The sequence below is a fragment of the Balaenoptera borealis genome (genome assembly GCF_965194805.1).
Source record: "Balaenoptera borealis genome assembly, chromosome: 15".
Classification (NCBI taxonomy): domain Eukaryota; kingdom Metazoa; phylum Chordata; class Mammalia; order Artiodactyla; family Balaenopteridae; genus Balaenoptera; species Balaenoptera borealis.
This window is the reverse complement of record NC_138871.1, coordinates 10,233,328-10,287,410: the sequence shown is the minus strand read 5'-3', so window position 1 is coordinate 10,287,410 and position 54,083 is coordinate 10,233,328. Positions and strand designations below refer to the sequence as shown.

General features: G+C 45.9%; 2 protein-coding genes across 2 annotated transcripts in view; one reads left to right on the top strand and one right to left on the bottom strand.

Moving 5' to 3' along the window:
- BUB1 (BUB1 mitotic checkpoint serine/threonine kinase) overlaps nt 1–7,992 on the top strand; it is a gene marked incomplete at its 5' end in the record, with an annotated part of 9,910 nt that extends 1,918 nt beyond the window's left edge. The window contains 6 exons of the mRNA XM_082356504.1: nt 3,198–3,313; nt 3,624–3,785; nt 3,963–4,120; nt 4,220–4,394; nt 4,944–5,050; nt 6,590–7,992. Of these exons, the coding sequence (XP_082212630.1) occupies nt 3,198–3,313; nt 3,624–3,785; nt 3,963–4,120; nt 4,220–4,394; nt 4,944–5,050; nt 6,590–6,785 (914 nt within the window). The 3' untranslated portion in view covers nt 6,786–7,992. The remainder of the gene's footprint in view (nt 1–3,197; nt 3,314–3,623; nt 3,786–3,962; nt 4,121–4,219; nt 4,395–4,943; nt 5,051–6,589) is intronic.
- A 4,103-nt stretch (nt 7,993–12,095) lies between these two features.
- LOC309611596 (two pore channel protein 2-like) lies at nt 12,096–51,942 on the bottom strand. The gene is made up of 19 exons (XM_082356215.1): nt 51,712–51,942; nt 44,154–44,242; nt 43,052–43,166; nt 40,599–40,727; nt 36,441–36,557; nt 35,993–36,111; nt 35,686–35,787; nt 34,056–34,182; nt 30,658–30,859; nt 23,474–23,618; nt 21,686–21,871; nt 19,757–19,821; nt 18,863–18,950; nt 17,800–17,869; nt 16,894–17,113; nt 16,702–16,792; nt 14,401–14,514; nt 14,042–14,166; nt 12,096–13,093 (listed from the first exon to the last, which is right to left on the bottom strand). Exons 1-19 carry the CDS (start codon nt 51,784–51,786, stop codon nt 12,948–12,950), a joined length of 2,325 nt encoding a protein of 774 aa, XP_082212341.1. The 5' UTR covers nt 51,787–51,942; the 3' UTR covers nt 12,096–12,947.
- Nucleotides 51,943–54,083: the final 2,141 nt, after the last annotated feature.

Below are 54,083 nucleotides of genomic sequence, written 5' to 3'. Positions count from 1 at the left end.
TGGCATTACTCTCACTCATTTCACTTACCCACAGGCTGTGCTTACTGAACACATTGTTGCTATTATTATTTTGAACAGCTATCTGTTAGATCAATTAGGAATAAAAAATAAATAAAAGATTTTATTTTATCTTCATTTATTCCTTTTCCTATACTTTTCTGATCTGAGTTTCTGACCTGTATCATCTTCCTTCCCTCTGAAGAACTTCTTTTTTTCTCTTTTATTTTTATGGGAGTATAGTTGCTTTACAATGTTGTGTTAGTTTCTGCTGTACAGCAAAGTGAATCAGCTATAACGTATATCTATTGGGTTGGCCAAAAAGTTCGTTCGGGTTTTTCCATACGATGTTACGGAATGAATGAACTTTTGGGCCAACCCAATATATCCCCTCTCTTTTGGATTTCCTTCCCAATTAGGTCACCACAGAGCATTGAGTAGAATTCCCTGTGCTATATATGTTAGGTTCTCATTAGTTACCTATTTTACGTGTAGTATCAATAGTGTATATATGCCAATCCCAATCTCCCAATTCATCCCACCCCCCAGAACTTCTTTTAACATTTTCTTGCAAGGCAGGTTTACTGGTGACAGATTGCCTTAATTTTTGTTTGTCTAATGAAGTCTTTATTTCTTCTTCACTTTTGAAAGGGAAGAATTCTTGGTTTGTGGTTTTCTGGCTTTTTTTTTTTTTTTCTTTCAATACATACTCCACTCTCTTCTTGCTTGTATGGTTTCTGAAGAGAAGTCAGTGTGATTCTTATGCTTGCTCCTCTATAGATAAGGTGGTTTTATTCCTCTGGTTTCTTTCAATATTTTCTCCTTGTCTGATTTTCTGCAGTTTGGACATGACATGCCTAGCTGTAGCTTTTTGGTATTCTTCCTGCTTGGCGTTCTCTGAAATTCCTGGATCTGTGATTTAGTGTCTGTCATTGATTTTGGAAATTTCTCAGCCATTATTACCCCAGCTATGTCTTCTGTTCTCTTTTTCTTCTTCATCCTAGTGTCCCATTACACATTTGTTACCCCTTTTGTAGTTGTCCCATAGTTCTTGAACATTCTATTCTATCTTTCATTTTATTTTTCTCTTTGCATTTCAGTGTTGGAAGTTTCTGTTGGCATATTTGTCAAGCTCACAGTTTCTTTTTCCAGCCACATACAGCCTATTGATGAGCCCATCAAAGATATTCTTCATTTTGTCACAGTCCTTTTTTATTTCTAGCGTTTCCTTTTGATTCTTTCTCGGAGTTTGTATTTGTCTTCTTACATTACTCATGTATTCTTGCATGTCGTTTACCTTCTTCATTACAGCTCTTAGCATATTAATCATAATTTTTTTTATTCCTGGTCTTATAATTCCAAAATCTTTTCTGTATCTGTATCTGGTTCTGATACTTGCTCTGTCTTTTCAAGCTGTGTTTTTTGTCTTTTATTATGCCTTGTAATTTTTGTTAGAAGCCAGTCCTGATATCCTGCTGAAAGGAACTGAGATAAATAGGCCTTTAGTGTAAGGTTTATGCTTATCTGGCTTGGGCTTAGGCTGTGTTTACTATTTTCTGTGGCTGTAGGTATCAAAGGCTGAAATTCCCTTTTGTGTCCTTATTTGTCTCCCCTGTTGTCTTTGGGCTTACCTAGAGACTTGTTCTTAAATAAGGTCTGAGACATCAATTCTTTCTGTGGTGACTCCTCTCCCCAGCCCCCCTTCGGTACTGGCTTCAGTGGTAGTTTCTGCTTCTGGGCTCTGCTATTCTCTGTATTCACCTGTCTGTCTCCTCAGTTTGGGGGGGCAGCAGTTTTCCCTGTGACCTCAGTTCTCTAACAGATCTAAGAGTTGTTGATTTTCAATTTGTTCAGCTTTTTCTTACTGTGAGGGTAGACTGACGACTTCCAAACTCCTTACATGCCAGCTAGAAACCAGAAAGCTACTTTTTTATATTTGATTTTAAACACATGAATTCGTTTTTTAAAAAATTAAAAATCTGTTACAACTTTACCTCTGTCATCTTTCTACCAAAACCAATAACCCCAGTGTAACTGAAAAATATCAAGACAAATCCACCTGAGGGGCATTCTACAACTTACCAGAACAGTGCTCCTTGGAACTGTCATGGTCATCAGAACAAAAAGTTAGAAACTGTCACAGCCTAGCAGAGGCTGAGGAGACTTGATGAATGTGTCCTAGAACATTAGGGGAAAACTAGTGAAATCTGAATAAAGTGTGGCGTTTAGTTAACAGTAACATACTGGTTTTGGTTCTTGTTTGTTACCAGTGTAACTTGGTTATGTAAAAGTTAGCAGTAGGGGAAACAGGATGCAGCACATACAGAAACTATTATCTTCTCAACTTTTCTATAAATCAAAAACTGTTCTAAAATAGAAAGTTTACTGCAATAAAAATTTTTTAAGTATCTGTTAGAAATATCGGTACAATTATACTCTGCCCTTTTTATTCTGATGTAAAACGCTTGCATTTTTCAAAGGCATGTTAGGGCTTTGTTTAGCACGTTGTAGAGGATGTCCACTTGTTCTTTCTGTCATCACAACAGCCTTGCCAAGTAGGCAGCACACGTACTCCCCCTTTAAATATGACAGCGCACTGGTAAAGAGAGGATGCCTGCCCGCGGCCCTGCTGCTCAGTGACAGGCCTGGGTCCCGGCAGTGCTGCCCTGGCTCCTCCATCACTTCGTTATAAAGGGGGCTGTTGTGTGGCAGGTATTTGTTTAACTTTCATGTAAGACTGGAAAAACATTTCCTAAGGGAGCTATATCCATTTTTATTTATTAAAGCAATTCAAGCACCAAGAAAAATTTACAAATACTTCATTTTGATAGCCTTTAATGTTTTGAGCCTTTTTTTTTTTTTAATATATATATTTACTTTTTTTTTTTTTTTTTTTTTTGGCTGTGTTGGGCCTTCGTTTCTGTGCGAGGGCCTTCTCTAGTTGCGGCGAGCGGGGGCCACTCTTCATCGTGGTGCGCGGGCCTCTCACTGTCGCGGCCTCTCTTGTTGCGGAGCACAAGCTCCAGACGCGCAGGCTCAGTAGTTGTGGCTCACGGGCCCAGTTGCTCCGCGGCATGTGGGATCCTCCCAGACCAGGGCTCAAACCCGTGTCCCCTGCACCGGCAGGCAGATTCCCAACCACTGCGCCACCAGGGAAGCCCCTGAGCCTTTTTTTCATTTTGACTTATCTACCTCCTCAGGTTCTTTGCTGGTCTATGTTGATCACCTTCTTGGAGAAGGGGCTTTTGCCCACGTCTATGAAGTTACCCACGGAGATGTGAACGATAGCAAAAAAAAGCAGAAATTTGTTTTGAAGGTAAATGATCTGTACAATATAGAAAATGAATTTTAGGACTTGAGTTTGCCAGCCTCCTTTTTTTTTTTTTTTAAAGATAGTGGTGGTTTCACTTAGGTCTATTGTCAGCACTTAAGAAACAAAACTATCCCACAAGGATTCAGAATTGCCTCGCCACTAAAATTACCTTGCAGCAGTTCCCACGCTGCAGCAACAATTCATAGCTTGTCATCACTTTCTACCCCACATCCTATATTTGGATGAAGTGGCTTTCTTGCTATCATTTTCCAGAATGTGAGCTGGATATGAATGTCACATACCTGATTTGCAGGTCCAGAAGCCCGCCAACCCCTGGGAATTCTATATCGGGACCCAGCTGATGGAGAGACTAAAGCCAAGCATGCGACACATGTTTATCAAATTCTATTCTGCCCACCTGTTCCAGAATGGCAGTGTGTTAGTAGGAGATCTCTACAGCTATGGGACATTACTAGTAAGTGTATTGCTTTTATGACAAACAGGAACTGAAGTACATTTTTGGCTTGTGCCTTGCACATACCTTTTGCACTTGGAGCTTTTATTGGAGTGATGGGTGGGGGCAAAGCTCTTAACTTGAAATTTCATTAATCCTGTGCAACCAACTCAGGACTCCACTTTTCATTGTTTCTAGAATGCCATTAACCTCTACAAAAATACCCCTGAAAAAGTGATGCCTCAAGCTCTAGTCCTCGCTTTTGCTATCAGAGTGCTGTGCATGATTGAACAAGTCCATGACTGCGAAATCATCCACGGAGACATCAAGCCAGACAATTTCATACTTGGAAACAGGCAAGTTGCCCTTTTAACAGGTCCTTCTCTTACCGTTTCCCCAGCAGACTTTTATTATCTGTGCTCACGCAGCCTGGCCCTTGTTTGTGTTTAATATAGATTTTTGGAACAGGACAGTGAAGATGATGATTTATCTGCTGGCTTGGCACTGATCGACCTGGGTCAGAGTATAGACATGAAACTTTTTCCAAAAGGAACCGCATTTACGGCAAAGTGTGAAACATCTGGTTTCCAGTGTATTGAGATGCTCAGTAACAAGCCCTGGAACTACCAGGTAGAGAACTAGAGTGAGAGATTTGAAAACATCCCCTGTGTAACACTCACTGTAATTTCAAAATGAATTTGAGCATCTGGAGAGTTTGAGCTGATCTAGTGTTCTTCTAGCCCTGGATTCAGACGACGCTCCAGGGTTGTTCTCCGTTGTGGACTCGTCACACCTCGTGAGGTTTGGAGCACAGTTCAAAGACCACAGCCAGTCCTGGGGGGAGGAGCTGGGAGGACTCGCAAGCGGCTTGGTGTTGTGTTTGCCTCTGTGTGACAAAACGAAGGACGCGGTAGCTCAGGAAGAGCAGAGCTTCCCAAGACGCTGCCTCAGGAGGTGGCGGGTGATCTGCCGTCCGTGGAAGCCTCCAGCAAAGCCTAGACAGGCGTTCATAGGACGTGTCAGTGTGGGGTTAATGCACACTTCCAGAATTCTTTAAAAGTGAAATCCTGTGACTATTTATTTCCTGTGATTTATCATATTTGCTGCATAACTTAGACATGGGAATATACTCAAGTGTAAATTAGCGTATAGTCATATATACCCATATTTTCTTTATAGATTGATTACTTTGGAGTTGCTGCAACAGTGTACTGCATGCTTTTTGGCACTTACATGAAAGTGAAAAATGAAGGGGGAGTCTGGAAGCCTGAAGGTCTTTTTAGAAGGTGGGTATTAGCATTGGTGCTACAGTGAAAAGAATAAATACAGTAGAATGTTGGGTTCCATCTGGTGGAAAATGGATCTTTGCCACAGAAGACCCATGCCTTGGGAAGTAGGGTGAAATAGCATAACCCTGGGCCCTGGGTGCAGTGAGCAAGTTATTTAAGTCCTTCTGTTTCTCCATTTGTAACTTTTGTGGAACAAGTTGTGTGTAGACATTTCTTTGGATCTTCAGTTTCTCCTATGTATAATAGATTCAACATATCCATTCTATTTTTTTTTTGAATATTTTAATTTTTTTTATTTTATTATTTTTTTTAATAGATCTTCACTGGAGTACAATTGCTTCACAATACTGTGTTAGCTTCTGTTGTACAACAAAGTGAATCAGCTATACATATACGTATATCCCCATATCCCCTCCCTCTTGAGCCTCCCTCCCATCCTCCCTATCCCACCCCTCTAGGTCATCGCAAAGCACGGAGCTGATCTCCCTGTGCTACGCTGCTGCTTCCCACTAGCTATTTTACATTTAGTAGTGTATATATGTTGATGCTACTCTCACTTCGCCCCAGCTTCCCCCTCCCACCCCATGTCCTCAAGTCCATTCTCTATGTCTGTATCTTTATTCCTGCCCTGCCACTAGGTTTATCAGTACCATTTTTTTTTTTTTAGATTCCATATATATGCGTTAGCATATGGTATTTGTTTTTCTCTTTCTGATTTACTTCACTCTGTACGACAGACTCTAGGTCCATCCACCTCACTACAAGTAACTCAATTTCGTTTCTTTTTATGGCTGAGTAATATTCCATTGTATATATGTGCCACATCTTCTTTATCCTTTCATCTGTCGATGGACATTTAGGTTGCTTCCATGTCCTGGCTATTGTAAATAGTGCTGCAATGAACACTGTGGTACATGACTCTTTTTGCATTATGGTTTTCTCAGGGTATATGCCCAGTAGTGGGATTGCTGGGTCATATGGTAGTTCTATTTTTAGTTTTTTAAGGAACCTCCATACGGTTTTCCATAGTGGTTGTATCAATTTACATTCCCACCAACATATCCATTCTTGATGCATTAGGTTGGGTTGAGGTTAGAGTTAAGTCAGATGCAAGAGTGGGATTGCCCTGCATGCTGAAGGCTACTTTTTTTTTTTTAATAAATTTATTTATTGGCTGCATCGGGTCTTTGTTGCTGCACGCGGGCTTTCTCTAGTTTCAGCAAGCAGGGGCTAATCTTCGTTGCGGTGCACGGGCTTCTTATTGAGGTGGCTTCCCTTTTTGCAGAGCATGGGCTCTAGGCCCACGGGCTTCAGTAGTTGTGGCACGCGGGCTCAGTAGCTGTGGCTCACAGGCTCTAGAGCGCAGGCTCAGTAGTTGTGGCGCATGGGCTCAGTTGCTCCACGGCATGTGGGATCTTCCCGGGCCAGGGCTCGAACCCATGTCCCCTGCATTGGCAGGTGGATTCTTAACCAGTGAGCCACCAGGGAAGCCCTGAAGGCTACATTTTATCCTTCATTTATGCCTTGTCTCTCCAGGCTTCCTCACCTGGATATGTGGAATGAATTTTTTCACATAATGTTGAATATACCAGATTGTCATCATCTTCCATCTTTGGATTTGTTAAGGCAGAAGCTGAAGAAAGTATTTCAAGAACACTATACAAACAAGATTAAGACCCTTCGTAATAGGCTAATTGTACTGCTCTTAGAATATAAGCGTTCTCGAAAATAAAATATGGACACTCCCTAAAAATCGCTTTGTAAATGCTGGCCTGCTCACTTTGAACCTTGATGTTTCCACATTTATTGTTTATGTAAATGTTGCTTAAAAATAAAGCCCACAAAGTATATCCCTGGCACATAGTTGTTACGAATATTTCAACAAAATACACAACACGGTAACATCCCTGCGTAGCAGGCTGACTGGCGGCTCTTGGGATGAGAGCATTCATGAGAATAATCGGCAAGTGAACATTCTCTAAAAGCACTTTTTAAGCACTGACCTGTTTACTTTAAGCCAAAAAAGAGCCAAGTCAGGTTTGTTTGTTTGTTTCTAAATTTGGGGGTTTATATTTGTGTAAAATAAAAATTCCCCAAATATATCTAGCAGACTTAATGTTTTTATGAATTGAATGTGCCTGTCCTTTATTGTACTTGTTCTTCATTGCTATCCATGGGAAATATTGCAGGTATAAATCTCAAGCTTTGTTTTTTAAAAGTATGATTCAAAAGAATATCTCAGATCTTGAAAATAGTCATGTAAGCTCCATGCATCATTAATTAGCTCTGAAATTATAGCAGCCAACTTAGCATTTATTGACTTAAAGCTGGAAGGGTCCTATAACCTGAATTGAGCTTCCCTCCTCCATCCCTCCCTCTTCCCTTAGCACATGATGAAGGCAAATGTGAGGGGACACCCAGTTCAAGAAGACACAGTGACTGGCTTCCGCCTCCTCCCTCACTCCCAGCCACCAGGTTCCCCATTCCAGAGACAACCTCAGCCCACGTTTTCTGACCTTTCCAAAAATTATTCCATGCATATATACATATAATGTTTCTTGACAAAGCTAGCATAATTCTGCTTTTTTTCACCCAATGTATGGTGGAGAATGTAAGTACATATAGAATGATCTCATTCTTGTGATGGCTGTGTAATATTTGGTTGTATGATATATAGCCATAATTTGCAGCGTAAAATCCTAGAAGTGAAATTGCTGGGTCAAAGGTGAGGGCATTTAAAATTTTGTCTCAATATTGCAAATAATCCCCCTGTAGGGCTGTGCCAGCAAGGATCAAAGTCTGTTCCCCACACCTCCACCAACAGGACACGTCAGGCTCTTTGACCCTTGCCACTCTGACAGGTGACAAAATGGTATTTCCTTGTGGTCTTCATTTGCATTCTCTTCTGAATTAGGCCAAATATATTCATATATTCAAGAGCTATGTGTTTTTTTCTTTTTCTGTGAACTCTATCCTTTGTCAGTTTTTCACTTGCACTTGGGATTGCTCTTTTTCAGTTTAAGTTGTAGGACCCCTTTGTATTTCTCCCAATTTGTCATCTGTCTCTTGACTTAAGATTTCTGTTGACATGAAGATTTTTTTAAAATTTTGTTTCATACTCTGATTTATAAAGTTTTTTAAAGCCTTTTTTGGCTTTTGCATCTTAAAATGCCATCTTCGATTGAGAGAATAAGAAGAGAGTCTTCTAATGTTTTTATATTAGTCTAATTTAAATACTTAAGACTAAACTTTTGGTTGTTTTAAATCAGATGTCACTTTTTCTTATTTTTTCTAGCTGGTACTTTGACTATATGAGCCTATTGATTTCTATAAAAAGCTTTTCAGTTGATTGTTTTGAAGTTTCCAAGTAAATAACCATCACTATGAAAATGCTGCTTATTTTACATCTCTGCCAGTTTTTTGCTGGTGATTTTTCTCTTGCCTTCGCCATTGCCCAGGACCATGAGAAGAGGGCTAAACAGGGACGGTGCTGGACATCTCTGTCTCCTGCTTTAGAAGGAGCTCCTCCCATGTTTATCCAGTAAGCTCATGACGCTGGCCTGAGGTAGCCTTTTTTAATCACGTTGAAGAAGTATCCATCCATTTCTTTTTACAAATGTGAATCATAACATTATTTCACAGTTTTCTTGCCCCTCTTTTCATCTGTATTGGACCAGCTATATGCCATTCCCTTATATGAATGTACCATATTTTAGTTAAGCAATTCTCTATTTAGAGACAGTTAGTTTCACAGTTTTACTGCTACAAAAAAGTGAGTGCAGGTGCTAATGTGTCTGCAGGATAAATTAATAGGATGGGATTCCAAATATGTTTTATTTTGAAAATAACGTAACCTACGCGATTGATTACACACATACACTGAAATTGGAAGGAAGTTGATCCAGGGACAAGACCTCATCAGACAAACTAGCATTAAATTTACTAGTGTCAAAAGTGAGCATTAATAAAGCCAGATTTGTGGGATTTTAAAATTTTTCCTCTTGAAGATGTCTGTTTTCAAAGGAAACAAGACTGAAGTAGATAAGGGTGCTATTTTATTAAACTAAGAACTAAATGTGTCCACCCATGAAAGGCAGCTGTGGGTGCCTTCAGTCTTGGGCAGAGAGGACACTTGGCCTCGGCTTCCAGCCCCTGTCAACATATCCTGTGTCCCCGCCAGCCCGTTTGCAGTTACTGGATCTTCAGCTCCTATCACACCCAAGACACCCTCCATGCCATTCACACCAACCTCAACCTGACCAGCGCCATCTCAGCACTGCTGCTGCCCATCTGGTGTCCAGTCTTTGCCAAGGGCTCCGCTTACATAAACTTATAAACTTCACAGTCAGATTTCCTAAGCAACAGCCTTGTCCCCAGCGAGGAAGGCTCCATCCAAATGAAAGAAGTTGCTTTAAGCACTTCAGGAAAGTAGGTGGGTTTTTTGGTTCATTTCCTGGTACAAACTACAGTGATCATCTTCATTTCATTATAAATTATACACACAAACACACACACAGAGTTCATCTGCACAAGGAAATAAGCTCTGCATCTATAGGGCCACTGAGACGGATGCCACAGACATCAGAGTTGGAAAGCAAAGAAACCTCCAGCTCACCCACTAAGGAGACTGGAGTTTCCCCGGGGACAGAGCTGAGCAAGGTCCCAGCTCATCCTAAGTGCCCAAATACCAGCTAGATTCAGCCTAGTTTCTGATTTAATACCTACTCGGGCCAAGGCCTTTCCCATTCATTCTCGGCAGCCCCGCTCCACGTTCTAAGTCCCAGCTAAGAACAAGGCTGGTTACTCCGGAGACTCAGAGACTCCTGTTACCAGTGCCTTTTCACGCTGGATTATATCTGTGTCTAAGGCAATGGTTCTAAAATGTATTTTTTCATAAGACGCACCTGAGACACCGAAAGTGTGGTCCGGGCCTATCAGAAATAATGCTCCGAGATGCATGGGCATCGGCACGATGTGCAAGTACACCTGCAAAGCTGCTTCTCTGCCACTGGTCCCAGGAGTCAGTGTCCTTGGTCCTCCTCTTACCTCATCCCTCCACTGAGTCCATCTGTCCCGTTGGTTCCATTCCAAATGGTTCAGATGAACCCATTTCTGGATGGGTCAGGCTGCAGGCAGGCTAAGCTCCGGTAACAGAACCCACACAGGGCAGCTTAGAGAAGACACAAGTGATTTCGATCTCGCGTTACAGTCTGGGATGGGCGATCCTTTACTGGCCCCGACCCTGCCGTCCTCAACAGAAGGCTTCCAGGATGTTCTGATGGCTGTCATATCCCAGCAGAGGTGAACATCGTTCCCACGGGCAAGACCTGCGAGGTGTGGACCCCAGTTGGGCTCACAGCCCACGGGGCAGACACAATCATGTTGCCCCATCCCCCTGCCAGGGAGACTGAGGAATGAAGTGTCCAGCTGGGAGCCCATGGGCCAAAATGTCGGGGTGACTAGTTCCCTAAAAGACAGAAGAAAGACCTGGAGAAAAGTGGCAATGCTGCCACAACTCCTGCCCCTTGTCCCCTCCCTTGGACTGTGTGCAGCGGCTGGGGTGGTGGCGCCCCCTGGTGGCCACGGGGGCTGCTGCAGGACAGTGGTAACCGGATCCCAGGAGTCTGAGCCCGAGACTTTGCTACTGAAGGGCTCACACTTCAGAAAAAATTACACAACAAAGTTTCCTCCACTATCGTTTAACACTGAACACATGGAACAACGTACAGGTCCATGAATATGTGAATTCTTCTATATAAAGAAACATCAATGGTATGGAACACTTGACAGCAGTGTGTGTGTGTGTGTGTGTGTGTGTGTGTGTGTGTGTGTCTATATTTCTATATCTATATCTCAACATGAAACAATTACTAGTAAGTGAAAGAAGCAAGTTCTTGAGCTATATATGATAAATGTCATGACACCCCACTTATGATTAAAAAAATGATTATATATTAATCTTCATGATATCCATTTAGTTCCAGAAGGAAAAACAACAAACTCAGCAGTTCCCACCGGAAAGGGGGTGTCAGATTGTGAGTGGAAGAATGAGAGGAAGGGGTGAGGAGAAGGAAGAATAAAAAGCAACTTTTGACTTTTTACTATATTTCTGTATTGAATGTTTTACAGTGACCGCATGGTTTCTAATTAAAAGATAAATGCCCAGCATATTTTCAAATTAAAAACGTTAAGTTGTCACTCAGCATATTTAGCCTAACCCTTTATATAATGATAAATGTTAACTATACAAAGAAATAAGAGAGGTCTGGATGGGTGGCAGGACTCCACAAATCCCATCAGATGGGTCAGCAAGGCTCCCACCTCCTGGGAATCGTGGTGGTAATGGAATCGCAAACCCTGACGCCAAACGCCAGCCTTCCAGGATCCAAACCAGGAAGCGCCCTCTGGAACGGCACGGTCAGCACCTCACCCACCCTCCTCCTCCCTAGTCCGCACGATCTAGGGAGGGAGGTGCCATCCGCCCCGAGTTTGCAGGTGAGGAAGTAGGGCCCAGAGAGGTTAGGTGGCATAGTCAGTGAGCAGCCAGGCATGAAACCAGCCTGGCCCCAGAGTCCCAGCCCTGAAACTTTCGCTTTGCTCCGACACCAGAGGTCACCCTCAGACCAAGGAAAGCTCCCTCCCAGGCCAGGTTCGGTTGCCACCCTGACGTGTGACACATGACATGACACGTGACTCGGCCTCACTGCACTCAGAGACCGCAGGTCAGGAAGCCTCGATTCCCACCCCCGATTCCCCTGCTCAGGGTAGGGCCTGCGACGAGGTGCAGAAGAAGGTGGAGTCCTACCTACCCTGACAACTCTGGAAGGGATTCACTTGCTCACAGTGCAGTTGTGATCGGGGGTAGCCAAATTCATAGAGACAGAAAGTAGAATGGTGCCTGCCAGGAGCTGGAAGGGGGAGGGGTTAGGGAGATACTGTTTAATGGTACAGAGCTTCATTTGGGGTGATGAAAAGTCCTGGAGGTCTGTCGAGTGTACCTAAAATGTGACTATACATAAAACTACTGAACTGTACACTTAGAAATAGTTACGATGGTAAATTTTATGTTGTATATTTTACCACAATTAAACGTTTTAAATAAAATAGAATGAAATAAAATAAAGTGAAATAAATCCCTTTAATTTCCCAGGAGTAGGTCGCTGTACTGAGAGACTTCCAGCTGGGGAAAGTGACCTCAGGGAGCAACTTACTCAAAATCTTGCTATAATTGTAATTTAATTAAAGAAACTTTGAGGGACTTCCCAGGTGGTCCAGTGGTTAAGACTTTGCCTTCCAATGCAAGGGGTGTGGGTTCGATCCCTGGTCGGGGAGCTAAGATCCCACATGCCTCACGGCCAAAAAACCAAAACATAAAACAGAAGAACCTTTGAGAGCCTCCCCCAAAAAAGAAGCAATTGTGACAGCATTTGATCTTCACATTCATATTTTTCTTCATTTCGAATAAACACTGCATCAAAAGCTAGTGTACTAGAACGTGTTCTTTTAGCATATTAAGATATTTTAAATTCATTTATGTAACACTGTAGCACAGTATTCATTTAATAAGGTAGCAAAATATCATATAAAAATAAATGAAAGCTTTTATATACCCACTGAGAGGATTCACACACGTACGAACACTTGTATGATAAGTGCTCTCCACAGTCTCCTTGTAGATTTTCCTTTCCTCACTTCTATGATCAGCCCTAAGCACGACCTCAGGAGAGCACACAGAGCCGACCACTCAGGACAAGGGAGGCCGATTCACAGTCTTATCAGAACACAGAAGAGAACCTGGGCTGGGAAAGTAACCTCTAGGTAGCATCTGCAAACAGTGATGACAGCTTATCTTGGTTTCCAGTTGTGGATGCCTGTGGCCCTTACAGGCCCAGGGTCAGGCACTGTTTTCAAAATTGGGATTCTTGGGATGTACGTCACTGGGTGAGAAGTTCAGAATCTCCTCCAAGGAAGGGCCTTCATCCTCTGGAGCTATTTCAGACTCAAACATCTGCTGCAGCAAAGCATCCACGGTCTTGTACTCTGGGAGGAAGGAGAGGGGCACGTGGGACCTGCCCGTGTGGGTCGGAGGGGAGCACCCAGCCCCGCAGAGCTCGGCTTTCCTGAAGGAGGGTCTCTGAGCTCACCCCACTGAGCTCCCCAGACCCCGCAGGCTCTGGAGACCAAGGAGAAGGTCCTCCTTGAAGGATGGGGGAGAATGGCCGCCTCTGGGATGGCATCCCCCCCCCACACACACACACACCTGCCATCTATGCTGTGCTGTGTCTAAGTGTACCATATGGTGTCCCCACCAAAGGCCCAGATGAGATTCAGACAGGTTTGGGTTTACTCAGTCAATCGTTAATTCATTGAGAATTAATAAAGTACTTAAACAGTTATTAAGGCCCCCATGTCCCGGGCACATGGTGAGGCCCTGGGGATACAATGGAGAACAAAAAAGACATGGCCCTGCACATGTGGAGCTTCGAGTCTGCAGGGAAGACAGATGGTGACCAGACAGTCACTCAGTGATCAATGTACAGCTGACAGGTGCTGAAAGGCAGGGAAGGAGAGCTGGGGGTGCAGGGGGTGGGGTCACAGGAGCACCTGACTTCTCGGGGAGCTCGGAGGGCTTCCCTGAGGAAGTGCTGCCTGAGCAGAGACCTGCAGGAGGAAGAGCCTTGATTTTGCAAGGTGAGGTGAGAGAAAGGGGAGAAAGCAGCATGTGCAAAGGCCCCGTGGCAGGATGGAGCAGGGGAGCCAAAGAAGTAAAGGGACAGCAGGGCTAAAGGGCAGAGGCAAGGGGGGTCCCGGGGGAAGGACGACGGGCTGAGATATTGAGGGAACCACGCATGTGGCCCCTAGAGGCCACGGCAGGCGCCCTTGAGACACGGGAAGCCCCTGAAGGTCGGTTTTGCATTCTGGAAACATCTCACTGACTGCTGTGAGGAGGATGGATTGGAGGAAGTTTCGAGTTGGGTTAAAACTTACTTTTTGATGCAATTCTAAAGTACAGTCCTTTCAAGGCCTTCCTTTTGTTGTCTCCATCGTCCCCACTGAAGCCACTGTCCTTGGCGTCCACGTTGTCAATGAGCTTCCCATCCTGCACTTCTTCCCTTCGGGGAGGAAGAGATGGTGTGAACACAGCCGGGTCCCTCAGCTGAGTTCCCCTCTGTCCTCCCAGCCATGGCCCCATGTCATCCATGTAGCCAGCGAGGGTCCCTGAGAACTGGCACCCAGGACCAGGGTGGTTGCCTTGGGGTCTCGGGGGTTAAATGTGATCAGGACCCACCCCGCCATGAACATCCTGCTTCCAAAGTCCATGAGCCACGTCGGGAAATGCTACTCACTCTTGGACCCCAACTCCAAGCTCTTGAATCTTCTTCTCAATGGCAGTTTCCACTTCACTTTTTTCTAACGAATATGTCACAAAAAATGCTTCCAAGATGAACGCTATGAAAATACTGAGAAAAAGTAAAAGGCAGAGGGTTTTACATTGAGTCAGCCATGGTCTAGGTGATGGGAAATCATGGCTCCAAAGAGTGTTCAAACCCAAATAAAAAGGCCGCCCATCTTGGCAAAGAAAACACAACATGGGGAAGAAACGACAAAATGTCTCTCAAGCACCAGGCACAACTTTCTTTCATTCGGAAAATCATTCTTCCTCTACATCGTATTTACACGGTGACTATTAAGAAGAAGATAGAGGGGGGTTTTTTTGATTCACAATTTTTAAAGGTTTACTCCATTTATAGTTATTGTAAAATATTGGTTACATTCCCGGTGCTGTACAATATTTCCTTGCAGCTTATTTTATACCTAACAGTTTGTACCTCTTAATCCCCTCCCCCTATATTGCAAGAATATGGAATGCCTCACCAATTTGCATGTCATCCTTGTACAGGGGCCACGCTAATCTTCTCTGTACGGTTTTAGTGCATGTGCTGCCAAAGTGAGCTCCAAAATACACTCGAGTGAGCTCAACTTTAAGGGGAAGCTTAGGCCACATAATTGTTGGTAGACAATTCTCCATGAATATCTCGTGTTATTGCACAGTCTGGGTCCTCTGAGCAAAGGCACTGAGAGCCAATTTAGGGATATGTTGGGCTGGCCAAAAAGTTCGTTCGGGTGGTCTGTGGCACGGAAAAACCCAAACGAACTTTTTGGTCCACATAATATGGGTGTCTCCGGATATGCTCCACAATAGTAAAGCTTACTGTTACTTACCGTCTCCTCCCCAGCGACCACTAGGGTAGCAAAGACTTCATTTTGCCCTCCCTGGAGACTTGCTTACATTCGAGAGTAAAAATAAGGTCTTTCTCTTTTTCTCTCTCTTTCCAGAGGGGAGGATGGGCAGGTCTCCCCAGCTACACAGATCGGGGTTTCCTCATTTTGGAGGTCCCCTCCTGCAATGCAGCGCATCCAACTGGCCCTCACCTCACTGTGCAGTGGGGATTAGGGCTCAGGGAGCTGCCCCAAGTATTGCCCTGGCTGCAGCTTCTGCCATGAGGAATAAACTGTCTTTGTCTCAGACCCAAGGTATCACACTTTGTCAGTATATACACGTGACATACGCACACACTGATCTGCAACTTGTGAGTAGGGAATCCCAATCCCTTCACCATTTCTGACTTAACATGATGCTGATGGAGCCCAGGGCTGTCACCACACTCGCATGCTTTTGGGGGAATAGCTGAAAAACCCCTACAGCTTTTCACATTGCCTCGGCCTATCCCAGCATTCTGGAAACCTCTCTAAGAATCACTCAGAAGCATTCCTCTCTCGTTCCCACTACATATTCCATTCAGACGGTGCAGGACAAGCAGCCCTGAGCAGTTCTTCCCCTCCCCTCGCTCTGCTGGGACGTTCTTGAGCCAAAATCAGCAGGATGGTGGCCAAAGCAGCCCTGATGTGGCAAGGAAAGCCCGGGGCTGGGCTGTCACCCCAAGAATTGTGGGCCCCGGGCTGTAAGAGGGATACGACAACCAGAAAACATCTCTGGGGGAAAAAAAAAAAACAGGGATCAAGGGGACTCAAATTCAGGTCCCACAAGGAACAGGGGAGCTAGAATCAGAGATTGGTAAGCAGGAAGGAAAGCCCTCTGGAGTAGTGAGATGTCATAGCAGCTTTCAAACGGTGACTGAGTTCTCCCCGGAAGAGAAGTCAGGACAGAACTGGAACCAATGAAGAAAATTAACCAGTAAGCACATTTCCATTCTACGTGCGCAAGGGCAGGTGAGGACCAGAGCTGGACGACAAGGAAATTGACTCATATAGATTCTAATGAGTCCCAGGAGTTGCACAGATTTCATCAAAGGGTGGACACAATTCACAAGGATGCTCTAAAGGAGATTTATCCCACCGGGGAAGGGTAGGGAGACCGGCCAGGACCTCAGAGCCCTTCTGACCCAAACAATTGGCGAGGCTATGAGATGTATATTATATACTGACGTGCACGGCTGGCTGACACTGAAGAACACAGACGTGAACAAAAGTAAGATGCCTCCCTTCTGGTGCCTTAACATCTAGCAGGAGAGATGGGACCCACCCACAAGGTACTCAAGGGTGGAGCCAGGGAGGAGGGAGGTGCGAGCAGCTGTAGATCTGAGAGGGGGGATCTGGAACGGCCCACCCGGCAGGAGCAAACTCACTTAACAATGAGGATGACGACCACGACGTGGAAGCCGATGAAATACAGCTTTGCCGCCTGGTGAGTCACGAGGGCAAAGCCGTCCGCGAGGAGTGCGAAGCTAAGGAACCAAGCCTTCAAGGAGCCAAGACCTAACCCTCCCGGAAGGTGCTCTCAGTGTCCCCTGCCGCGCCCGCCTCCTCGGAAAGGATATTGTGCCACTGGTTAACCACCGTGAGCTCTGTCAGCAGGATGAGAGAGGCGGGCAAGTCATTGAAGTTGTTCCTGCAGTACCTGCCTCGGGCAAACGCGGAGTCTTTTAAGGCTGGGTTCCCACACACCAGGGCATCAGGACTGGTGGAACCGGGGTCAAAGAAGTGGACTTTGCCGTAGAACACTTCCATCCCGATGATGGCAAACACGTAGTAGACCACCTAGGGTGGGCAGCACCAGTCACGAGTGGGCAGGCGGGATGAGGGGAGGCAGGAGGACGTGGACACGGGTCAGCCTGCGACAGTGGCCAGCAGAAAGGGCTGCTACCCTCATTGTGGGGATGGCTTTCCCCACGGCCACAAGTTCCAGCAGCAGCAGGAACAGGGTGGGATGGGTCAGCCCACCGGCCACTGGGCTGTTCAGGGACAGGGGGCACGGCCAGCTGGACCACACCTGGACCTCTGCTGTGGTCTCCGTTTGCAAAGACAAAATGATGCTGTTAGCAAGTTAGTGGGTTAAATACTCAATAAATAATATCAATAGTTAGGCCTCTAAGGAAAAAAATAATAAATTTGGGTCTTTACCTCATTTGTTTTGTTGTTTTTTGTTTTTTTGGATTTTTTTGGCAGCACCACGCGGCATATAGGATCTTAGTTCCCCGACCAGGGATCAAACCCATGCCCCCCGCAGTGGAAGCGTGGAGTCTTAACCACCGGACCACCAGGGTCAGCTATATGCCCCGTGTTTCTACACACTTGATATTTCTAAAAATAGCTCCTAGAAACCCCTTGAATCTCATTGACTTCATGTTCCTTTCTTTCCCTCACTTAAAATAAGGCTCACAGAGACCTGCTAAGAATGAACATCTTATCGCTTGCTTCACGTAGAATAGGAACAGAACACTCACCAAGACCAGGCCGCCAAACGTCAGCATCGTGGGGCCGATGTTAATTAAGGTGGTCACGATCACCCGGAATCTGGGATAAAACAAAGTTTCCGACACAAGGCAGAGGGAAGATGTAAGTAAAACTGACACCACACTAGCATGTTTGGTTTAATGCCCCTCCCCCCAGTCCTGGATCTGTGCTGTAAATGCTGTCAGGAATCTGCCCTTACAATTTTGTCAGCATCAGTCCATCTACTGAACTGAGGGGGGAGTTAACTTGAGTTTCCCCTGAAGCAAAACAAAGCAAGACCGTTTTTAAAAACATAAGAATGGTAACCACAGAGAGTTTCACTAGTATGACACAGGTGGGTACTGAGGCTGAAAAACCATCCACCCACCCTCATGTGCTTTCTTCCCCCAACCTTTTTCTTCATCAAAAATTCAGCCTGTATTAAAGCTGACCTGGAGACTTAGCTGACCCGGCCTGCTCCCCTACTTATTTTGCGGGGGAGCAGGCCAGTCCTCAGATGGAGGCATCCCACACATTCCTTGAAAGGAACCTGGCCTATCCAAAACAGGGTGGGCTTTTCCAGGTTTAGGGATCAGACTCCTAGGCTTGCGTCCTAGTTCTGCCTCTTTCTAGCTGTGCACCTCTGGGGGAACTACTTAACCTCTCTGAGCTTCACTGTCATCACCCAGGAACTAAAGATCATTAAAGCCCCTACATCAAGGGTTGTTGGAGGGATTTAACAAGACGATGGTTAGCGCACTCCGTTAGCATCAGCTGCCGTCATGACCACTGTCCAGTCACCAGGCTGCAGGCACAGTTGAGGGACCACGTCACAGGGTTGAAAGAGATGGACAGAATCCCTGCCCTCAGAGAGCTGCACTTGGAGGCTCTTCACCACCTTCTTGGGCTCCCTGCCCCTCCCCACCGCCCCCAGAGAACCCAGGTCCTCTATACAAGTTATATCCTGGGGTTCACAGCTGGGCGTGTTTATAGTTCCCAGGCAGGGTGGTTTCTGTCAAGCCCCAATATAGGGAACTGCCCGGGTGCAGCTGTTTCCCATGGCTTCATCTTTACCTCTGAATGCTGACAATGACCCGTAAGAGCCGGAGTATTCTCAAAATCAAGACAATATCCAGTATCTGCTGACTGTTGTATTTTCTCGCTGGAAAAAGAACACAACCAACTAACATTCCGGTTTCGGAGAGCCTCTGGCTTGTCCCTTTTATGCAGTGAGGTCTGAGACTCTGTGGGTCCTGGGGAACTATGCATTTCACTTCAAGAACAGGGTGATGGCTCTGAGCAACGAGGAAGTGAGGACTGCCTTCAATCAGTAACTCCCCCAGCAAATCAGCGCCAAGCTGAGCATCCCCTCCAGCCCTAGAACTAAGAAGCACGAGTGTAGGAGCAGACTTCAGACCATCATCAAGAACTGACTGTGGATCCCGTTCTACAGAACACATTTCAGCAAGCCCTTCCTCCCCCCCCCCCCACAGCATTCATTTCATAGTCGTGTTAAGAAGCTGCTCTATCTCTAAATAATCCCCTCCGCCGTCTACAGGAAGGAGTGTGCAAGGCAGTGGTGGCACATGTAGGGGAGCCAGAGGAGGGGAGAAAGGAGAGGGTGGTGGGCAGAGGCTGATGCAGAGTTCCTGCTACAGCTGGACCCTGGGTTGGGGGCCAACATGGGCAGAGGGTCAAGGATGAGCCCTGAGACCAAGGGCAGTTTGGAGAGATGACCAGGTGAGTGTTTGGTGTGGTGATACCTACAAATGAAATCTCTACCATACAGCCAGACACAAACAAAGCTACCATCCCTCTCCAGAAAGTGGAATAGTTTTTCTAATTCTCCTATGTCCCCAACTGCCTCGCCCCAAACACCCTAATGGTACACCACGGATGTTCTACAAAGTTTACTGATTGAACACACGCTCCCGGGAGGCGGGGAAGCTGAGAGCCGGTGACACTGACCTGACTGAATGGTGGTGTTGGCCACAGTGGCCACCAGGGCTGCGATGATGATCAGAGTATCAAACCTAAGGAGAAGCAACGTCAGTGAGGCATCAAGGGAAAGGCCTGTCAAGCTCAGGATACAATGAATCCTGAGAAAACTCGGAATCCAGTCTCTTACGCAAAGCAATGATCCAGCCATCAAACTGACTTCCATCATTTTTAGGACAGCAGGTACAAAGCAAGAAACACTGTGTTTGGGCTTCCCTGGTGGCGCACTGGTTGAGAATCTGCCTGCTAATATAGGGGACACGGGTTCGAGCCCTGGTCTGGGAAGATCCCACATGCCGCAGAGCAACTAGGCCCGTGAGCCACAATTACTGAGCCTGCGCGTCTGGAGCCTGTGCTCCGCAACAAGAGAGGCCACGATAGTGAGAGGCCCGCGCACTGCGATGAAGAGTGGCCCCCGCTTGCCACAACTAGAGAAAGCCCTCGCACAGAAACGAAGACCCAACACAGCCATAAATAAATAAATAAATAAATAAATAAATAAATAAAAAAGAATAAAAAAGAAACACTGTGTTTGATCATTTACTGGCTGCTGCAATGAACCACCCAAGGAAATTTGTAGGAATCAGCTAATTCATATCACTCTGTCTTCCAACATAACTATATACTTGCAAGAAAACTTTGACACATTTTCAGAATACACAGTGTAATCTTTCTTGGTATTCATCTTACTAAATGGATTGCAACTTTATTTATTTATTTATTTATTTATTTTATTATTATTATTTTAATTTATCTGGCCATGCCGTGCGGCTTGGGGGATCTTAGTTCCCCTACCAGGGATTGAACCCACACACTTGACAGTGAAAGCACAGAGTCCTAACTGCTGAACCGCCAGGGAATTCCCTGCAACTTTTTAATTAAAGGGGAAATTCATCATGCCGTGACTTTTCTTTCTCACAACGGTGCCACTGCCTTGGACAACACTGGCCACCTGGCCACACGCACTCCTTAGTGAGTTTCTTGGCACTGGGAGCAGTGACCACAGAGATGCAACCCTGCTGAGCTGTGCACTACTGAAGTTGAGTATCCCGTGATGGCTGACATTCAGTGGTACTCGAGATGGTCTGCAGCATGTGGGTGATGGTTTAAGACCGGGAGGTACAGAGCCTGGAGCAAAGAAGGTCACAGGAGAAACATCCAGCCCGGGAAAGAGCTTGCTAAGGGTCCTCATCGTCCAGCCACGCGGGCCAAGTTTTCCGATAACAAGAGTAGGGAGCGGGTCGGGCAACCATGGAAGGAATTGTCTCATTGGGTGAGACATTCTAAGATCCTTTCCAAGTCCAAGATGCCATGATCGGTGATTCTAATTTTAGCCAGTCACTCAAACTGTCCTCCTAAATAACAGCTTTGACAACCAGATGTTCCCCTGCCCTCAAGACTTCATTATAAGAAGCCTCGGGCTTCCCTGGTGGCGCAGTGGTTAAGAATCCGCCTGCCAATGCAGGGGACACGGGTTCGAGCCCTGGTCCGGGAAGATCCCACATGCCGCGGAGCAACTGAGCCCGTGCGCCACAACTACTGGGCCTGTGCTCTAGAGCCCACGAGCCACAACTACTGAGCCCACTTGCCACAACTGCTGAAGCCTGCGTGCCTAGAGTCCGTGCTCCGCAACAAGGGAAGCCACTGCAATGAGATGCCCGCGCACCACAACAAAGAGTAGCCCCCGCTCGCCGCAGCTAGAGAAAACCCGCGCACAGCAACAAAGACCCAACACAGACAAAAATAAAGAAAGAAAGAAAGAAAGAAGTTTATTTTTTTAAAAAAAGCCTCAAAACTAGGCAGATGGAGCTTGAAACACTCCACAAGTTTATTCCCCAAAGTGTGACAGAAAGCCCCTCTCTTCACCCACGGCCCCCTCCCCAAAACACACAGACTCACCAGTTCCAGAACTGCTTCCTTCCAAAATAGGCTCTGGGTTCGTACGTGTACAATTTCAGGAGAATTTCAATAATATAGAGAGAAAGGAAAAGCCATTCTGCATAGGAAATTAAGGGGTTTTTCTCATCCAAAGCAATGAATATGGCATTTATTAGAATGATGACATCATAAACCCAGACAAAAATCCTGCCAGGAGGGAAAAAAGAAAAGATTCTGTTATCATACATTTCAGTAAAAAAAAGAAAGCAGGTTCAGAGCCCTACAGGAACTACTGTGTTTCCTGTCAGTGTGATGAATGTGAGATACTCACCACCCCCCATCCCGCCAACACACACACACACCTACTCACTCATCATGGAAGGAAAGGTTCCACCATGGTCAGGGCTCTGAAATTCACCTGCCTCTCACTGACACTGGTACACTGGTACAGCCTTTCCCACCAAGGAGAAAATGAAGACAGAGTGAGGGGGAAGAACAGAGGCCTAGTTTTCCCAGGTTCGCCTTTTGGGCACAGTACCTGGATCAGATGAAAGGCTGGGTAGAATCAGGGGGCAAGGAGAAGGTTTAGGGCTTAGTCCAGGACCATTACACCTTGACTACTTGACCCTGGAAAATTAACATCCTTAACTCAGAAAGCTTCTGAAAAACTCTTTACTCCTATTGCACACAAGTCTTCCAGGGGACTGACGTGCCCCACTTTCTCACCAAGTCTGGGGTGTAAAGGGGTGAAAAAAATATGACAGTTGGGCTCTGACTCAACTTTTCAATTACAGAGCAGGTTGCCCCTCACAGGCATCTGTGCCCTGGGCTCCAGAGAATCCTGGGTGAACTGTGGGTGTGGCCACGGGAAGTGGGGGAGCGGGGGCTCCTACCCTATTGTCCTGGGGAAGCTGCAGACTCTAGGTCCCAGCCCTGGATGCCACATGTGGATTCACAAACATCCACTGTGTGAAACACATCAGTAGTTCAATATTGAGATGAATGGAAAGGAGCCTCTACATAAAGGGCCTTCGTAAATATAAAATATGGGAGCTAAAAGGGATATTTACCTATATCATAGGCTGGGCTACTTTCAAGAACTTCTGAACCATTCACTTTTTTTTTTTTTGAATTTTTGAATTTTATTTCATTTATTTTTTTATGCAGCAGGTTCTTATTAGTCATCCATTTTATACACATCAGTGTATACATGTCAATCCCAATCTCCCAAGTGAACCATTCACTTTTATGAAACATTAAATTCAAAGAAGGCAAGAGGGGAGCCTCTGCTGATAGGGTGTTCCAGGCCACACATAGTAAAAATAAACTCTCCAACCGGGATAAAGGACTCTTCTGGAGTCCATCTACTTGGGAATAAAACAATTAATTGGCATTCTTAATGGTCATTCCAGTAACTCTAACTCATGTCTTCTTACCAGATACTTTACAGAGTCAAAATGCCATATTTGACATCAACTTCCTAATGACTCTGATGGGGCAGGAACTTCCTGAAATCAGAGAGTGGTCAGCTTCCCTGGCTCAGAAAAGCACAGCCAGTCGGTGGCCCTTGAGCATTAAAAAAAAAAAAAAAAACACTGAAGAAGGAAGCATAATCTAGAAACCTGTCCTCTGGGTAAGGTTAAACATCGCATGTCCAGAACCCTTTCCATGCCTTCCCAAGAAACCACAAGCAGTGAGCAGGGGAATGATTTATAGCTTCAGGGATGAAACGCATTCAGTCCAGACAGCATCAACAGATGCCTCGATTTTCAAAGCAATTTGGGAGAAAACCGGCCCCGTCTCACTTGCCTGTGCCGAACCATCTTCTGAACCAAGAGGCTTGGGGACGACTGGTATACCCGAGGCATCCAGGCTTCCAGCGGGTGTCTCTTGATGTTGATGGTGACCACCTGGATGTTGAGGAGGTCAGCCAAGCGTAGAAAGTTCGTTTTGTCTGCAATGAAAAAAGGGCCCCCAAATACATGGCTGCTGTGACACTAAGGTTCAACGGGTAAAACAAAGCCAGCACGGACTCTTGGATCTGCGTTTCACAGGTGAAGATGTGAAGCCTCAAAGGACGAAGGTCCAAGGCCAAGGGGCCAGTGGGTGGCACAGCCTCCTGCTTGTCTTCACTCAGCCCCGAGCCAGCCCAAGGCAGCCAACCCACGCATGTGACTTTGCTAGTTCACAGACGCCACCGCCTCACTCCCTGCCTTCCACCTCACTTTCCTCCTCACTCAGCCATCACTGCTTTCAATGTCTGCCTGACCTACATTTCCAGGCTCAACCCAATCTCCCCTTCCTTCTCACGAAGCCTCCAAGGTAGGTATAATCCATACCCTTCCCCTTGAACCCCTATGTTCTTCTCTGCCTACCCTCCCTCTCTGCCCCTTCTCAGGGACTCACTCAAAGCAACAGCCTCTATAACAAGTTGGCCCATCACCCCGGGCCAAAGTACAGTGGGCACTTTCTTGACCGGCCGGGACCCACCCAACTGCGGAGGTGATGCCCTTGACCTGCTGAATGCCCGGAGCCAGCAGGCTATTCTCCATCACCCCATGCGCCTCTCCCTCACCAGGATGCTGACCACGAGTCCACTGGGCTGGTTCTCAAATCTGTTTAGGCGTGAACCTCCTGTTACATACAACTTAAAGAAATATCAGTCACATCAACGGATGAAATCAGATTGTACACGGAGTGTTGCTGCTCCTTTGAAAACCAAGTTGAATGCTTTGCAAACTTTAAAGAAAGTTGCTGTAATAAATTACAGGTACAGATCAGGTATAGCTGAGACAGCTGTTAAAGACTGGGGTGAAGTTTTTTTGGGCATTTTTTTTTTTTTTGAAGGCTGAGTTGTTTTTTTTAATTAATTAATTTATTTATTTATTTATTTATTTATTTATTTTTGGCTGCCTTGGGTCTTCGTTGCTGCACCGGCTTTCTCTAGTTGCAGAGAGCAGGGGCTATGCTTCATTGCGGTGCGTGGGCTTCTCATTGCGGTGGCTTCTCTTGTCGTGCAGCACGGGCTCTAGGCGTGTGGGCTCAGTAGTTGTGGCTCGCGGGCTCTAGAGCGCAGGCTCAGTAGTTGTGGTGCATGGGCTTAATTGCTCCACAGCATGTGGGATCTTCCCGGACCAGGGATCGAACCCATGTCCCCTGCATTGGCAGGCAGATTCTTAACCACTGAGCCACCAGGGAAGTCCCAGAGTGGAGTTTTTAAATCCTAGAATGCTTCTCATTTAGAGGCCTGGAAATGAGTAGGTCTCCATTTCAAGTTTTCAGAAGTAAACAACGAATCATGGTTCTACAGGTGCCACCATAGTGGTTTATGCAAGAAAGATGATGGGGAACTGCCACCAACAGACACCCAGGCAAAGAGAAAGCCGCAGCCTCGTCAGAAGTGTGCCCTCATTTGAGTGAGGAGCCTGAATCAGACAAAACCCTGAGTGATATTAAACATTCACGTTGCTATTTTCCTGAAGAGTCAGATGGTCCTAAGAACATGAAAGAACATGAGTCCATCAAGTTGGATGAAAAACACTCTTATATGTCTTAGGATATCTTAGTTCCTGGGTCTTTACAGTTAGAAGCAAAATGCATAGACATGTCTTAATAGCCAAAATGTGTAGCATCCGCTGAGGGGGAAGGGCAGCGTTAGAAAATTAGATGATGTGATAACTTGGATCCAGGACCTGGGCTACGTGAGCTCCACCATCAGAAGGTAGGGAGACACTGACGTGACAACCACAAATAGGGTTTGGGGGGACCTACTGACAAGAATCCAGCCAACACATCAGCCATCAAGTAACCTCAACCAACGGAGAATCCATCACTATCACAGGGCTCACATCTTTTAATCCAGAAGATTCTATAGAACAAGAAAGGACAAAGAGAATCAAAAGCATGGTAATTTTGTGTCAAGAAAGAATTTGTACCCATCTGGTACTTTATGTTGGAGATCAGGGGTCAGCAAACTTTTTCTGTAAAGGGCCAGAGAGTTAGGTTTTGTGGACAATATGGTCTCCATTTCAACTATTCAGTTCTGCCATTATAGCATGAAAGCAGCCATAAACAATACACAAATGAATAAGCATGGCTGTGTTCCAGTAAAACTTTAGAAAAAACAGGCAGTGGCCATATTTAGCCTGTGGACCATTGGGTACCAACCCTTGTTGTAGACATATTATTCTCCATATTCTTTGTTAATAATTCTATGCAGCCCTTTTCTTTCCACATCTGTAAGTTTCATGTTTCTCAGTTTAACACTAGATTTAAGTCTAACACTTTGGGCACTAATAGAATCCCAGTGCTTAGCCCTGGACACCACACCTGCCCATAACTGCTGATCAAGGGGGAAAGCGAGCATGTTCACAGAACTAGCGATCTCCCTGCCTGTACTGAGGGGAGACCGTCGTGAAGCATGAAATTCTGTTTGGCTTTCTGTTATGAAAACTGTCTTTGAAAGTGTTGGTTAGACAAAGGAGTCTTTGGACACCCAGACATCAGAAATGACCGCTATTTCCTATAAAAGATAACCTGCGATCCCTAAAAGCCAACAAATCTGATTGGCTGTCTTCCCTAAAGATGTGTTTGCCCTGGTAACGGTATTTAAATTGACATCACTGTTTTGTAAAAGATAAAATACTGGGGAAGTCTGCTAAGCCATGAGTTCACGGGCGCCTTCTTGCCACATCCATGGAGCTCTAATAAAATCTGCGACTCGGATGGATTCCTTTTTTCAAACTAGATGAGTGCTGGGCTCATTTAATTTACAAATAGGATCACAACCCAGGCGGCAAAACTGAGCAGGGCCCAGGGCGGGGGACCCAGACCTGTGGACTCCAGTCACGAGCCAGCCAATGGCAGCCAAGGTCATGGGTGTGTCACAAGGGTATCTGCTCACCTCTTTGGCCCCCTCTCACCTGCTCAGAAGGTCAAGAGCTACTTTGGTTGAATGTCCCCAGGGCATTAGAAAGTAAGAGTACTGCACAGGTGAGGTTTGTCACTGTCGTCCTGCTGTGGCTTTGCAGCCTCAGACCAGGTGGAGTCGCATCGTGTGAAGGGGAAAGGGCAGCAGCTGAACCAGAACCATGGCGTTTCTGTGCGTTCGGCGTAAATGTTCAAGTTTGAGATTTTGATAGACTAATAATACGAATATGACTTCCGAAGATGAGTAGTATTGGGGCATGGGGGACGGTAAACCATAGAAGAAAGCTCTAGAGAAGGCAACAGTCTAAGGACAGAACCCCCAAAACAGGAGTTACGGGCTGACCTGTGTTCCCTGAAATTTCATTTGTTGAAGGCTTAACTCCCAGCACCTCTAAGTGTGCCTGTATTTTGGAGATGGAGCCTCTGAAGAGGTAATTAGACTAAAAGGAGGTCATTAGGTGGGCCCTAATCCCGTATGACTGGTGCCCTCATAAGAAAAGGAGATTTGCACACAGACACGCAAGGAAGGAAGATGGTGTGAAGACACAGAAGACAATCATTTAGGAGCCAAGGACACAGGCCTGTCAGACAACACCCTGATCCTGCACTTCCTGCCTCCAGAATTGTGAGAAAATAGGTTTCTGTTGTCTAAGCCCCCCCAGTGTCTGGGACTTTGTTATGGCAGCCCAAGCAAACTGATACAAGCAATGATTTCTCAATGAATTGTTAAATGAATTGTTTTAAAGTGAACACTATGCATTCCTTAAACTCTGAATGGAGACTTAAAGGTCCTCTCAGGGTTAAGAAGTCAAGGAAAAATTCTTTATGCTTTAAATGTGCTATCCCCTAAAAAAAAAAATAAATAGATAAACCAAACAAACATAACAAACAAAAAGACTCACTAGGGTGCAGGAAAAAAGGAATTTCAAGCTTAATGATCACCTTTTTTCTTTTAACAAAGTCTCTGACAAACTCTCGGCTTGCACAAACGTATTAAAATGCTAAAGAAACTAGGTCTTAAAATGATTTTCTCCTTGACACAGGTGCCTTCCAGATAAAAACTTGAACTAACAAATCAGTTTGTGAAGTCTCGCCCCCACAAGTATAAAATATGTAAAACAACAAAATATTCATTTAAACAGTATTTCTATATTCTAATTTCTTAAGAAAATCAGATGGGAACCAGGGAATTCTAACTTCATTTAATGTTCTTAGTGTCTCTACCTAGTTAAAAAAAATTTTTTTAAGATATGCAAATTAACAATAGACCAGCAATTAGTAGTTGTAAAAAGGCCATTAGGGGGAAAAATTAAGCTTTCTTTTTTTTTTTTTTTTTTTTTGGTAAAAAGGACACATTTTAAAGATCTGGTTACACACTTAAAATCTAAGGACTTTTGACCAAAAATTAAAATGTTCTAAAATTACTTTATAAATCAAATTAAAATAATTTAAAATTTGAATTCAAATGTATTTAATGCTCCTAGGAAAGGAAAACTAATAAATTGTTTTGTGATTTAGGGTTTAAAATGTGGCTTCGCATCTTTTTCCTGATTTTATCCAATGTAAATACAAAGTGCAAATATGGAGTTTTAGTTCATGCAAACTTTGTTTTCTAAAGAGGCTAAAATGGTTGGAACTTCTAACATTCCTCCCCCTTATCTTATGGGTCAATTGGTATCATGATCTCAGCTAACATTTAGGTGTCTTTAAACCTAAACATAGGCCAGAACCAAGCGGCATGATTCAAACTGCGTTGTGATTTAAAAACTCGAATCTTTGTCAACTGGCTTGTGTAAATCACACAATATTGTAAACCACAAGGCCCTATAGGGTAACTTGCTTAAACTATATGGATACAGTGTCCAGAGTTTCACGCTTCTCTGACAAATCCTTGGTGTCAACAGGGAATCAACTACCCATGATTTCTTAAACATATTTTCTAAAATTACTAATTGAGTTCAGGGCATTGGCCTAATGCATATTGAGATAAATAGTCAATAACTTGCATTTACCTAAAGACATAAGGAAATTACCAAAGAAGTTACCAAAGAAATTAAGATGCTATGTCCCCATGGGTTAATATGTTTGTTCTTCATGACACCCAAGTGTCAATAGTTAGACTGACCTTATAAACAAAGAAACACTGTTCATCTGAGTGTGTCCTGGGGACCATGTGTATCTTTTCTGGATGAGCAGGAGATACCCAAGTGTGAAGGCCTCACCAAGCCCGACAAAGACTCCTAAAAGCCCCTGCTCCTGGGTTTGCAATAGCTCATCTTGTAAGAGCAACCCAGGAATTCACGCTACAGGAGGAATCGCAGAGACAGTTTATAAAGCCCTAAAGCTTCATCAACATCTTCAGAGTCTCAATTCTCTAGAAGCAGCAGAGGTATTAAATCATCAAAAGAGAATTCTCAGAAACAGAGGGGCTGAGGTCTAGGAATCCTGGACTGACATGGGCCACCATCCCACCCCAGTTCTTGGAGTGGGAGATCCAAGGGGGCCCAGGTCCCGATCTCTCCTCCAAGTCCCAGAGCAGTGCTCCTCCCTGGAGGAGGTGCGTGGTCCCTGGGCCACGGCTGGCCCTGTCCTCGTGTTCCCCCGCTCACCCCCATGAGATCAGCTCTGAAAATTTAGAAACTTATAGAACAATTGGCAGGATCATTTCATGTCTGTTGGCTCTAATAATGAAAAATTGGGACTTGCGTTTTATATGTTTTTTTAATTTCATTTTTGTAGTTATTCATTTTTGTTGTATTTTACCCAAGTATACAGCTGCATGACAGGCTAGAAATTTAAAAGCTTCACTGCACTTCCCAAAGAGCTTGGGAAGCACGGTACTCAAGGGTTGTCCAGCCGCCCTTCCCCCACCGTTAGCAGAACCCTAACCCTGACATGGGATATCACAGTGCATCACTGCCAATCCCTAACGGGGGCACCAAAGCCATCTCTTCAGGGTCTGAGAAGCCTGGCTCCTGAGCCATTGAGCTGGGTGGCTGAAGGGATGTGCCCAGGGCTCAATGGAAGGCGCCTGTCAAACCGTGCTGACCTTCCATCCTGGATCCAACACCCTCATTGGAAGATGCTGGCATGACCCATTTAACAGTGTCTTGCCACACAGTTCTCTTTTCCCTGGACACTCATGTAGGTTCCAGAGAATCACTGTCATTTCCTTCTTCTCACACATGCACCGAATCCTAAAAAGCCCATGGCTCTGCTAGACTAGTTTGAGAGTCCTTGTCTCACGTAAATTTACATTCTATCAGACCTCCCACTCCATTTGGGTGTGTTTCCATCTAGACTTTTCTTGAAACTAGAGAAATGTGTGTGTCCTACAGTTTGGGGTGTATTTTAGTCATCTCACATCTTTCCCCACTGTTACCTCATCTTCACAGTCATTTTTAATGTCACCAAAATTTCCCGTTAAGTGACCCTCAGAATTTGGGGCAGCTTAGAGTAATGATAAAAAGCAGGGGCCTTGGAGTCAGATGGCCTGTACACGCTCCAGCTGTGTGGCTCTGGGCAACCAACCAAATCTCTTTGAGTCTCAGTTTCCATATTGACAAATGAGGACAACAAGACCTCCACCTCAGTAAGTCTGGGGAAGATCACAAACACACAACAATCATGACAGTGTCTCATGCGTGGCAAGCAGGCTACCAATATTAAACATGATTGATAATAGCTATCAACCACTAATACATGAATATTTAGGTGACTTTCAACCTTTCAAACGCTAAACGCAATTTAGACGTTTATTTATACAGCCCTTTTCCATATTTTAGATGAGCTCCCTAAAGCAGAATCCTGGGAAGGGAATGACCGTGTTACAAGGTGAAGGGCTTCTGGAAGGCTCGTCACACGCTGACACACACCATGACACCCCTGTCAGAACACAGCGTCAGGAACCTAATTCCACTGTGACACTGCCAGCGGGGAATGCCAATATACATTCTCAGTTGCAAACTTAAGAAAATGAACAAACATCCCATCACTTTCAGGAGTCCCCCACCCCACTTTTTGATGCACGGGGAAGAGGAACTTGAGCGGCCAAGGCTTCTTACCCACATACCCCTTCTGTCCCTCGTCGGAGATCCTCAAAAGGAGCTCCAGGTGGGAACTGCTGATGTCTGGCTCCACGACCTTGGCCAGCTGCCTCCACTGGGCCTCCTTCACCACAAACTCTGTGCCCACCTTGACTTTCAGAATGTTGAAAGCCTCTATCATTTTGTGACGCTTCAGGTATGCCAGTGTGCGAATCTCATTCTTGAAAAAACAGAAGTATGTTTTTTTAAGAGGAAGATTCAAGAAAGTCTTGATTTTCCACCTTAAAAATTTCAAGGCAATGGAAGAGTTCATCTGAGTGTGTCCTGGGGACCATGTGCATCTTTTCTAGATGAGCAGGAGATACCCAAGTGTAAAGGCCTCACCATGCCTGACAAAAACTCCTAAAAGCCCCCGCTCCTGGGTTTACAACAGCCTATCTTGTAAGAGCAACTCAGGAATTCACGCTACAGGAGGAACTGCAAAGAGAAGTCACCGATGGTTCTGCTAATTTGCAAGGTACCAAATCCCTCCCCGGCTCCAGGGATGGGTAGCTAACCCCCACCTGCAGAAACAGAACTCAGCTTACCAAGTGCAAATGAGGGAACCCCGGAAGGATAACCTGTGTGGTGAGAAACAGAGCAGCAGGAGGCAGACAGGTCCAAACTCCGCTCTGCCCAGGAGGAAGGGAGATTCCAGAAAGGAAGGAAATCAGGTTTGCTGCTGAGAGAGAGGGAGACACAGGAGAGGGAGAAGACAGATCTACCATTAAGTCAATCAAGAAAGAGAAGCGGAGGGGCAAGAAAGGCAGGGAAGTGACACTAGGCTAGAAGTGGTCAGAAAGAAGAGGTCCAGGGCAGGAGGGTCAGAGAGGGTTTACCAGGAGCTGCCATCTGGCTTGACTGTGCACAGGGAATCTTCCAGACAAGGAGAACCCCCCTCATGTTACAATCGGCCACCTCGATGCCCACCCCTACTGCTCCCTGTAAGCTGATTACATGGCTAGACCTTAAATTCTTTTCTTTAAATTGAAGTAGAGTTGACTTACAATGTTGTGCTAGTTTCAGGTGTACAGCAAAGTGATTCAGTTTTACATATACATATATATATATATATATATATATTCTTTTCCATTATAGTTTATTACAAGATATTTAATAAAGTCCTCTGTGCTATACAGTAGGACCTTGTCGTTTATCTATTTTATATATAGTAGTTTGTATCTGCTAATCCCAAACTCCTAATTTATCCCTGTCCCCCTTTCCCCTTCGGTAATCATAAGTTGGTTTTCTATGTCTGTGAGTCTGTTTCTGTTTTGTAAATAAGTTCATTTGTATCACATTTTAGATTCCACATGTAAGTGATTTCATATGATATTTGTCTTTCTCTGTCTGGCTTACTTCACTTAGTATGATCATCTCTAGGTCCATCCATGTTGCTGAAATGGCATTATTTCATTCTCTTTTATGGCTGAGCGGTATTCCATTGTACGTATGTACCACATCATCTTTACCCATTCATTTGCTGATGGACATTTAGGTTGCTTCCATGTCTTGGCTATTGTGAATAGTGCTGCTATAATCATGGGATACATGTGTCCTTTTGAATTAGAGTTTTCTCTGGGTATATGCCCAGGAGAGGGATTGCTGGGTCATACGGTAACTCTATTTTTAGTTTTTTAAGGAACCTCCATACTGTTCTCCATAGTGGCTGCACCAATTTACATTCCCACCAGCAGTGTAGGAGGGTTCCCTTTTCTCCACACCCTCTCCAGCATTTATTATTTATAGACCTTACATTCTTAATGGGTACAGCTGTGTCTTCATCGCTTTTGGCTCCTCAGAACTTTGGTGTTGGGCACAAAAAACACACTTAAGATACGCTTGCTGACTGATCCATGTGGCAGAAGATTAATTTTCGAGAAGTGTTAACTAAAAGAAACACTTCTTGGGGGAGGGGCAGCAACAGTTCTGTCCAGCGCACCAGACCCTCTAGGAATGCCTCTTTCTGCCCAGAAGGAGGAAGTCAGAGGAGGAGGGTCACTGGGAGACCTGGCCTTGGGGTCGGGAGCAGCTGAGGTGCCCACAATGCACAGACTTCTCAGAGCCTGGACAGGCCAGACACCTTCAAAGTGAGGTTGGCCAAATCTCAGACTCAGCCCACCACCCACTTCTCCTTAGCTGCGAACATTTAAGTTCTCCCCGACTTTCTACTTGCCCCGTGGTGGGAATATCCCTAAGCAAAGAAAAATTCATAACAGAACCAAAAGGATCTAACTCAAAAGGCTATGTCTTCCCTTAAAGAAAATGACCCTTGGATGAAATGTTTCTCTGTGCAATTAGTTTTACAATCCTAGAAAACAGCCAATGAGAGGCGTGCTCAGGTGGGGGACAGTGGGGCCCGCAGGTGAGATGACCCAGGTATCCTGGCAGATTCCAGAAATAAAACACGCTGCGCCCCAAGCGCTCAGAAGCCTCTGCCCATGCAACACCTCCAGGAATTCTCCAGACATCAATCAAACAAGAAGGCACCAGGGCAGAAACTATTGGCTTTAAGGTATTTTTGCTTCTGTTAGAGGTGGAGAAAGGAGCTTGGAGAATATCCCCAACCCCAATGATACACAAAACATTTCCAGGAGCCATGAACTATTAGATGCATTAAGAGTGAGGAAGAATGGATGAAGAAGATGTGGTCCATATATACAAGGGAATGTTACTCAGCCAGAAAAAAGAACAAAATAATGCCATTTGCAGCAACATGGAGGGACCTAGAGATTGTCCTACTGAGTGAAGTAAGTTAGAAAGAGCAGGACAAATATTGTATGATATCACTTATATGTGGAATGTTAAAAAATGGTACAAATGAACTTATTTATAAAACAGAAATAGAGTTACAGATGTAGAAAATAATCTTATGGTTACTGGGGGGAAAGGGGAAAGGGATAAATGGGGAGATTGGGATTGACATATACACACTACTATATATAAATAGATAACTAATAAGAACCTACTGTATAGCACAGGGAGCTCTACTCAATACTCTATAATGACCTATACGGGAAAAGAATCTTAAAAAGAGTGGATATATGTATATGTATAACTGATTCACTTTGCTGTACAGCAGAAAGTAACACAAAGTTGTAAATCAACTATACTCCAGTAAAATTAAAAAAAAAAAAAAGTGAGGAGCAAAGCCAGGACCTCTTCCCGCACATGAGGCTGGGACACACCGTCAGACCCACTGCAGACTGGCAAAGAACCGCCTGGCCCAGCAGAGGACAGCAAGGCACCAAACGAGCCTTCAGATTCACCAAAGCAAAAGGTAAATGGACACATTCAAATATTTAGCAAATGCATTTGCCAGCCTCCCTGCTACTGCACCCAGCCCGGCACCCTGACCCCCGGATCATGCATGTTACCTTTAAGTGCTTCCTATAATTGTTGTAGACAACGGCCAGAAAGACGGACATGAAGATGTAGGTGTTGATGATGATGTAGGTTATAAAGTACAGAGAATACCACCAATTGAACTCATAGGCAGGCATCCTAGAAGGAAATAATTATCTTTCATGGTTTCCCGTGCCCTGGGTCCACAGTGCATAGAAGGCTGACCGTAGGTGACATCCCACGTGGACAATCCACGTGCTCGAGGCACAGGAAAACATTCTCTCACTCTAACTCTCCCCACAAACTGTGCTATGAGGCCTCAAAGCCATAATCATCGTCAGTGCTAAAGAGCTCGCTCCAGACTGCCTTCTGAAATTCTTAGAGCCTTAGAGAGGTGCCAACTTTCAAAGCAGGCAGGACCTTGGAGATTCCCCCATCCCTTCCTTCACAATGAGAAAATCAAAGCCCAGAAAGGAGAGCCACTTGCCCAGAATTACAAAAAGAATCTGAACTATGGCTTGGAGTTATACTCAAGGCTCTTCAGGGACACCAGACTGCCTTGCTGGGGAGCAGATAATTTTCTGTCCACATTGGGACAGTGAGAATGAAAGGTGTACCATTAATAATGGTGCCGGGACAAAAGGCATAAATCGGGATGCATGCTCACGCCACCTTCAATGGAAACTGGATTTTGTGCAGGAGGGGATGTTGAGGGGGGCAGCCTAAGGTTGAGGGAAAGATCCAAGAAAACACAAGGAGGGCCAGGAACTTCACCTTGCTCACTTTTTGCCAGAGCCAGGCCCAAGAGTGAGCAGGAACCCAGAACAAGTTGATGTGATGATCCTACACACAACTAGACAACAGAAAGCCCGCCCCTCTCCCGCAGTGCAGTATGGGAGGAGATGGGGGTTGATGTTTGCAGTTAGAATTCTATCTACACTCTAGAACCCCAAGAGCTATCTACTCAGGGTAGCACTGGTAAATAATCTTACCTCCATGAACAAGGCAAATCCATAATATACAGGACATTAGGGGGGGAAAAACCGTAATGTTTTTCTCCTAAATAATGTCCACATGCGTGGAGAATTGGCATTGGGAGAGCGGGGGGAGGTGACAACTACTAACTTTTACATTTCTTTCCTGCTTCATTTAGCCAGAAAACCACCTCAATGCTTAGGAGAACAAGCCATGATTCCTTTACAAAAATGGCTTAGGCGTTTCAACTCAAGACTCAAAGAAGATTCCAGAATAGAAAGTGGGCTCAAATATTTAAGTTGTATCTCCAGAGATGTCTCCTGTTGCTTTCATTTTTTAAAACATTCATCTAAATTTAGTTTTCAGTAGAGTCGGTAGGCTGTCGTTAGTGCCAACACTTTGCACTCTTCAAAAATTTTACAAGGGACTTCCCTGGTGGTCCAGTGGTTAAGACTCCGTGCTTCCACTGCAGGGGGCATGGGTTCGATCCCTGCTCAGGGAACTAAGATCCTGCATGCCGCACCGTGTGGCCAAAAAAAAAAAGAAAAAAAAAAATAGTATACAAACATTTTACAATGAATATGAATAAACAGAAAATCACTTTTTTTTTTCTTACAGCTGCTTTTAAGAAAGTGAATTCTGTTACGGTAACAGATGTCCGTGAACACGAACTGGGGACTCACGTACATGACATCGGGGCTGTTTGCGGTGGTGACCAGCACGTAGAGCTCAAACGCTATGTCCAGGATGTTGGTGAAGTAGGGCGATCCTTGCACTGTTTTGAGACCCCTAAAAAGGAACCAGCAACACAGAGTGAAAAAAACCCATGGACATAAATGAAGCTGCGGTTCCGGACACACTTTTCCCCTTTCGAGAACCCTCCTGGAGTGCCTGAACCAGGAAGATAGCATCTAGTGACCGATTCTGCCACGAACGGGCTGAACTCAAACGTGGGAGAATTCTCAGGCAGAAACTTCCAGGGCAGCCTGCTCACCTATCCCCGAAAAGCTTCAAGGCCATGAGGGAGAATATCAACACGCTGAAGATGAACAAGAGGAAGACGTAGAGGATATCGGGCAGAGTGTTCCGGATGCTTCGAAAGGCCCTTCGGATCTGTGAAGACAACATTTCATTTCGTTTACGGGCAATCAGCTAATTTTCTGCAAAAACAAAAACCACACCCCCCTTAGCAGATGCAAACTGGTATATCGAGAATGGATAAACCACAAGGTCCTACTGTAGAGCACAGGGAACTATATTCAATATCCTGGGATAAACCATAATGGAAAAGAATATGAAAAAGAATGTATATATATATATGTGTATAACTGAGTCGCTTTGCTGTACAGCAGTAATTAACACAACATTGTAATTCAACTATACTTCAGTAAAAAATAAGTTTAAAAAAACACGCCCTTTTGTATCCTAAATCATATCCTTACCTGACGACTTTCAGGGAAATTAATTAGGAAGACTGGCCTCAAGGCCCTTGACCATCGAACTCCATGGATGTTAACAGCCTCCAGGGACCCATAGGTAATCAGATCAATCAAGGTCAGCTGTGAGAGACACAGGACAGCGGTGTTGGTACGGACAGAGGACAGAGGAAGTGACCAAGTGGATGCATGTTCACTGACCCAGAAGGAGGGTCACAATACGTCATGGAAAAAGGCACGTTTCATAAACAGCATAATCTGGTTTCATAATAGAACATTAATAGCAGCTGTCGTTTGAGACTTTACTATGTGCCATGTCCTCTAATAAGCTTTCCATAGATTATTCCGTTTATCTCACCACACCCCTAAAGTGGGCACCATTCCTGGATGGAAATGCTTGAGGCACAGTGAGGGAGATCACGTGGCCCCGGTCGCACAGCCAATACGGGGGGCAGACCTGGGACTGGAACGCAGGTAGTCTGGCGTCAGAGCCCCAGCGGTTACCCACACTGCTACATGCACCCACACTACATCGTACTTGACTTTAACTTTTCTTCAATTCTGCATACGAGATAGGTTTTCTAGCCCAGCAACGGGGTAGAAATATCTAGACTACAGAAAATTTTTATCATTCCTTATTAAGGTCAGTTTGTGATCCTGAGGACAGGCAAAAGAAGAAGGACCCAGCGCAGTTTAGAAAAATACAAGTTAGAAAAGAATAATCTACCGTCATCAAAAGTGTTAGCTCAGTCCCTTTGGTGGCAAGGCATAGAGGATCGAGAGAGAGCCAACGCGGGGGAGAGAAAGGACAGAGACACAGAAAGCCGCTGCTGCTGGCTGCTGCACTGGGTGCCCACTGGAGGGAACCAGGGTGACTGTCCCTGGGCAGCGTGGATGGACAGATCACCAAGGCTTATGGTATCTGAGGAGGCTTCCCGGAGAAGGCAGTCCCTGACGTAATCTTAAAGCAAAGACAAAAATTTAAAAGGATAAAACCCAGAGAAGTCAAGAGCCATGGCAGGCAGACACAGTAAAGGGACTCTCGGGAAGCAGAGGGTCCTGGGGGTGGGGGCAGAGGAGAGCAGGAAGTGACCAGACCCCAGACCGAGGGCAGGTGGTTTTGAGGGCCAGGCTAAAAAACCTAAGTCTTATTCCCAGGGCCTGGGGAATCCAGAAAATCTTTCAAATAAGGGTGATGGAGGCAAAGGAGTGAGACCCCCCCAACCCCGGTAACAGATGCAGGACAGATCTGGACGGGGCAACCGTGTCTCCTCATCCAGTTCACTCCATACATCTTTACGGAGCGCCTCTTACGTGCGGGGTGTTGTTCTAGCTCCAGAGAGAGAGCAGAGAGCTAGCTAGAGAGTGCCTGCCCTCAGGGGTGCATCCTCCGGCAGGAAATAGCAGCACTGATGTCAAGTATGCTCTTTGGCAGGTGGCGGAACCTGTTCCGGAGAAAACCTAGGTGAGGCGAGGGGCTGAGGGCGTGCAGGGAGGGGCAACCAAACAGCACTGCGAGGAGGGAGACATGGGCGTGGGGAGGGACACAGAGCTTCAGCCACGATGAGGACTTTGGCTTTTTTCTGATGGGATATGGGAAGCCGCTGAACGATGTGAAGCAGGGAGCACGCTGACTGGACTTAGGATTTGGGCTTAAAAAGCGCCTGTGAGCCCATCATATTCTAGGCTGCACGCTGGGCGTCTTAGGAGATGAGGAGGGACCTCCGACCCTGTCCTAGGAGGGGGCCACGTAGCAAAAAGGGCCACAAAAGAGGTGCCTGCTCTCCCAGAAGAAGAGCAGGGGTGCTTTTTTCTATTTTATATACTCTATTGTTTGGATTTCTCTTTCTTCCAAAAATAACCTCTCTCCGCACTTTTTATTTATTTTTTTACAGTTTTCCCACCCATCTCATTCTCCACCTTCCTGTGTCAGGTAACACTGTTTTCTGGACTGAACCCAAGCTGTGGTCACAGGTCTCATCCCAGACTGAATGTTCTTGCATTCGTTTTTTTAATAATAGAAAGTGAAGATATTTCTAAAAAATAAGACCAGACAGATACTCTGTGTATTCTGAGCGTTCAGCAGATGTGTGAAGGGAAGTCGAAAAAAATAGAGAAAGGGCGAGAAAAGACAGTGGACATTCTAGGCCCAAGAGACACTGCACACGGAGGAAGAGCATGTGGGGCAGCAGGCAGCTCCGGCGGCTGGAGTGGGGGGACCGCGTGAGGCACATTTGCAGGATGGTTGGGTTGGAGGGCTCAACAGTCTGTGGGGCTCACAGAGGTTTTTTGAGCAAGGGAGGGTCGTGATCTGAGGTGTGCTTCGGAGAATTAACCCAGCAGTGGCATCTCAAATGCATGTATCAGGGATCTGAGGTTGAGGTGAGTATGGCAGTTCCTGAAAGGGGAGACGGGGCTCTGGACCACACCGTGGGAACAGAATGGCGTGCAGCAGAGAGATAACACGTGGCCACATCAGACCACGGCAACGGTCCCAGTGGGGAGAGGGGGAAACGGTGCAAGAGGCATCCTGAGGGGGTTTTGGGGAGGACGGGGATGAGAGAGAACGGAGGGAATCCTGACAAGGAGGACTTGGAGTGAGTGATGGGAGATAAAGCACCACAGATCAATGAAAAACAGCTATGGGAGTCGTGGGATGAAAAGGGTGGGTTTGGTCCCTTTGAGTTTGAGTTGAAACACTGATGGGGAAACAACAAGTAGGTGGCCACAGAGTGAAGAAACTCAGAGGGGAAACCAGTATCAGCTACAACCTGGGGACCCCTACCCACCAACTGTTCTTGGAAGCTCTGAGAATGGATGGCCCTCCAGGGAAAGAACATCAAGTAGAAAGAGCAGAGACGAGTACTCTGAGGGGGGTTAACTGGGAAGAACTGTGGTTCAGGCAGGCCGCCTGCTGTGCTGAAATGCTAATTATAAAGTACCCTCAGCTCATCACTGCCCGGGCCCCTTTCTCATCACAGCATTTCAGAGCACATGACCCTGCCTCACTTGGCATAACCTCTTAGCATATGTCCTTCCAGATTTTTCTATGGATCTCTAACACTCCTTCCTCTTTTCTTTTAACAACGATGTGCTCCAACTGTATTGTAACCTGCTCTTTTGGCTTAATGGACCATAAGCATCTCTCCTTGAGAATAGACACGTAAGTGCATTTAAGGCCATTTTAATAGATGTGGGTGTACCATGTTTTATTTACTTCCTATTGTCAGGAAATCCAGTTGTTTCCAATTTTTCAATACTATGAACAACTCAGCCATGACCAATCTTGTGGCTAAATCTTTGAACACATCCTTTTTTCCTAAAGATCAAGTCCCAGGATTGGAAATCTGGGAGCAAGCACATGCATACCTAAGGCTTTACGAAAAGAACTGCCAACCAGCCTTCCAGAAAGACAGCTTATTCCTCCCTCAAGTAGAGTGTGACGGGTTCTGTTTTCAATCTTGCTAACATTGTTTTATAGGCAAACACACGGTATTTTATTGCTGCTTTCATATGTAGTTCTTAAAGTTAAACATTTTTTCATATCTGCTATTATTTATTTCTTCTTTTATGAGATGCCTTCACCGATTTTGAGCACATTTTTTATTGCAGCTTCTGTCTCTTTTTTCTTTAATTTGGAAGTGCTCTTGATATGTTAAATAGTCACAGTCATATTTTGCCCAATTTGTGCTTCAGTCATTGTGATCTGCTGGCAGTTGTGCTGATGGTGTTTGCTGTACAAACATTGTCATTATTTCTTTTTCTTTTTTAATTTATTTATTTATTTTTGGCTGCATTGGGTCTTTGCTGCTGTGTGCGGGCTTTCTCTAGTTGCGGTGAGCGGGGGCTACTCTTAATTGTGGTGCATGGGCTTCTCACTGCGGTGGCTTCTCTTGTTGCAGAGCACAGGCTCTAGGCGCCCGGGCTTCAGTAGTTGTGGCGCACGGGTTTAGTTGCTCCGTGGCGTGTGGGATCTTCCCGGGCAAGGGCTCGAACCCGTGTCCCCTGCATTGGCAGGCGGATTCTTAACCACTGCGCCTCCAGGGAAGCCCTGTCATTATTTCTTGAACCAACCCAAACCTACTGAGTTTCTCTTCATAGTTTTCTCTTCATAGTTTCTACCTTTGACCACAAACTCTCAAAGGCACCATCATGAACACTCACCACTATGGTTACCATGATGCAGATGTTTTTCGTATCCTTCCAGAAAACCATCTGAGGAGTGACTTTCGCAAAGTGTACAAGTCTCCCAAAGAATGCAGTCAGACAGAGTACTTCTGCTATCGAGGTAGCCTGTGACAGACGAGAGAGAGGGAACCAGCGCCCTGCCGCTCAGAGGCATGGCTTAATTCTCTCTTACCACCCTGACCTCCGACCCCCCCTGACACCACCCTGTGAGCATTAGCAATGTCCCTTAATTTTACTGAAAGTTGCAGCAAAATTCCTTGCTGGTTGGAATGGTTTCTTTTTCTTAAGGGGAAACCTGCCCCTGAACCACAAATCCCATGACCCAGCTGGCAGGGCTTCCTTGGGGCGGGGGCTGAATCAGCAGGAAGAGGACCCCCGGAAGGCATTTCCTCAGAAAATGGGGGGGGGGGTCAGGGATGGCAGAAGCAGGGGCAACCACTATACTCTCAAATTCCCCACATTCATACTCAGAATAGACACCTAGAAGTTCAGTTTCTCTAATAATAACGCTCCAAAGATGTGTTTCGAAATGCCAGGTCGTTCCTTAGACATCACCGCCACTGCTGTGCCACTGCCTGTGTCTGGTTGGTTAGAGGAGAGAACGGAGACCCCTGGGCCCACTGCAAAGTCCTGACCATCTCCTCCGTGGGCTCCAGGACATCAATTCCAAACTCCCCGCAGGCAGCTAGATTTGCAGGCTGGGCGTGCGGCCCATGCTTTGCCTGCCATTGCCAGGAGATAGTAAATCCTCCCGAACAAGGGCACTTTCCTCCATTCATGGGGAGAGGAGGATGGCAAAGTAGGACAAGATGGGGAGAGGGACGGTTTGGCTCAGGCTAGGAAGATGGAAAGGTCTGGGGTGAGGGTGGAGGGAATGAACTTCCTAAGGGACAGGAGGACGGGGCTGGGTCTGGGCCCTGAAAGCAGCAGGTGGCACAATTCCCCCATCCCCACCCCGGCCCTCATGAGGCCTGGGTTCCGATATGGGCTGCAGCCCCTTCAAACTTTCTAGCTCTCAGCCTGTTCACCTTTCAGGGGCTATAAAGACTCACTGTCAAGGCCAGGCTTGCAAAAGGGCCTGGGGCAATCCCAGGACACCCTTGCTCAAGATAAGATTTTCTTGGTAATGCTGAATCTGGCCAAAGCTTCCCCGTATAATGCTTTGGATTTTAGAGGCTTGAAGTACAAACACTGGCTGAAGGGACACTCCGGAACTCAGGCAGCCAAGCCCACGCTGCATGTGACCGACAACAAACAGAAAGGTGAGGACTCAGAGGGAGGCCATGGGCTGAGAAGAGACCCTGTGGACCTCTCGCCTCGGCCAGTGCCGTGGGGAGGGCAGGGGGGGGCGGTAGGGGGACCGACCCTGTCCAGGTTTGTGAATGCACAGCGCTGCTTCATCAACTTGGTGTTTGTTTCGAAAGTCACTGGGCTAAAAGTTTTCTACCCAGAGGCTTCATTAATCGGGACATCCTCATCAAACGGATGTGTGGAAGACCGCCAACTTTGAGCCCCCAAAGAACCACGCTTCTGGTTTTCACCCCCTTGTGCAGTGTCCTCCCCTGTTGACTCAGGGCTCGGGCATGTGATGGGCTTTGGCTTTGGGACATCAGCAAGTGTGGTGTGTGAGGTGGCGGATGGCGCTTGCTCCCTGGGATGCTCCTTCTTGGACCCCACCCACCCATTGGGAGAAGCCCAGAGCATGTGGAGTGGCCGTGTGGAGGGGAGCAGGGGCACTCTGGTCCACAGCTCCAGCCAGGTGAGCTCCCAGCTGCCAGCCAGAGATCTAGCACCCTAGCCAACATGAAAATCTGCCCGCCTGAGCCCAGCCACCTGCAGAATCATGGGAGATAATAAAAGGCTGTTCTTTAAGGCAAGGGGTCAAGGAACTCTCTCTGTCAAAGGACCAGACAGTAATATTTTAGGCTCTGCAAGTTATACAGTCTCTGACACAACTACTCTGAGAGGCAAGAGCCGTGTCGAGTCAAGAATTAATGTGAGCAGGTCATCAATTTATTACTTAGACTCATCTGGAGTAGCTGAGTAATTTGATGTATTACTTAAAAGCACCTATCAATAATGATTTATGACTATGAAAAAAGCTGGAAATGTGGCAAGTACAAGTCATATATTACACTATATTATGACATTGTCTACTCGGCATTAAATAAATACGCTTTTAAAACATCATTTGTCTGTCCAGTTCGTCCCTGTAGGCACAGAAGACCAAAAACTGCCACTCCCTTTCCAATGCCTACTGATGAAAGCATCAGCTCAGCGAGTAGGCAGAATTCCTCCAACCCCCGCTAGCAAGAAAAATAAAACCAAATCCATACTTATTGAAATCTGAGGGGAAAAAAAAGGAAGAGGCATGGGACCCAACTCATCTCTGACAAAGTCTGGTTAGCCATTCTGTGCTGAATGCTTACCAAGAAAGGGAGCGGAAACAAGGCCGGTTCCTCAAAGAGGGCAAGAGCGAGGTCCACCCAAATGAAGAAGTAAGTGGCTGCCCGCATTGTCCAGTGGTTATAGAAATGGTAAAGTCTGGAGCAGAGAAGAACAAAGAAGGTTATAAACAATGAGCAGGAGTTAAACAGCACCCCCAAATCCCATCAGAAGAAGAGTAGTGGGAGGTAAAATACAAAGTCCCCTCTCTGGCCACCTTTCCTTTTAATTCTAGAGAGTGAGGGGTAGCATTTCATTGAGCGCACAGTATAAAACGCTAACAGAAAAAATCTGGGATATTATCATATCTCAAAGCACATTCTCGTAACAGTCTCAAGCTAGGATTAGCACCCTCCCCGTGGGGTGGTGGTGACCCTAGGATGTACTTTTAGAGGACTGATGCAGAACAAACCCTCATTAGAGTGACCTGTTATTACGTGGCACAGGAGCCTAACCGATTTCTAATGTGCACCAGCCTATCAGGGCCTGGTGGACTCAGAGAGATCTCGCGGTCACACGGGTCTCTTCCCATCATGGGGACAGTCCCCCAGCATCCAGGCATGAGGTATTCACTGCTGCCTTTCAGGCACTGACACTCAGTCCTGATGATAAGAATTTTTTTTTTCTTATCCTGAGCCATATCTTTGGTTTTAGTTCAACCCCTAGGGGGTTAGGGAGAAAAAGCTGAATTCCCATGAAAAGAACAAACATGTAAGTCGCGTCAAAAGGCAACAGAAAGGAAAAGGACAAGTTTTCTTTTCATTTAGGCGCCTCTAAGAGGACAACTATATCTAGGAGGAAAAGATGATGACGTGTTTTTAATTTGGATGCTTTATCTCCTGTCCTGGGTGTTATTTACTCATTTATCTGTTCTTAGTATATCTGTTGAATGCTTCCCTACCTGTGAGGTACCATGCTATTAGAACTAAAAAAAAAAAGGATAGGATTTACCCAACTCTGTGTGCCATACCCTATATACTTCTCAAAATATTTGTGGAAACAATGCCTTCAGTTTGGGTTCAACTTCAAGAATATGAAGCGCTAAAGGAAAGGTGATTCTAGGTGATAGTTTAACACTTTAATTACCTGACAGCCTGAGGGGATGTTTCAAATGGAACGTTTCTGTTGTACTGAGCGTCAGAAACATAGGCAGCTGCCAGGAGAAGGTCCTGATCCTCATTGGGAGAAAGTAAGGGGAGAACAACAGTCAGAGTCGGAAAGGATACTTTACTTTTTCGTTTATAAGTACTTATTGAGTATAAAAGGAAACTCCTCTTCACCTCTCCCCTGGGCCCCACTCTCGCCAGACAGAACCAGCATTAATGGTACTGTATGTTCACCTCCAGATATTTTCCTGAGCAATGAGAATCCTGCAGTGGGGCTGAGGCACAGGCATGCTTAACTTTGCTGAATTTAAATGTAGGTTATCAGAGGAGGAAACAAAAACAAGAAAGCACTGAACAGTATATACAGATGTACTTAAATGGTGTATTTATACATACATATATAGGGTTATGTACACAAATATATATATACACACACACATACATATAAACATAAAATTATATTTAGGCTACTTGATAGTTGGTTAGAGGGATTTTCAAATTTAATTTTGACAAGTCAATTATTGCCTTTCTTGACAATTTTTGAACTTAACTCCTTCTCAAGGTATGACCTCATTCTATACATACACATAATTTTAAAAGAATAAAATTGTTTCCATACGACACAAAGCTTATTTTTTCACTCAATATATTCTGGACTTTTTTTTCATGACAATACTTATAGATCTAACCCATTCTTTTTAACAAATGCCTCTTCCTTTAGGTAGTTTCCCTTTTGCAATATATTTTGAACACAATTATATTGAATATTTTAATATATATTTATTACACACACATACTTTTGTACCATAGGAGTGTCTCTGTAGGATAGAGTATAACTTGTGGATGGAAGGTATGTCATTTTCTATTTTGATAGGTACGACCAAATTGTCTACCCCAAAGTTACGCATTTTATATGCCTCAAAATAGTACATGAATATACATGTTTTCCTGCTTCTCACCAACATTAATATGATTTTAAATGGTTGATAACATCCAATCAACCAAAGGGGCATCTTGAGATTTAGTTTAATTTGTCCATGACCTGTACAGCTGAGCCCCATTGGTGATGGCTCACACTTCTGATTCTGTATAAATTAGATAAAGAATACATACAAACAGACTGGCTATTTAGACCTCCTTATGTACTTCAGAAGGAAACACAACCTGATTCCAACTGATTACCGGAGTTACCTCCTCAAGATAGAGGACATCTTCCTGCCTGGACTGGTATGGAAATCTCTTACTGGTCAAGAACGTTAATTTTGAAAATGCATGAAGTATTCGGAGAGGTCAAAAGATTCCAAATTTTATATTTAATTTTCATATCAAACACCCATAGCAGATATTTGTACACATAGTAGAACTGTGTTTCCTAAATTTATTTCATATTGCAACACTTTAAAAAATAAGTTCTATTGTATTAAAAACACAAACATTAGTTATTATGTCTTTTAATAGACATTTCACCAAAGAAGATATAAGGATAGTAAATAAGCACATGAAAAGATGCTCAACATCTTTAGTCATTAGGAAAAAGCAAATTTAAGCCACAATGAGATACTACTACATGTTCACTGGAATAGCTAAAAATAAAGACTGACCACACCAAGTGTTGACAAGGATGTGGAGCAACTAAAACTCTTGTTGGTAGGGATGGAAAACAGTGCATTTACTGTGGAAAACAGTTTGGTGCTTTCTTGGCCATTCCACTCCTAAGTAGTTACCAAAGAGAAAGAAAGCATAAGTCCACACAAAGACTTGTACATCCAGCCCAAGAATGTGGCTTATGTTAGACATGCCATTCCAAAGTTGCACTGGTATATAAATGTTCACAGCAGCTTAATAGCCAAATGCTGGAAACAACCATAAGGCTCTACAAACAAGTGAATGGATAAACAAAATGTGATATATCTGTACCAGGGAATACTACTCAGGAATTAAAAGGAATGAATCACTGATAAACATAACAAAATGGATGAATCTCAAAATAATTGTGCTGAGTGAAAGAGGCCAACCCCTCCCCCCTCAAAAAGAGTACCTACTATATGAGTCTATCTATATAAAATTCTAGAAAATGCAAACCAATCTATAGTTCCAGAATCCAGATCAGTTGCTTGGGGACGGGGCACTTGGGAGGAGGAGGAAGGGGATAGAGAGATGAGGCATGAAGAAACTTTTGGGGGTGATGGATACATTCATCACCTTGAATGTTGTGTTAATATCACAAGTGTATTCATATACCAAGGCTCATCAAACTATAGACTTTAAATGTGTGGCTTAGTGCATATCAATAATAGCTTAATAAAGCTTTAAAAATTGCCCTCCAAAAAAGATAACGGTTTGGATTCAAAACTGATGTGGAACAATAATCCCACAGGTGAATTAACTGCTGTTAAGAACCCATCACCTACTGATTCATGTGCATTCTCAGGGCTGGTATGGCAATTCTTAAGGGCAGTTTATTAAAACCGAAGAAGCATCACGTAAATGTGTTAAACACTTATCACACATTTACTTTTACATACTTAAAAAAATATTTTAGAAATATAGTAGAAAATTTAATATCAATTATTTTTCCCTGGAACATCTTGAACATTGAGGAACATCAGAGTTCCCCAGGATATGCTCAGAAATCTATTTTAGGTATAAAATGCCTAGCATCAGCAAGAGTTGATTTTTTTTTTTAAATGAACACATGTTAATTTTAAGAAAGTTTCATTAAGCCTCAAAAAGATCATACTGGGACAGCAAAGAATTCTAATATCAAGGTTTTTTAAAAAGAATATTTAAAGCAAAATGTCTCAAAGGCACTACTGTTCCCAACTTTAAAAGATGACGAGGGAATTCCCTGGCGGTCCAGTGGTTAGGACTCCTGCTTTCACTGCCAAGGGCACAGGGGTTCGATCACTGGTCGGGGAACTAAGATCCCATAAGCCGCACGGTGCGGCCAAAAAACAAAAAAAGCAAAAAACAAGCAAAAAAATATGATGGTACTAATATCTACCCCAAAAGATGGGTATAACAGACCCAGCAAAACAGTTTGTGCACAAACACGAACAGGAAAAACATGCTCACAAGCAATTCCTCAGCCAGCCGGGCCCTGGGGGTTACCTCCCTCAGACCCCACCCAGACTCCCGGCATTGAATCTACAAGCACCACGGCACCCCATCCAATTGCCCCCTTGCCAGCTGAACTTATGCCTGTCACGTTTAAATACGCTGACACTTTCATAATAGCTAATTTACCTTTACAGTAACGTTTCAAAGTGTTCCCATTCTTAACAGCTATTACGTTTCTGACAGTCTGTCTCCTTTTAAGATCTCATCTGCTCTGTCTTCTGGTTCTTCTTGTCTTCCCTCCCTCCATCCCGTTTGTGTACAACTTCTAAGTCTCCTACCCATTTTTGCTTGGGAAGAAGTACTCTCAACAGGCAAACTTATGGTAAATGAGCATTCTCACTTGTATTAAGGCCATTTGTATCTTCCCATAAAATGAATTTTTTTTCATCCACCCCAAGAATGTGGCTTATGTTAGACATGCCGTTCCAAAACTGCACATACTTTTCAAGTTTACATGAGAACCACTGCCCATGTCTACCATGAAAATGGCAAAGACCGGTTATCAGGCGTTTCCCCAGATGCAGCTGATAAGTGGCTTTGTACATCAAAACAGCAGCCCCACGCTAGGGGAGGCCCTGCTGACCCCCTGGACAGTAGATCTCACCTCCGAGGCACAATACAATCACCTTCAGAGGTTTTGCTTGTAAAGATCCTGTTGCCCAGACCAGTTGCATCAGAATCTCTGGGAGGTGGGACCCAGGATTGAATTTTTAAAGTTCCCGGGTGATTCCAACGTGCAGTCAAGACTGAAACATCACTGGTCTAAATATGGCCATTTTACTACTGCTTCTCATAGGTTTTGTATTTTCTTGGCACCCTGACAATAACTGACTTCTCCTGATTTTCTTTTTCTCCTTTTCTCAGAGCCGTGACATTTCCTTTCCGCTCCCCAAGACTTAAAAACGTATTTAAGATGTTTGTGTTTTCTCCTCCCACGCTCCCCACTTTGCATGCCTTCAGTCTGAAGAAGGTGAATAACTTAAATCCCTCCGGGTGAGAGGGAGGAGATTGTACAAGAGGGAGGGAAAAATGGATTCCAGAAGCTCTGGCGGACAGCAAGGAAGTGTGGGAATAAACAGTTGTAAGCTCCAGATACCTTTAAATCAGGCAACAGGAACCTTGACAAAACTGAACTTGTTGATAGAAGTGCTTTGAAAAAAGCCAATATGACTTGCTTAGATATAGAAGAAAATTAACATAACTTAAAGAGAAGTTACCATAAATTTCAAGTAAAAAAATTCTTCCCTGTCTCAGTTTTTCCCTGTGTCATTACAAGCACTATACCTTCTGTCTGTCTGTCTGTCTCTGCCTCCCTTCTTTCCTCCCATAGGTTATGGGCACTCTGATGTCCAGAATACAGTAGGTCATTGCTTTCCCATGCACCCCCATTCAAAAGCTTCAGGCGACTTCTCTTTGCCTGGAGTGCCCACGGAATCAGATGTCAACCCCCTGGCTTAGCGCTTAGGGGCCTCACAATCTCCCCTCTGTCTTGGATCCCTCACTTTCCCTGCAGGAACCCCCTTCTCTGGCCCAAATTCGTGGACTGACTGTCCCACTCCCACGCCTGATCCCTTGCTCGCCTAAAACCAGGAACATCCTTTCCATTTCCCTTCACGGGGACCCATCTCAAATTTCACTCTCTCCACAAGGGCTGCCCATACCAGCAGCTTCCATTTCCATATGGGAAGACGGCCAAGGGAAGCTTGTGAAGTATACGGTGAGCATTCCATACAAAGAAATGGCTGCTGAGGGTAAGCTGGGCATGGCAGCTGAGGCAGGAAGGGTGAGAAAATAGGGCGCCGCTCGGTGTGGGTATAAACACCTCATGTCCCTCTGTGCAGAAAGCGACAACCTCCCGGCCAAGGGCAGCCTGAACATGTGTTTTCTTTGGCCCAGAGAGCGCTTTCTGGATGCTGGCTACTGAGTCAATTTTTTTAAAAACTGGAGCAGACACAAAAATGTGAACTTCTGGTTTCTCTTCAGAAGATCATAACATCTGGCCACGTTGGGTTGTATTGCAGTAAGTTTTTGTAACGCACCCTGATATTCAGTCTCCTGAGCAAACGCTTATTATTTTCCCCAGTTCTGTGGGTCGGCCGGGAAGTCGTTCTGGTCCGGGCCAACTTAGCTGGTCTCTATGGTCATCTGGGGCTAGATGGTCTGGAACAGCTGTACTCACACATCTTGGCCATGTGCATCACACAGTCCCAAGAGCCCCAAAACAGGGTGATCTAAGAGTTGGATGAACAGGTTTAAGAATAAGAACATTCAAAAAGAAGCACAGGAACATTCAAAAAGAAGCACAGGAAGTATCAAGTGATCTGAGAATTGGATGAACAGGTTTGAGAATAAGAATGTTCAAAAAGAAGCACAGGAAGTATCAAGAGGTGATCACATACAGTCACAAAGAAACAGCACAGGACACTGGCTCTCAGCCTTGGCTGCACTTTCAATCCTTGGTAGCTTTAAAATTGCTGTTGCCTGGTCCAGACCAGGCAACAGCAATTAAATCAGAATCTCAGGGTAGCTACATTTCTAAAAGCAGGTAATTCTGACCAACAGTAAGGCTGAGAATCACTAGCATTGGATTATTTCTTTTTCAAAGCTGAAAGTGTTGGTCAAAGTACCAGAATGGGTGGCCATCTTAGTAGCAGCCAAAAGAAACTCCAGGCAGAAAAGGGTTCTAAAAAACTCCTTGAAAGGAGAGGGTGGAAATGCATTTCAGGTGACTAGGCAGTTTCTTATGAAGTGACCCCAAACTAACTTTTAAAAAGGTTAACCAGGTCATACTGGCTACCCAGTGTCCGAGGTCAGAGCTTCAGTTTAATGACTCAATTGTCACTGTTCTGCTGAGAACTACCTGTTGGTACCAGGCTCCTCACCTGTTATGCCTGCTCCCCTGGGGGAGGTCTTTGAAAGATACTGAGACATAAATAGCTGGCCCTTGCAGGCATGCATTAAGCCAACGCTTCACACAGGACTCAGCCAGGACCCTGGGCTGTTTTCAGACCTCGCATTTCTTGAGGTCTCAAATTATTAGTTTTTTACATTCTTCTCTTATTTTGACAAAGAAGTATTAAGTACACACAGAGAGAGACATGGACAGTCTCAAGCTAAAAAGATTTTCTTGCCATAGAAGGTGGGTGATCACCGTCAGTTCCATCATTTTTGCAGAATGAGGGGAGCAAGACCTGGATTGGGTCAGAGCTGGGGACCGAGAATCCTTTCCCTCCTCTCCTTGAACTGCTCTGCCCTGCTTGTTCCCTTAAGGGACAGGGACATGGTAGAATCCACCCGTTGGAAGCGGCCAAGCCCCTTCGGGAGGCCCGCAGGCCAGGGAGCAATGACCGGGGCAGGGCTTTTTCACCCCACACATAAGCCTGCCCTGTGGACCGTCTTGAGCAGGCCGCAGGGGCCATACTGGCACAGCAGCCCAGAGCTGAAGGGGCCACTCAAGGAGAGGAAGACAGAGCTACAACACCCTCCAGCTCCCACACACTGGCACAACCAAAGGAAATGCAGCACACATGAAAAGCCTACGTGTGCCAGGCACCGTGTCCTGGGCCTGAGGGACAGGGTCTTCGAGACTCCTCCGAGATGGGAGTGATTTATCACTGCCACTTTACAGAGGGGGAAACCAGAGGCTTTCAGCGTCTTGCAATTCACAGCTAAAATTTCCTGAATCAGAGCCGAGGCTCTTTCCATTGGAGCCTTGCCTCCCTCTCCACTCTCTGAGTTCTTATCCAGCGAAAGGGAACAACCCAAGAAGGACTCTTGAAAGCCCCAAGTCTTCCAAAGCTCAGGCTGTCGGAGGGAAAGCAGAGCTGGGCGACTTGTGCAGCGCGTCTGCTGGGCCCGCAGGGATCGGAAGAGCCAGGGCTGCATCAGCACTCCCAGCGCCACATCCTGCAGCCTTCTTCCCGGGCGTTTCCCTGCAGCGGGACCCTCGCTTGTTTTCCCGCCGCCATGGAGCGCCGTGCGGCGGGCACGGGCCACCCAGACCCGGGGGCGCGCCACACGGGGACAGGACCCCCAACACGCAGCCCGGGCCCCGATTCCAGCTTGGCCCCCGTCCGGGGGAGGCGGCTCCGGGCGGGCCTCTGGGTGCAGGCTTGACAGCTCCCGTAAAGACCCTAACGTGCGGGGTTGCGGCCTGAGGCAGGGCGCCTCTGCGCTCCAGCGGCGGTGCGCTTCCCGCACCCGGAGCTCCCAGAGGACGCGGAGGACCCAGAGGACTGAGGAAGCCCGGGGGCGGAGGGGCTCCGCACCCGCATCCCCGCCCCGGCGCCCTCGTTCCCCCCAGACGGCGCTGGCTGGGCCCGGGGTCGCTCTCCACCCGGGAGTCCCGGGGACGGCGGGCGCGGAGCCGGGAGACTCTGCCGTCGGCGCGCGGCCACCAGCCCTCGGGGCGCCCTTACCTCCAGGGCGGGCGGCTCCTCGGGGGACGACGGGCGTGGGCGATGCAGCCCAGCGGCTCGGTGGGCCCCGGGCATCGCGGCGGCGGCGCGCGGGGCGGGGATGGGGGAGCGTCGGGGCCGCGGGCAGCGGACTCTGCCCTCGGGCGGCAGCAGGCCCGGGCTCGGCGCGCTCCGCTCGGCCCTTCACGTGACCGCGGCGGGGCCCCGCGGGCGGAGGACTGGGGGCGGGCGCGGCGGGTCCCCGGCTCTGGCCCCTTCCCGTCCGGCCTCCGGGCTCTTGCTGGAGCCGGGGGCGGGGACGTGGTCCAGCCGGGGGCGGGGGCGGGACGCGGATCCGGGGCGCCCGAGGCGCAGGGGATTAGAGGCCAAGCGGGCAAAGGGTCCCAGCCGTGTGCCCCAGGCGTGTCACTGAACCCGGGTTTCTGTATCAATAAAATAGGAACAAGACCTTCCTCCCAGGGTTGTCTCGAGAATTAAAGGAGTTAATATATTTAGTGGCTGCCACTGGCAGGTGCCCAGTAAATGATGGTTTCCTCCCCGTCCTAGTAGAACCCCCTGGAGAGCTGGGTGTGGCCCCAGAGAGAAGACTCCCGGGGCAGATGCCTCCGGGGAGGGGGTTGCGACCCCTCCTCCCTTCCCCCAGTCCCAGCCTGGACAGGAACTTGGGGTTACAGAGCTGCTGAATTTTTGAAAGAAAGCAGAAATCTAGATTTTCATGAGGATGTTCCTGATTTTTATTAATGTTAGTCATGAATTTTAAATAATGATAATAAATACTTGCAAGCCAAATCTTAGATGGGCTTTGGCCTGTAGGGCAGGTGGTCCTCAGCTCCTGTACCAACGAACTTCACTGACACCTCCCAGAGGACGGAGAGGCCAGGCAGGTAGGGGACTGGCCCTGGTCACCGAACAGGAGGCATGGTGTCCCTCTGGGTTCATTAGAACCCTGTGCTTTGTACTATTGGATGCCAAGGTCCAGGTCCAGTACTGTGGCAGGCAGAATTATCTCCCCTGCCCCCCGCCCAAATTCCACATCCTAATCCCCGCGATTGTGAATCTGCTACTTTATTCCTCTACAGAGACTTTACAGTTGTAATTCGGGTTACTAATCAGTTGACCTTAAAGGAGTGATTCTCCTGGATGATCTAAATTGACCCAGTGAAATCACATGAGCCCTTAAAAGCAGAAGAGGAAGGCAGAAGGGGTGGTGAGAGATGAAACTCCGGGAAGGACTCAGAATGCTACTGCCTTGAAGACGAGGGGAACTACAAGAAACTGAATCTGCCATCAATTTGAATGAGCCTGGAAGGGAATTCTTCCCAGAGCCTCCAGAAGAGAACACAGTGCCTTTATTTCAGTAGTTTGAGACTCAGAGCATAGAATCCAGCCATGCCTTGCTGGACTTTTGACCACAGACTGGGAGCTAAATGGATGTTCGTTTAAGCCCCTAAGTTTGTGGCACTTGGTTACACGGCAAGAGAAAATGAATACAGGACACTGGCCTTTCAATGCCAGGTTCAAGTTCTTGCAGTGAGGCTGGCCTACAGTGAGAAGGTCAGGTGGCCCCAGTTCCTTAGTAAGCATGCCAGGCATTGCATTTGCCACCATCCACCTCCTCTGGTTGTTCCCTCTCAATTCCAACATCACACCCTCTGGGAGGCCCTTCCGCAACTTCTCCCAGCCAGTAGATCACTTCCTCTCTGTGTTCCCATGCTCTTCATGAAAACAACCACATGGTACCTCAGTTCCTCTATTTATATATGTTGTCCTGCCCCACTAGGCCACAAGCACCTGGCAGAGGTGGGGCAGGAAACCTTCATCTTTGTATCCCCAGCTCCTAGCCCGGAGCAGGCACGTGGTAGGTAAGTGAAATACAAAAGCAGAATTCATACCAGCTTGTAGCCGATGACCCACGTCTACAGGGTGTCTGAAATAATTACTTCTTATAACTGTTTATTGTGTGGATTACCCTAAAGCTCTCTGCATGCTCTTGAGAAAAGACAATGATTCTATTTCTATCCAAAGTCGTGACTTATGGAATGGTTGTTTTACAGTGGGGTCTTTTAAAATGGCTTTTCTTTGATACAGTGTAAATGTGTGCATTGTAAAGAGTAGAAACAACTAATCAAAGATAACCGTGGTCAGTGAGTTTAGGCGAGCATCCTTCTCCACATCTCTCTACCTGCACACACTTTAACACGCATGTATGCAGCTCTGTGCAAATGAGATTACATCCCACCCTGCAGACGCTGCTGACCTTGACCTTCTATCTACATCCTTCCTACCCAGGAACCCAGAATCAGGCCAGGCCTCCACCCATCTCTCACTAGAGGATAATTCTGCCTGGTTTAGGCGAATCCAAACGGGGTGTT

Bases quoted from the DNA above. Each gene is read 5' to 3' on its own strand.
- LOC309611596 (XM_082356215.1), bottom strand. From the start codon at position 51,786: ATGCCCGGGGCCCACCGAGCCGCTGGGCTGCATCGCCCACGCCCGTCG. The intron at 30,860-34,055 runs GTAACATGCATG...TGTTTTTTCAAG, and splicing joins ATTATAGGAAGCACTTAAAG to AATGAGATTCGCACACTGGC. The intron at 18,951-19,756 runs GTCAGTGTCACC...TTCTTTTTCCAG, and splicing joins CAACACCACCATTCAGTCAG to CGAGAAAATACAACAGTCAG.